The sequence below is a fragment of the Camellia sinensis genome, chromosome 15, assembly GCF_055761805.1.
Source record: "Camellia sinensis isolate YWXY chromosome 15, ASM5576180v1, whole genome shotgun sequence".
Classification (NCBI taxonomy): Eukaryota; Viridiplantae; Streptophyta; class Magnoliopsida; order Ericales; family Theaceae; genus Camellia; species Camellia sinensis.
In genome coordinates this window covers 141,361,027-141,433,115 of record NC_138975.1, presented here as the reverse complement: position 1 = coordinate 141,433,115, position 72,089 = coordinate 141,361,027, and the positions used below count along the sequence as shown (strand labels likewise).

The following is a 72,089-nucleotide window of genomic DNA, read 5'->3' as shown; positions in this document are numbered from 1 at the left end:
TACAAAATTCGCCCTCTCGACGGAGGGTCCGAATGAATAATACAAGCTAGCTACGCTAAGTTATTCTAACTAATCTAATAATCTAATTAGACTAATTATTACATAATCAAATTGAATATTAGCTAAGCTAAGCTAATTAAGAATTTACAACGACGAATTAAATTAGCTAACACATTAACTAATTAATTACAAATTAACTAACTATACAAAGCAGTTAAAATAGGCTCGAGAAGAAGGGCATATGCATGCTCGATCGACTTCGCTCGGAAATCCATTGCCATGCCTCATGTTGCCTTTGTTTGCATTGTTCTACACCTCTGAAAATTATGCCAGCTTCTGTGATGCTTCTGAACCACCTCATGGACACTCTGAGAGGTCATGGGCCAAGAGGGGTGGCCATTGGCCAGTGGATAATCGTCATCGACCAATTTTGGGACTATCGGACAAATATTGTTAGCCGATCGGCACACTAGATAGCCGATCGGCAATCTCTTCCTACAAACTGCTCCTTTTGCTGCAGTAGAGTACAAACAGAGGCATGGCAATACATTTGCAAGAGAATGTTTGTGCAACCACACTCCTTATCATGTTTGAAGCTCAAAGGAGTGTAATGCTCGACTCACGAGCCATCAATCACGCATTTCGATGCATGATGGCCAAAGAGGCCGAGTTGCACAAATCAATATGAATGAAATGCACAAAAACACATAATATGCCTTAACCTCTATCATGCATGATCAAGAGGGTCGGCGACCGAGAATTGAGGCACGTTTCATCACTTCAAGTATGAAACATCCCTCGTTCCTCGTGTTTGGCTTAACACCCAAACCAAACACAATGCAATGCAAGCATATTAAACACAATGTAATGTATGCATGATTTAACCAAGCTAATGACATGCAAACAATGTAATTCAACATGAGCATGAAAACACCATGTAATGCAACCTAAACATGTAAACAACACGCAAGAATCATGCAATGCGACAAGCATGCGACAACATGTAATGCGACAAGCATGCAACAACAACAAAATGGAACAAGCATGCAACAATATGCAATCTAACAAGCATGCAACAACATGCAAAATGAACTTAAACTAAAATGGACAGACCTAAATCAATGCTCAAATCAGTGGCCAAAATGTTGAAATGATGGCATGAAATGCAAAACAATGCATGCACATGCTCTAGCCCATCAACTAAGCATAAAAGCATAACTCTCAAAAGCAACACTATAAGCACTGAAATAAGGTATGAAATGATGCCAAATCATTCAATCAATACAAACATGGCATGCTAAGGTCCTTAAAGCACAAAGCTACCAAAGAGGACTACAAAGGAGGCATGCAATATATGGTACAAAGGCATGAACCAATCATGGACAGAGTTCAAATAGGTCTAAACAAAGACCAAATATGCTAAGATTGAGGCACAAATGCCTAGGCATGCATGCATACACACTAAGCCACAAACAAGGTAACAAATGCACAACTCTTAGAGGCACTCAAAGGGTGAATGAAGTGGGAACATGGCAATGCTACATGCTATGAAATGTCACGTGGAATGATGCCAAATCATGTACATGATACAAATGAAGCATGCTACGGTGCCCAAAGCTTAAGGCTAGCAAGGCACTTGCACTACAACTATGCAAAACATGAAGCATATGGCAAGGGCAACCCAAAACAGTCCTAAAAAAATGTTAAAATGAGTCTAAAACATGTATGGAAGGAAGCCAAAATATGCTAACATGAAGGGCATAAGGCATGATGGATATAAGGCAAATAAGGTGGATTACACCACACCTATCAAGACCAAGCATGAGATGGCTTTGCCGACAAAAATCAGAGTTATATCATGGCAAAATAACCCCAAATACACATTGAAATGATAGCTCTCAAGCTTAGGCATGAAGGCATACGCAAAGGCTCATGTTCAAGGCATAAAGGATCAACCCTTCAACGCATTGAAAAAGTGAAAAATGTGAGTGCATGGCAATGAAACATGCTCTGAAATCACATAAAAAATGATGCCAAATCATTCAAATAGGTCAAGCAATGCATGCTAGTGGACTTGATGCACAAAGCTAACAAGCTAAGATGAACCATAGCTATACAAATCATGGCGTGCATGGCCAAAACAACAAAAATCAGAGGTTAAGCATGCTAAAACATGACCAAAAGCTTCTTAGAGTTAATCCAAAATCATACTAGAATGACATGTTAAAGCATGATACACATTAGGCTAATTCATGGAATTGCACTACAAGTGCATGGAGCATGCAAGGGCCAACCAAACCAAATCTTAACAAAGGTATGACATGGAAAAACATCACCAAAAACATGCTGAAATAGAATCAAATCATGCTAGAAAGGCATGCTACTTCATGAAGCATACAATACTAGTTTGTGAGAAATACACTACAAATGTATAAACCATGCAAGGAGTGAGTCCACCAATCAAAATCAGAGTTATAACATGCCAAAATAACACCAAAAACATGCTTGAACTAAGCTAATTCAAACCACAAAAGCATGCTACTTTGTAAGGCTAACAAGGCTAGCAAAGAGGATTTACGCTACAAGTGCAATAAGCATGCAAGAGGTGACCAAGACAGCCAAAAATAGAGTTATGGCAGGTCTGATAAGTCACAAAAATGAGCCTAAACAAAGCCATAAAGAAGTAAAAGCACATGCTCATTTGGTTGGCCATCAACACTAGCAAACAAGACAAGATGAGAGGGGACCACCCTCTCCTATTTGGGCCCTCAAAACAGGGTTTTGTTGTTTTGAAAGGCCTTAGAAGATTGCTCAAAAGTTACACAAGCTAAGGAACAAAAGGGAGAGACAACCCCCTAGCCAAACAAGGCTTAAACCATCATTTTTAGGACTGAAAAACAAATATTTTCTCAATTCAAAACCACCCCAAAAACAATGTAGAAAGATGGCAAAACAATAGTGCAAGACAAGCATAAATGGGGTAAGTTGTATACTTTTGAAGCAAAGCACACACTAGGCACAAAAGAGGCACTAAACCAAGCTTTAATCCTCCTTTTAGAGCTCAAACAAGGCTCCAAGTAAGCTTCAAACAACCTTAACCCATAGATGGACCACTTTCATCAAGGATGTCTAGGCAAATGAGAGGTATTTCTCTACTTACATGCACAAAAGGCAAAAGGGAGAGGCTTTAGAGAGAGAGGCAGAGATCAAGCTCTAAAAATTGTAGAGAGAGAGGGAGTTTTAGTGAGAGAAGCTCTCAAAACTTGCTTAAGAAGTTCTCACCCCTTGAATATGAGATATTTGGCTTCATATATAGCAATTCAAAGCTTTTTGGTCGAAAATATCTAAATATGGGACAGCTGGAGGTTGTGTGGAACAGCTGGAGATGAAATATCTTCAAAAAAATCTGAGTTTGGGTCACTCTTGGCTGATCGGCCATCTTTTGTGCCGATCTACTACTTATCTGCTACTTTTTTGGCCAATCGGCCAACAAAATCTACTTTTCAGGCCCAATTTCAAATGGGCATAACTCCTTCATATGAACTCATTTTTAGGTCATTCTTGTATCCAAATTGAATCTCCGGAAGTAAGCTTTCCAATGGTGGTAGCCTTGCATCAAAATTTCAACTATGCAAAAAATTATGCATGTTTTGTTGAAGCCTCTCAGTTTCGGTCCAACCGGAATGATGCCCAACTTCAACCAACAATATCTCTCCCATCCAGACTCGGTTTGAGGAGATTATTGAATGCAAAATGAAGCCCAGAAGTATTATTTCCAACGATGGTGGCCTCATAGCTTAAATCCAAGTATACAAAAGGATAGGCCCGATTTAACGAGGACTGCTCGTCTCTCTCTTAACGATTCATACCCAACTTCTTCCTCAACTTGGTTTCTTCCCTCTTCTCCTCTTTTCTTCAACTCCACACCCCTAAACAAGGTGTTTTGAAAGATTTTTCAAAGATTTCATCTCTCTTTCATTCATTTCCACTTTATCCTCGCTCGATTTATCGAAAAGCGCAACATTTGACAAAATGCGAACCTCAGAGCATCGTAGAAACTTTATTTCAAAAAATTTTGAAAGAGAGGGTTTTAAGGTCTAGAACCATTCAAAAATAGCTTTGGTCCAAAATGGGGTGTGAGGTTAGGATTTGACTCTCCTCTTTCCGAAGAAATTGAACCTTTGCCCTGCACATCTTTCATCACCAAGTAAACCATTAGTAGCGCCCAAGTCTTAAGGGCGGTCAAAAATGGGGTGTCTACAATGTTTCATGGCATTTTGAAGTTGATTTTCAAGAATTCTCTCATGCATGTCTTGAATTCACCTCAATTTTGAGAAATTATTGAGTTTCGTGTTGTTTTGTAACATTTGATCATGTATTGAGGAGCTTTGGTTCAAAGAATTGCATGCATGTTATGTTCATGAATTATTCTTAAGTTTCAAGTTGAATTTTTACACAATTGGCAAGCCAATGAGCCATGGTTTCTTGAAATGATCTTTAATTCATATTGTTTTAAGGGTTTTCATGTATTTTCTCAAGCTTTGGCCTAGAAAAATGAGATTTGATGCTTTAAAGGTTGAGTTTGAGCTTGAAGATTAAATCTGAAAATTCTAGAAATTTGATCCATGCTTGAGCGGGAGACTTCATGCTCGAGCGAGCACTCTGAGTACGTGCACTTCCGCTCGAACGACGTGAGTCATGCTCGAGTGTGAAATGCATATACCTCGAAGTTCATATGTTTTTCAGTCCGCTCGAGTGAGGGAATTTACGCTCGAGCGAGGGAATTTACGCTCGAGCGAAGGTCTGAGTCTCACACTCGAGCGGGGATCGAGCATCTGTCGAGCATGAAAAACATGCAACCAGTACTTTTTCCAAAGTTTGCAGTCTGCTCGAGCGAACCTTCACATCTTGCATGTCCGCTCGAGCGGGGAAATCCACGCTCGAGCGTGAACCCTATTTTCAGTGAAATTTGAGAAATGTTTTTAGTGCATTTTTTCATTCTCATTCCATCCTAGGCATTCCTAGGCCATGATTAAGACCTCATAATGAGAGTAATGAAGTAGAAGCACACCAAATCAAGTAAGGGCTAAGTCATTATCTATGGGTGTGTAATTCGGACCATGTTCGTTTTGTAACTATGTAGGTCTAGCGCTACAAAGAAGCGAAATTACCTACTTACGACGTGTAGCGACCCTAATTTTCTTTAGTCATTATTTATTATTATTATTATCTTATTTTATTTTTGACTTTATTAATTATGTGGTCACATGAGAATTTAATGTGTTATTTAATTAATCCAAATATTTATATATTTATATTTTTTATTTATAAAAAAAAAAAGGTGTTATATATAGATATATATATATATATATTATCTTATATTTATATTTATATATATTATAATTTGTTGTATAATATTATATAATAGTTTATTAGGTTATTATGTATGAGATTTAGGTTTATATATATATATATATATAATATAATATGTAATCAACTAGGTTAAGAAGTTGATAAGAAAATAAAGAAACAAAAAAAAAAAAGAGAAACAGGGCAGGAACGGCACCGAGAGAGAGAGAGACAGAGAGAGTGTGTGTGTGTGTGTGTTGTGTGTGGCTGTGTGGCGTGAAAGAGGAACAGAAGAAGAAGGTGGGGAAAAAGAATAAAAAAGATTATAGTTTTGTTTTGGTGGCTCCATTAGTTCTTCAAATATTTCTTTGATCTTCAAAATAATATTGTGAGTACAAAATCCACTTCCCTTGATTTATGTTTAATTTGTTGTTTTTATTTATTTATTTATTTTTATTTGTTTGATGTTAGTTTGATTTTGTTTTTACATAAAGATGATAGATTAATTTTAATTATTTTGATTAGTTGTAGATGTAAGATTTAGGGTTTATAGATGATTGATTGATTTTAATTATTTTGTTTAGTTGTAGATGTAAGATTTAGGGTTTATAGATGATTGATTGATTTTAATTATTTTGTTTAGTTGTGTATGTAAGGTTTAGGATTTTTATATGGATTTATTTTATTATTGTAATCACACTCATGGTTATATGAAATTTAAAATTAATTAGGAACCCATAGATAAATTCCTTATTCTCCACCATGACTCCATGAATTGTTGTTTTATTTGAGTGATGGTGAGAAATAGTGAATAAAAAAAAGTGAGGATTATGAGATTTATTTGAATGCTTTAGGCTTGGCATTGTTATGTTTATTCTCATGTGTGAGATGTTGTGTATATATATATATTGCTGCCTTGTTCTCATGAGTAGACGAATGCTTTGATTTGCGAGCGTACGTTTATGCTAACCATCCGGGGAGTGTGAGTCAAACTCGAGACGATATCCCTATGCAAGTTTGGCTTCGGAGCGGTGTTAAGTATACGGGAGGCACATGGGATATATGTGTAGGCCGGAAGGAGAGGACCGAAGTGGTGGAGTTAAGGTACAAAAATTTAATTATGAGTTTATTGATTTGTACATCTTGAAAAATAGTACTCGACCTCATTAAATTATAAAATTTGAGGAGAGGCATGTATACGTGATTTTAGTCAACTTTTGTGTTGTAACTTTTTATTAAAAAATTTAGAACTTATAATCGGATGACCTTGGTTATTGTCAGTTTGATTCATTTTGGTAATGCAGATTTTATAGGCTGTTTTAACCCACGAAACGAGCTCATTTTTATTGGTTTCGCGTAAACTGAAGTAAAACATTATTCTGCACACTTTTCATGTTTTGAACTTTTTTGAAAAAAATCATCTTAGGGCAGTTTTTGTTCGTTTTCAGCTTCAGATTTTTCGATTGAATTCCATCTAAATTTTTAGATCAAGTTTTTCTCTTAACCTGTTCAGTTTATGTTAAATTCATTCGCGTAGTATTTTAAAAAATTTGATTCTGTACAACTTTCGTTCTTTGAGTTTTGGTCAATTCAAATTATTTAAGCAAGAAACGGTGCATTTTTATACGTATTCAGCAAGTTACTTATGATTAATTTATACTAACACTATTTTTGTTTTTTTTTACAGGATGGTGGGTCTTACTAACTTTTTATGCAGGGCTGACCCACCATATTTCTATTTCTATTTTGTTTATTTTATAATAAATTTATATTTCGTTGTATACGGACAAGAAACTAAATGTCACCGTATCTCGGGAAACTACCCATTTGTCTCAATGCGGTTGGAACTACTTGTCTTGTCCTGTAATAAGAATTTAATGTATTTTTGTTTGTGTTTGGTGGACACGTGGGTGTTGAATCTTGTACTCATACCAGTATACCTGTATACTGACCCGTTTTGTCTCTTGGCAACTCAGGTGCGTTCTGTTTGAACGCAGCTGAGTTTCCTTTGCAGGATTAGTTGAGGCTATGTTAGTGACAAGAAATAACTATGATCGTAGGGCATGTCGTTTGAACTTCTTTTATTTTTTTGAGCTTAGGGTTGTTAGTAGTTTATGTATTTATTATTTTTTTAGACTTTAGTATTGGAATAATTTGGCATGGTTTGTAATCGTACTTTATTTAAGTTGTTTTGACTAGTTATTGCTACTTTAATGTTGGAGGTTTTGATAGTTATGAAATTATGATAGATGGTTTGCTTGGCGTTTAGTTTTTTTTTTTGTTTTTTTTTTTTGTTTCACCCCTAAGATTTGGATGATGGAATATTATTGCAGACGCGCCCGTGGGCCTCGCTATAGTTCGGACTCGATTTGTGTCACGGTCCTTAATCTGAACCAAAGAGTCCAAATCCGGCAAATCGTTTTGAGAAAACAGATTTTTAGAAAAGAAGTACCAAACATGGACTGCTTTGCCAGATACAGAGTCGCCACCTAAATATTTTTTATAGGGGAATTTAGGAAACCCTGACTCGGTGCCAAAGGCCACGTGTCCGTCATCACCAAAGTTGCCTCGGCTCGGGAGGTAAGGTACGATTGGGGAAGGTCAGCTATGAGCACCCCCTCACGCCCGATCCGAAGATCGGCCTTTACTAACCGTGATATCCAATTTTGAAAACGTTATGTGTTCTTATCCCGATTATTAGCCTAGAATTACTATGTTATGCGCACAGCACAAAAGTATAGACTAGATCGCCTAATTTGGGAATAAGCATTGCATATCCGTTTGTTTTGAAAAATGTTTTGGAATTTGCTACTCATGAGTAGGCTAAAACATAGATTTCAATGAGCTATTCCAACTCAGACAATCCAACCTTCACCCACAGGCATTCAGGCAATTTATAACACATAAGCATCTAGCTACATGGTAAGCATGCTGTCATGGCAACTGTCATGGCAACACTCACACGCATGCAAGGATGCTAAAGCATAAATACTTACATAGTACTCCAAGCCAAAAAAGGGAACTCGTTAGCAAATCAATGTATGATCCAAGTCCATGTTAAGTGCCTAATGCAACGCATACAAAATGTCACTAGAATAGGCTCGGCTAACCTAGAAGTGGCATGTGAAATGCACCAACATCATGTATTCAAGTTAGATTTGAAATACTAATGCAGTTAGCATGATGCGCCGAGCCCGGTGCATGCAATATTGATGAATGATGCACGCATGCATAGCATAAGGTATGCTAAATTAAACATGACCTATTACTAACCATCAAAGTAGGTAAGTAAAAGGGAGAAAGAAGTGGGGGTTGGAAGACATGCACATACTCACCCACACTTATTACAGATTTGCCCTCGCTCGGAGGAACCAAAAGAATAATACAATTCGAATAATGAATTAACTATCCTAGCTAATTAATTATTACAGACCAACTAAATTAATTAAACAAATTAATTAATTTAAGAAAGCAAGAAAAAGGGCCTCGGGAAGAGGGCTCAATGCACGGGTGCTCGGGTCTTGCTCGGAAGTCCACTACCATGCGTAGGCTGCCTCTGTTTTCCCTGCTCTGCCCCTCTGAAAACTGCCAAAGTCTCAGAATTGCTTCCCTGGACATTGGGAGACACCACCGGCTGAGGAGAATGGCCACCGGCAGTAAGATGTGATCATCGGCTGTTGATGAAGCTATCGGCCACGGATGGATTGCCGGTCGGCACTATGTGCAGTCGATCGGCAAAAAGTTCCTGCAGAATCTGTTTTGACAGCAGCAGAGGGCAGAACTTTGCATGACAATGCAATTCAAGCAATGTATGCACCAAACATGTCCCTTATCATGTTTATGACTCAAAGGGACATGGTCCTTGGTTCTCGGACCATCAAGCGCGCATTTCAATGCGTGATAGCCCAAGAGACCAAGTTGTGCATTTTTCATTTCAAATGTAATGCAATGCACATAGTCAAACCAAGGGGCTTCTACCTCTATCATGACTCACTTCAAGAGGTGAGGCAATGCATGCACAATGTAATGCAACCTAGGCATGCGAGCTAAGGATGCAACATGGCAATGCAATGTGTACATGCAAGTATGCAAGCAACCATGCGAGGTGAGCATGCAAACAAGCAAAGAGATGGACTTAAACATGATTAGGCAATTCTCAAACAAGCCTAAACCAGTGGCCAAAGTGCTCAAACATGGAGGCCAACACACGCACACACATGCACATGTTAAAGGGCTAATACTTAAGCACAAAAAGGGCAACTCTCAAGCACACTTGAAAGAGGCATAACATGGACAATTAGCATGTAAATTAAGCTTTGAAAATCATGCAAGAACATGGTGCCAAACCAACCCAAACAATGCAATCAAGGTGTGCAAGCAAAGTCGAAGATTCAAAGCAAGCTAAAGGGGTATTGAACCACACTTAACAAGACCAAACATGGCATGAATTCAATGACCCAAAACAGAGTTTTAGCACATAAAACAAAGCCCAAAAGATTACTTAGATGGCATCTAAATGACTTGAATTCAAAAGCATGCACAATGACCAAAACATGGAGCATGCAACACAAGCCTTTGACACATCAAAGGGAGCATGAAATGCAAGCATACAAGCATACTAAGTGGACTGAAATGACATGGAAAATGGTCCCAACCCACTAAATCAAAGCAAGTAATGCATGCTATACACTCACACCCTTAAGGCCAACAAGCCAAAAATGCAAAGGGGCTATACAATGCATGCCAAAGTCGACCCAAACAACTAAGGACAGACCTTAATCATGGCAAAATAAACATGAAAGCTTCACAAAGCCAAGCCTAAAACATGCTAGAACAATGGTTTACAACCTAAGGCATGTTAAGGCAACAAAATGGCATTACAAGGCATGTATGCCAAGCAAGCATGGTGTACCAAAACCAACTTAAAACAATGCTATTTCATGGCAAAATAAGCATAAATAACAGCTAAGGCATGGTCAACAAGAGCCTAAGCTAGGTGTTCCCTCAAGAGGCAAAAATGGTCCTTTTCAAGGACAACAAGGAGAGGGGGTGGCCCTCTCCTTCTTGGGACCTCAAGGCACCATCCTTACCACTGAAATCCCTCAAGATTTCAGTGGTGAGGAGGCCCAAACACCAAAGTCCCGGAGCTCACTCAAAATAGCACAAAACAAGGGCCAAACAAGGCTTAAGAGGGGTCAAACAACCCCAAAGCTTAAAACACTCTTAACAAACTATTTAGAGGCCTTAAAAATAGAACTTTTATGTATTATATGCAAAGCCAAAAAATAGTTGCAAGATAGGTAAAAGTAGTGTGCAAAAATGGGGTAAAAAGGGACTAGTTTCTTACCCTTGAAGTCCTCCTTCACAAATGATGATCTTGTTGCCTCTTTGAGCTCAAATCCAGTCAAGAACACCAAGAACAACCCTCTGGTCCCTCAACAACCAAGAGAAGGTGTAACACTATGTGTTTGTGTGCAATAATATGGACAAACACACACTAGACACACACAAGAGAGAGATATAGAGATAGGAAATATGTATCAACCCTAACCCTAATCCAGAGCTCCCTCTGAAATTTTTGTAACCCTCATGCCAAGAGAGGAGCCCTCTTCTTATAGGCAACTCCCTCTTGTAAGGCTTCCAAAACAAGCCATCCAAGAGGAAAATCCCTCCATACACGTGTATGGAGGGGAACAGAGTGGGTGCCAGCTATCACAGCTGGCACAAAATATCTACTAAACGTAGATGAACAGTGATCGGCCATTCAAAATTGCCATTTTGACAAAATAAATGGCCGACCGGCAACAAAGAGTGCCGACCGGCAATATACATTGCCGATGGCATAAAATCACTAGCCGGTGGCCTCAAGCCATGGCCGGTGATGTGTGGGGATGCCTCACAAGGCATTCTCTGCCCCTCCAAGGCAAAACACAAGTGTTTGGTGCAAAACCAGACACAACACGGTCGAGTTGAGAGATCCTGAGGCAAGGCGCGCAATCGAGACCTCCGAGAACTCAAGACGAACACAAACAAGGGTAATCACCAAGTGTTCCAATGGTGACGTCCAAGTCTTGAGGACGGTCAAAAATGGGGTGTCTACAATTATTGGGATTAGTCCTAATTTAATATTTAATTGTCTAAATTTTGGGATGTGACAGTTTGGTATCAGAGCTCTAGATTACCCTAGACTTGTGAGAGTTTAGGTGATCCTCGGATTGTGGAAACATGGGTTAGCTAGTTTAGTTTGGTGGTTGAATTTATTCTAAGTATTTATGAATGAATTCTTTTTGTGTGTTTAACTTGAAGGTGATAGCTGGAAAGTACCTTTAATCTTTTTCGAGAACCCATTAGAGTACTTTTTGATACTGGTGTCTTTCATTCTTTTATATCTAGGCAGTTTGTAGAAAGAGAACATATTGTAACTACCTCCTTATCTAGACCTATTCGTGTTGAGACCCCTTTAGAAGGGGCAGTTACTCTTTATGAGATGTGTAAAGATTTTGAGATTGACTTTGTGGGTACAGTCTTGTATACGGACTTAATTATGTTAGGGTTTGAGGGGTTTGTAATTATTTTGGGTATGGATTGGCTACGAAAACACTTTTTGACTCTAGATTGTGCTGGAAGGACTGTAAATATAGATATTCCTGGTATACCACGGCTTATCCACACTTCTAGCGATGGAGAATAGTCAATGATGACGAGTTTTCTATGCTCGGTAGAAATCCCTAAGCAGGATATTAGTGAGGTAGATGTGGTGTGTGAGTTTAAAGATGTATTTTAGGAGATACCTAGACCTCCTCCTCGACAGGTAGTAGAATTTCGCATTGACCTAGTGCCAGGAACTGTACCAATTTCTAAGGCGGCATATAGAATGGCACCTAAAGAGCTTGTGGAGATGAAGAAGCAGCTGGAAGAGATGCTTCAGAAAGGGTTCATTCGTTCAAGTAACTCCCCGTGGGGAGCACCTATGATCTTTGTCTCCAAGAAAGATGGCACTCTCCGTATGTGCATAAATTACAAAGAGCTAAACAAGGTGACTATCAAGAACAAGTATCCACTATCTAGAATTGATGACTTGTTTGATCAGTTGAAGGGGGCAGCCATGTTCTCTCAATTTGATCTCAGAACAGGTTACCATCAGATGGGTGTGTCAGAGGAAAGTATACCGCTTACTGCTTTTCGGACCCGATATGGGTTGTACGAATTTCCTATAATGCCTTTTGGTTTGACCAATGCTCCTACCTACTTCATGGACTTGATGAACAGAATTTTTCAACCATATCTAGATAAGTTTGTGATTATCTTCATAGACGATATCCTGGTGTATTCTAAGAATGAGGAGGAACATAGAGAACACTTGAAAATTGTATTGTAGACTTTGAGGGAGCAACAGTTATATGCTAAGTTCAGTAAGTGTCACTTTTGGGATAAAGAAGTTTGATTTTTGGGGCATGTTGTGTCCAATCAGGGGATAGCGGTAGATCCTGAAAAAGTTGTTGCGGTCAATGAATGGAAACAGCCCACGAACCCTACAGAGGTGAGAAGTTTTTTAGGACTAGCCGGTTATTACAAGAGATTTATAGAGAAGTTTTCCACTATTGCAGCACCCATGACCAAGTTGACTCGCAAGAATGTGAAGTTCGTATGGACAGATGATTGTGAGAAAGCTTTCCAGGAGTTAAAGCAACGGTTGACTACAGCACCAGTGTTAACTATACCAGTACAAGGGGAAAAGTTAGTAGTGTTTACTGATGCAAGTGGAACTGGGTTGGGATGTGTGTTGATGCAGCATCAAAAGGTTGTATCTTATGCTTCTCGACAGTTAAAACCTCATAAGAGACGATACGCTACTCATGACTTAGAGTTAGCAGCAGTTGTTTTTGCGTTGAAAGTGTGGCGACACTACTTGTTTGGGGAGCACTTTGAGTTGTACACAGATCACACGAGCCTCAAATATCTCTTTTCTCAAAAAGAGTTGAACATGTGGCAACAGAGATAGGTTGAATTTATCAGTAGTTATGATTTCGAGATCCTTTACCACCCGAGGAAAGGAAATGTAGTCGCTGATGCACGTTGTTGACAACATAGGATTATAGCTTCTTTGATGATTCAAGAATGGAAGTCCTTGGAGTTAATTTCGATGCATGATGCTCAACCAATAGAGAGTGCTGAAAGGGCATACATTGGTAGTTTGACCGTACAACCGACGTTACTGGGTAAAGTTCGTCAGATGCAGAATTTAGATGGGATTCTCGTCAGCAAGCTCGATGACCTTGTAGTGGATTTGATCGATGATTGTCCTACTGATTGGTTTGTGGACTCAGATGGGGAATTGCGATTCAAGGGCAGGTTGTGTGTACCTAACATTGTTGAATTAAGGAAAGAGATTATGGATAATGCTCATAGGTCCCGATATACTATTCACCCTGGTGGGACTAAGATTTATCATGATCTGAAGAGGACGTTTTGGTGGGGAGGTATGAAAAAAGATGTAGGAGAGTATGTTTTTCGATATTATGTGTGTCAACAGGTTAAGGCAGAACACCAACGACCGTTTGGACTTTTGCAGCCTTTTAAGATTCCTACTTGGAAATGGGAGTACATCTCTATGGATTTCGTGGATGGATTGCCACGGTCTAAACGAGGCAATGAATCTATTTGGGTGATAGTGGATCGACTGACCAAGTCTTCTCATTTTATTCCTATCAATGTTCACCGAACTGCGGATAAACTAGCTAGGCTGTATATTCGGGAGGTGGTGCGACTTCATAGCGCACCAATTTCTATAGTTTCGGATTGTGATCCGTTGTTTGTGGCAGAGTTTTAGGAGAGTTTTCAGCATGCTTAGGGTGCTAGGTTAAACTTGAGCACGACTTACCATCCTCAGACAAATGGGCAAACTGAGCGGGTAAATCAGATCTTGAAGGATATGTTGAGAGCTTGTGTTCTCGATCTTGGTGGTAGTTGGGAAGAACACTTACCATTGGTGGAGTTTGCTTATAATAATAGCTATCACTCTAGTATCGGGATGACACCTTTTGAGGCTTTGTATGGGAGGCCATGTCGATCACCTGCATGTTGGATGGAGGCAGGAGATGCGTCGTTGTTAGCGCCAGAGTTGGTGAGTGAGAGCACGGAGAAGGTGAACATTATTCGGGAACATATTAAGACTGCACAAAGTCGTTAGAAGAGTTACACTGATAGAAAATGTAAGGGGATTGAGTTGAATGTTGGAGATTTTGTGTTTTTGAAGGTCTCGCCGATGAAGGGTATCATGCGGTTCGGAAAGAAGGGAAAGTTGGCACCTAGATTTGTGGGACCATATGAGATCACTGAGAGGATTGGTAATGTGGCTTACAAATTAGCTCTACCACCTGCTTTAGCATTGATTCACAATTCCATGTATCTTTATTGCGGAAGTGTGTGCAAGACCCATCCCAAGTTGTATCACCAGAAGTGTTGGAGATTAATGACGATCTAACGTATGTGATGCAACCAGTTACTATTCTAGATCGAGATGTAAAGCAGTTGCGGCTCAAGAAAGTGAACTTGGTGAAAGTGCAATGGAGTGAAGATGAGAATGATATCACTCAGGACGAGATTCTTTTGAGGTGTGTATATTGTAGCGACCCTAATTTTCTTTAGTCATTATTTATTATTATTATTATGATTATTATTATCTTATTTTATTTTTGACTTTATTAATTATGTGGTCACATGAGAATTTAATGTGATATTTAATTAATTTAATGTGTTATTTAATTAATCCAAATATTTATATATTTATATTTGTTATATATAAAAAAAAGAGGTGTTATATATATAGATATATATATATATATATATATATATTATCTTATATTTATATTTATAGATATTATAATTTGTTGTATAATATTATATAATAGTTTATTAGGTTATTATGTATGAGATTTAGGTTTATATATATATATATATAAAAAAAAAATATAATATGTAATCAACTAGGTTGAGAAGTTGATAAGAAAATAAACAAAGAAAGAAAAAAAAAAGAGAAATAGGGCAGGAACGGTGCCGAGAGAGAGAGAGAGACAGAGAGAGAGAGTGTGTGTGTGTTGTGTGTGGCTGTGTGGCGTGAAAGAGGAACAGAGGAAGAAGGTGGGGAAAAAGAATAAAAAAGATTATAGTTTTGTTTTGGTGGCTCCATTAGTTCTTCAAATATTTCTTTGATCTTCAAAATAATATTGTGAGTACAAAATCCACTTCCCTTGATTTATGTTTAATTCGTTGTTTTTATTTATTTATTTATTTTTATTTGTTTGATGTTAGTTTGATTTTGTTTTTACATAAAGATAATAGATTAATTTTAATTATTTTGATTAGTTGTAGATGTAAGATTTAGGGTTTATAGATGATTGATTGATTTTAATTATTTTGTTTAGTTGTAGATGTAAGATTTAGGGTTTATAGATGATTGATTGATTTTAATTATTTTGTTTAGTTGTGTATGTAAGGTTTAGGATTTTTATATGGATTTATTTTATTGTTGTAATCACACTCATGGTCATATGAAATTTAAAATTAATTAGGAACCCATAGATAAATTCCTTATTCTCCATCATGACTCCATGAATTGTTGTTTTATTTGAGTGATGGTGAGAAAGAGTGTATAAAAAAAAGTGAGGATTATGAGATTTATTTGAATGCCTTAGACTTGGCATTGTTATGTTTATTCTCATGTATGAGATGTTGTGTATATATATATTGTTGCCTTGTTTCCATGAGTAGACGAGTGCTTTGATTTGCGCGCGTACGTATATGCTAACCATCCAGAGAGTGTGAGTCAAACTCGGGACGATATCCCCGTCCAAGTTTGGCTTCGGAGCGGTGTTAGGTATACGGGAGGCACATGGGATATATGTGTAGGCCGGAATGGGAGGGCCGAAGTGGTAGAGTTAAGGTACAAAAATTTAATTATGAGTTTATTGATATGTACATCTTAAAAAATAGTAATTGACCTCAATAAATTATGAAATTTGAGGAGAGGCATGTATACGTGATTTTAGACAACTTTTGTGTTGTAGCTTTTTATTAAAAAGATCGATTAGAACTTATAATCGGATGACCTTGGTTATTGTCGGTTTGATTCATTTTGGTAATGCAGATTTTATAGGCTGTTTTAACCTACGAAACGAGTTCATTTTTATTGGTTTCGCGAAAACTGAAGTAAAACATTATTCTGCACACTTTTCATGTTTTGAACTTTTTCAAAAAAAATCATCTTAAGGCAGTTTTTGTTTGTTTTCAGCTTCAGATTTTTCGATTGAATTCCGTCTAGATTTTTAGATAAAGTTTTTCTCTTAACCTGTTCAGTTTCTATTAAATTCGTTTGCGTAGTCTTTTAGAAAATTTGATTCTATACAATTTTTGTTCTTTGAGTTTTGGTCAATTCAAATTATTTAAGCAGGAAACGGTACATTTTTATACGTATTCAGCAAGTTACTTATGATTAATTTATACTAACATTTTTTTTTTTTTGCAGGATGGTGGGTCTTACTAACTTTTTATGCAGAGCTGACCCACCATATTTCTATTTCTATTTTGTTTATTTTATAATAAATTTATATTTCGTTGTATACGGATAAGAAACTAAATGCCACCGTATCTTGGGAAACTATCCATTCGTCTCGGTGCTGTTGGAACTACTTGTCTTGTCATGTAATAAGAATTTAATGTATTTTTGTTTGTGCCTGGTGGATACGCGGGTGTTGAATCTTGTACTCATACCAGTATACCTGTATACTGACCCGTTTTGTCTCTTGGCAACTCAGGTGCATTCTGTTTGAGCGCAGCTGAGTTTCCTTTGTAGGATTAGTTGAGGCTATGGTGATGACAAGAAATAACTATGATCGTAGGGCATGTCGTTTGGATTTCTTTTGTTATTTTGAGCTTAGAGTTGTTAGTAGTTTATGTATTTATTATTTTTTTTATGACTTTAGTGTTGGAATAATTTGGCATGGTTTGTAACCGTACTTTATTTAAGTTGTTTTGACTAATTGTTGCTACTTTAATGTTTGAGGTATTTGATAGTTATGAAATTATGATGGATGGTTTGGTTGGCGTTTTGTTTTTTTATTTTTTTATTTTTTGCTTCACCTCTAAGATTTGGATGATGGAATATTATTGGGGTTAGTCCTAATTTAATATTTAATTTTCTAAATTTTGGGGTGTGACACGACGCCTATTATCTGTCAGTAATAACTTAGTAAAGTTATGTTCAAGTAAATTATTTTCTGCTCACGGATTAAGAACTGTTTTATGAAATGTTATGTTTTATGCTATGAATGATTGTCCAAGTCTAACAAGCAATTATGACATAATGCTATGATTCAAATATATGCAAGTTCCCGGTCCGGAGGTCCCTTATGGGACTGACAAGCCATCTATCCCCAGCTGGAGGTTCCTTAGTGGAACTGACAAGTTTACAAGTTCCAAGTCTGGAGGTCCCTTCATGGGACTGACAAGTTATTCTTACCGGGCCGGAGGTTCTTATATAGAACTGACAAGTATGATTTAAGATATTCTGTGTGTGATCTATTAGCGCTGATGGATGTATTATGTAAGACTAAACATGAACTCTGAATTCTATATATGCTCAGAATAAGAATATGAATATGAATTTCAGGTTCAGCCATAGTTATGGGACATAATTCATTAAAGTCTTTACTGTGTTATTATTCACTGGGGCTTTAGCTCACTATTTATATTATGTATGTAGGTGAGTAGGCACACGACCAAGCCCAGAGTTAACGACCTAAGTTCTGTTTTTGTCAGCCAACCCTTGCGTCTCCCGAGGAGGTTCCGGATGAAGTCAAGTTTTTATGGCTGTTTTTGTAAACATATTAGGCTATGTTATACTATGTGATATTTGGACAAGATTACTGATAACATACTGATAGAGTGATGCGTAAATATTGTATCCTTGTCGTCACTCATACATCTATAACAAGGTATTTAAATTATTTGTCCCATGTACGTCTTCACAGCTCAATGGGCTTTGTATGTTTTGTACATTTGCTTTCGCAGCCCCTTAATATATGTTAATCTGTCAGGAGGCCATTGGTAATCCAAGGATTACTGGCCGGTCATGATGCTAAACTCATAGGGTCGAGTTCGGATCGTGACAGCTAATCAGTTAACAAAAAGTTTATCTAAGAGTGTAGTCTTAGATTTATCGAGGGGGATGGGTCTAAGCTCATAGGGCGTCAACTAAGAAAGTAACCCGACTTATGTGATTGGAGATCCCATGAAGGAAGTTCAACAAGTAGGAACAATCTTTATTGTGTGACTCGTATTCCAACACTTTAAAGAATGAGACTTTATTAAATTTATTATTTATATTCTCTTGCTCATCCCTAAGATATCAGTGCTGATGTAAATGTGATGGTTAAGAAAGAGTATTTACTCTAAATAAATCCGAGATGGGCATACTCGTGCAAGATAGACATCCGTTACTTATATCTGTGGAGGATTCACCTAAGTGAGAGCGTCGTGAAGCCACAATCGTAGGAGTAGGGATATTTCCTAAAACTCTTATGAGAATCAAGATTGAGCACATGGCTGCTAATAGTGCTAACTCACGCTACAATTATCTATTATACCATATGTGTGGCATGTTTTTTTTTGGGTGAATTATATGTGTGACATGTTGAATTCTGATAAAAGGGAATTAGTTCAAGACCTGGTTCACTAAGATTCTTTCAGAATGAAACTGTTAACACTAAGTAAGGTTCAAGTTTGAAAAACATCCATACCCATTGTATGGTTTTAAAGTTACCCATCTTATTATTATTATTATTGTTGTATTTATTTAACAGTTTTACAAAGTTTTGAATCTTGTGAGGGATTGTTAGAGATTTTCTAAAAGTTTCAAAGCTTTAATTATTATTTTTTTATTTTTTATTATATTTTATTTATTTATTTTAATAGTCTTATTTATTTGAATTTTGAATATATGTTTGGTTTTAAAGACAATAGGTGTGTATGTTCCTAACAGACACCATAGAGCCTTTTTATACATGACTCTAACTTTGGGAAAAAATATACAATGTTCTTTGTTTTCTTTCTTTCTCTTTCTCTCTCTCTCTCTCTCTCCTCTCTACTGTATTTTTATATTTCATATTTCTGGGTAATTGATACATTCTTAGCAAATTCTTCTAATGTAACTGTGCATTGTGTCAGATCTTGGAAAGTTTTGGATTGTATTTTGGACTCGTTTGTGATCGTTAAAATCTGCACAGAGGGAATATTTAACGACTTTAGGACAACATCTTTAACGTGTCTCTCACAATCACACGGGCTATTTTCTTCATCTTCTTCTTATTTTGTTATATATCCCCTAACATAATTCACAATTAACAGATAAAATGGTGCAAATTAATAAGAATTGACACGATTTTAAAAGATTAAACGGTATTTTATACATCCTAATGTAAGTGCTCACTAAGACTTGCCTTGTTCTGAATTGGGTAGCCTCCTTGACCTAAACTTGTTAATACCAAAAAAAAAAAAAAAAAAAAAAAAAAAAAGACTTCTACCCACCCAAACACAACCTTAAAGCAAAAAAATTCATGTAGGTTTGGCGGTTAGAGTTCTCACAAAACCCTCACTACCAGCAAAGCCCGGCCCTCTGTCTCTCTGTGTGGAAATGCCAATAATACAGACCCATCGTTACATCAATGCAAACCCTGCAATCTCTGTCGCCAAGCTTCGTCTCCATTCAAATCCCACTACTCATCTTCAATCCAACGCATTTCCAACTCTCATCAACAGCTTCTTCTCCTCGAGTTCCTCCACAAGCTCAAGCTTTCTTCGCCTCAATCACCGCCATGTCAATCGCTGTACACAACGCCGTCGTCGCAGCAATGGTGTAATCAGGGCCAAGGCGGGTTCTTCTGATTACTATACCACTCTCAATCTCAGCAGAAACGCAAGCTTGCAGGAGATCAAGACCTCTTACCGCAAACTCGCTCGCAAGGTCTGTTTTCGCCTTCTTTTGGGGAAATTTATGATATGATGTGCATAATTTAGAAAAAGTTGCATTTTTTCTAGTAAAAATTAGGAAGTTTTGTGCTTTTTCGTGGTGTAGCTGAGGTTCAAATTTCAAATTAGGAAGGTTCAAATTTCACAGTTTCCTATTATTATTATTATTATTTTTGGTGTAGCTGAAATAGAGAAATATAGCATTTGTTGTGATAAATCTCTCCTCCTTTGTTTCTGACAATAGTATAAAACATACCTGAAGTATGTAAACTTTAGTTGGTTCTTGTACAAGCACTCTCAAAATCCCATGCCTTCTTTTATATCCTGTTTTGGACCGCACCACAAGATTAGATTTTATTGTCTTTGTTTGCAGCAGTTCAGTTAGTTGCACTTAGTGAGGTAAAATTTTGTATGCTTATTTTTGAGTTACATATTGCTGAATATCCGTGGTTTCAAACAGTATCATCCAGACATGAACAAGGGACCCGGTGCAGAAGAGAAATTCAAAGAGATAAGTGCTGCCTATGAGGTGCCATACCTTTTCTTCCCTTCCTGTTCCCACAAATGCGTGCACAGAATGTTTTTTTTTTCCCCCTATTCTTGATATTACTCATCCTAAGTGTTGTTGGATTTTCCAAAACTGCATTTCCCACACCTTTTCTTGCAATAATCTTCTCTAGAACTTACAAGTTATGTATTACTAGCAGTACTTCGCATTCCAACTGTGGATCTATATGGCTTTGACATTGGGCTATTTTATCATATGGTTATATGATCATATAATCATATTAAAGCTGATTTTGTGAACATACAATACAGTATCGCGTTTGAATTTTAATGGTTGTTATTCCTTTTTCTTTCATCTGGTAATGAAGCATCTGTGTAGGTCTTATCAGATGATGAGAAAAGATCTTTATATGATCGCTTTGGTGAGGCAGGTTTACGAGGAGAATATGAAGGGCCAGGTGCTAGTTCACAGGGGGTAAGATGTGCTTTCTGTTGCCGCAAAAAAATGATCATTCCTTTCCTTCTTTCTTCTTTCTTCTTTCTTCACCCCTCCCCATGTTAATGTAATTCGTTGTTTATGTTCTCCTGTGACTTGGGGGTCTACTCATGTCTGGTGTGCTTCTCAATGCATAACAATCGCCCTTATTGTTTACTGAAATTATCTAATGCTTCTAGGTGGACCCTTTTGATATCTTTGATACATTTTTTGGTGGGTCAAATGGGCTTTTCGGAGGAAGGGGTGAACCGGAAGACACTTACTTCAATTTGAGAAACAGGGGCAGCCAAGATCTTGACATGCGGTAATCATCTACCTGCTAGTTTTTTTGGTTGCCTTTTTGAACCTTAGAATGCTGTTAAGTTGTAGGCGAGTAAAACTTTTAGCTGCTACTAGAAATCTGATATTCTGAATATCCACTACAACCTTAATTAGTTGGTGGTGTTCTTTGTATTGCACAAAATCTGCTGGTAGCATCTGATTTTGGTTTTTAGACCTATTGAAAATAAAAATATATGGGCAAGCTATCCCAACTCATTTGAACTTCTACTCCTATTAATTTATATTTTTCAAGTTTTTGTTGTTTTTAAGGTATGATTTCCATATTGTTTTTCGTGGTGCGACATTGGATTTCGTGATGCATTGATGATAATCAGAAAATGTAGTAATGCAAATCAATGAAATTGTACTGTTGTTTTTTTAAGGCCATCCCTTAAAAAAAGAATCTTGTGAGGCCTAACGTTTTAAAACTAGTTGCTTGTTCTTAGGACGTATTGTGTTATTTCAAATTTGTTTGGTCCACATGCAGATTTGCAATTCAATTGGTGTTCTAACAAAGGATTGAAGAACAGTATCGCATACTTTTGAATGTCATTTAGAATTGTTGACAATTTCTTTTATTTGAAGTTTCAAAATACATGGTACCAAAACTTTATCATTATCAAATAGTTGAATGAATTATTGGATTGTTTTTTGTCAAATGAGCTTAATTTTGGTTTTGAAATCAAGGATGTTAATCTACAAATTAATGGACCATTGTAATTGAGCTGAACCCAAATGTAAATTAGATTTTGAGGCCAAATTTTGGAAACCTAATTCCTTACTACTAATAGTTGTTTGGCTGAATTTCACCGTAGTTTTTTTTTTTTTTTTTAAATTTGTTATTCCAAACTTTATCAAATGTGATGAAAATTTTAAAATGGTTAAATTAATGATTTTTTGTCAATTCTAATTTCGGCTGAAAACTTGAAAGTTTGCTGATATATTCCCCCATCCCAAGCCCCCCAAAATTATTATTATTATTATTATTTTGTGTGAGGGTGTGTGTTTGTTTCTAAATGCTTTTTCAAGGGGATTAGCAGACTGGTTTCTGTTTTCTAAAATAATATTTACATTTGAAATTCAATCAACAAACAGCTAGAAATCTGTTCACATTATGCAAAAGAAATTTTGGTTGCCTCAGTTCTTTTGATGGAAGCTGTGCTAGAAATTATGCTAGATAGTGTGCAAAGGAAATTTGGTTGGGTCCATTCTTTTGATGAAAATTATTCCTGAAAAATAAAAACTATGCCAAAGTTAGTTTTAGATTGAGTGCAATCTATGGTATTGGATGTTATATTTCAGAACCTGATAAAATTCTCCAGGTCTTATAATTTCTTTTTCTTTTTTTTGACTTTTCTATCTCCATTCATCTTTGGCTTGAAATAATTTTGTGTAAAATATTTTCATGATAAATGATTGGTGTCAAGGATTATTGTCTTCCAGAAAGGATTCTTCACGCAAAGAAGTAGGTTCTCTTAGATTTGGCATTGGGAAATAAAAAGTTTGGAGTTGAAAGGTAGATGCTTTTTGGAGATTTAAAAATCAAATCAGTTAGTTCATTTAGTTTTATCTGTCTACCTAATGGTCTAAATACCTAATGGACTAGTGGAATAGAAAAGAGAAATTTATCCTTCAGAGCTGATCAAGAAAGAGGAACGAGAAATTTAGTTTTGTGCTTTATCCTTAAGAGCTTCAATTTGGTTGTGACAGTGGAAGAATCATTTGTGAGGAGTGAGAAGTTGGCAGTTACTTCACGATCACATCATGTTATAATACTTCATTTTTGTTTTTGTTTCCTTAATAATCAACTAGTCTTAAGCCTGACGTCATATATGCTTTGCTTGTGATTGGTCATGTTCTTCAGTATCAGATTTGTTAGTTTAACACTTATTTTCATTGCAGCTATGACCTGTTTTTGAGCTTTGAAGAATCAATATTTGGAGGACAGAAGGAGATTGAAGTTTCTTGTTTGGAGACATGTGATAACTGCAGTGGTACAGGTGCCAAATCTAGTGGTTGCATAAAATTGTGTAGCGAGTGTCAGGGTAGAGGAGGGGTGATTAAAACTCAGAAAACACCATTTGGAATAATGTCTCAGGTAATTTCATATGGCATTGAAGATGAGTGGTGTTTGCATTACAATTGGCTGCATAATTTTCTCTGTTCTGTAACTCAGATTTCCTAGCTAGTTTGTTCAAAATTTGCTGTTAAATATGTTTTCAACACTAACTCTCTCTCTCTCTCTCTCTCTCTCTCTCTAGAATCTTCTCTCTGGTATTTTCTTTCTTTCTCTAGAATTTTCTGTCAAATATTTTGTTGGAATTTGGGCCGCTGTCATACGTAGACTGTTCTAGATTCTCTAAAGTCGGTGAGAACTGATTTCCTAAGTCCGCAACCACAATGCATAAATAGGTGTCTTGGGTCTATGTTGTGTGCATGAATGAGATAAACAAAGTGTGAGTGATAGATGTAAAACGTGTATGAGTGAAGTGTGGCAGTGAGGTGTGTCAGTTACCATAAGGAAGTGCGTAAAGTCTTGTGTCAAGTGGTCTCTCTTATCGAGGTCATGGTGAAGTCACTATGTGTGCTAGTGCTAGTGTACTTGGGGGTATTGAGTCTATTAGTGCCTTGTGTATTTGTGGGTGTGATTAATAAAATATATATTTTGTGGTGTCCAACTCAACAAAATATAAAAAATCATGTTATTTTCTGGAAGCAATAGATGAGGTGTTTTGTTTTTTGCTGCATTTATCCATCGATACTAGATCAGGAGTATGCTGCATACTCACACACACCACCTCTCTGTCTCTCTCAACGTAAAATTTAACTATAGATTTTTGGGTGAAGACTGTAGGGCCAAAACCAGAACGTGAACCTTCATTTTTATTATTGAATTTATTAAGGATTAAGACCTTTTACTGTTTCATGTGAACTGGAATTAATGTTACCTCCTTACTCACATGGCATAATGTAAAATCAGTGTTGTCTATATGGTGCATCTTTGTAATTTTATTTTGTTTGACTAGCATCTCTATTTTACTTCCATGAAATAATATTACTGCTGGAGTTATCTAACTTAACCCAGTCAAAATTTAAAATCTATCTAGTTACATCCAACTTTCTCTTTTTTATTCTTCAACATATTAATACCTCTTCTTAATGCCCAAAGTTTTATTAAACCAAAAATTTAGACTAAATGTGGAAATAGTGGTAATATGTCATTATTAGCCTTCTATTTTAAAAAAAAAAATTCACTTCCTGTTTTTGACCTTTTCTTTTTTGATGCTATGTTATGCTTTCTAGGTATCTACATGTTCGAAGTGTGGTGGCAATGGCAAGATAATCACTGATTATTGCCAAAGTTGTGGCGGCAATGGTAGAGTCAAGTTGAAGCGAAGTATTAAAGTGGTTATCCCACCTGGTGTTAGTGATGGAGCCACAATGCAAGTTCGAGGAGAAGGGAACTTTGATAAGAAAAGGTCTGAATTTAAAGTAAAGATTTTCTTGCATCACATAATATAGCCCTTTCACTTACATGATGTAATTATATGTTCAAAACACATAAGTGACTTCAAGATACATGTAGTTTGGCCAATTTGTTTTTTTCCTTTGGGGCGGTATTGTAGCGCAGTAGCTCTACAATTTCATTGTGGAGCATTCCAGAGATGCAAAATAGAAGTGGATAAAATGAAAATAAATTAGTAATTGAAAGTTAAGGGTTCTGGCTTCTATACCTTGATTCTGTTTTGGACTGGAGAATATGGTTAATAATTGTTGGCAAATTTGTTGACATAGCCTTGCAGCCTTTCTGGACCAAAAGACTTTCATGTAATCCCACATCACAACTTATTGGCTAGTTATGGGTCTGATGCAAATGCTATAGCACTTCATCCATGTAGTCTAAGAGGCTGCTCTTCTGTAGGTTTAGAAAAGAGAAAGAGTTAGGGTTTGAGTTAGACCTCCTTCCCTTTTATATAGATAATAATAAGTAATTACAGGAGTGCCACAAGGCATAAATTACGAGCCAGCCCATTATATCGATTAAGGAGAGAAATAAAATCAAAAGATAAGGAAACAATATTATTCCCTATCTAACACTCCCTCTCAAGCTCATGCGAAGATATCTCTCATACCTAGCTTGTTGAAAATGCTATTAAATGGTTTGCTCCATAGTCCCTTGGTGAGAATATCTGCTAATTGGTCCCTAGTCTTCACAAATGGAATACATATGGTGCCACTGGTGACCTTTTCCTTGATGAAGTGTCTATCAATCTCCACATGCTTAGTTCTATCATGTTGAATTGGATTATGAGCTATGTTGATTGCAGCCTTATTGTCACAGTATAATCTCATGGAATCGGTCTGATGTATCCCCAAGTCTCCCAACAATAGTTAATCCATAGTAACTCACATTCACCCTAAGCCATAGCCTTGAATTCTGCCTCAGCACTAGATCTAGCAATCATATTCTGTTTCTTACTACATCACATGATTAGATTGCCTCCAACAAATGTGCAATATCCTGAAGTCGATCGTCTGTTAGTGACGGATCGAGCCCAATCCGCATCGGTAAATGCTTCCACTCTGAGATGTCCATGTTTTGAGAAATAGAGACCCTTTTCAGGAGAGGGCTTTAGGTATCTCAGGATTCTTATAATTGCCTCTAAGTGGGAATTTCTAGGAGCATACATAAACTGGCTAACCATGCTCCCTGCAATGGCAATGTCTGGACGTGAGTGAGATAAATATATGAGCTTACCCACTAGTCTCTGGTATCTCCCCCGTCCACTAGATCTCCCTCTTGATCCTCACTTAGTTTCTGGCCCAAGTCTAGAGGTGTATCACACGGTCTACCTCCAAGCATGCTAGTTTCCTTTAGCAAGTCCAGTACATACTTTTGTTGGCATATGATGCCATCCTTGGACCGAGCTACTTCAATACCCAAAAAATACTTCAAATTGCCTAAGTCTTTGATTTCAAACTCCTTGCTTAAGTATTCCTTCAAACGAAGAATCTCCTCAACATCATCTCCTATTAGAACAATATCATCAACGTAGACAATAAGAGCTGTGGTCTTACCATGGAAGGAGTGTTTCACAAATAAGGTGTGGTCAGCTTGACTTTGCTTGAACCCATATTTCAGTATAACTTGAGCAAACCTTTCAAACCAAGCCCTAAGAGACTGCTTTAGCCCATAAAGCGACTTTCGGAGCCTGCATACGTTACCTTTGGACTTAGCATCTGCAAAACCAGGGGAAATATCCATATAGACCTCCTCTGCGAGGTCTCCATGAAGGAAGACATTCTTCACATCAAACTGATGAAGTAGCCAATTCAAATTTGCAGCAAGAGAGACTAAGATTCTCACGGACTTCATCTTAGCAACCGGTGCAAATGTCTCCTGGTAATCTACCCCATAAGTCTGAGTAAAGTCCTTAACAACTAATCTTGCTTTGTACTGCTCTATGGAACCATCTGCTTTGTGTTTTACCGTGTACACCCACTTACACCCAACTGTATTTTTGCCTCTAGGTAACTTCACTAACTCCCAAGTGCCACTCTTGCTGAGAGTTCTCATCTCTTCTATCATGGCATGTTTCCATTCAAGAATAGAGAGAGCATCCTGAAAATTGGTAAGTAGACTCACAGAAGACACTTTAGACAAAAAGGCTTTCTATGAGGAAGGCGGATTAGAATAAGATACATTAGTAATAGGATGTTGGGTACATGTCCTAACCCCCTTTCTATTAGCAATGGGAACATCAAGATCTGAAAACTCAGGAATAGGAGCACTAGAATTAGAATTACCTGGACTCTCAAAATAGGGGAATGACTCTGGTGACCCTGGACACTTATCCGGAGAAGAAATTGGCAGTAGAGGGGAGAAAGTAGGCTCTTGCATCCAGGGGACTTGCTGTGTGGTCCTGTCCCTAATATAAACTTTGCTTGCTTCCTTTTTCTTATGTTAAACCTACTCCACTAAAGCTAACCCACTACACCACTACCACCTCACCTACTCCACTAAACCTAACCCACTACACCACTACCACCTCCACTTCACCTACTCCACCACTCCATCTCCACTTTACATCTCCTATATAATGTACATTCAATACAACATTCAATACAAAAAAATCAATATAAATCAATCAATAATACAATTCTCTATTTCTCTTTATACATTAAATTTCTACATGGTATCAGAGCAAGGTTAAGCACTTAGTATTTTTCGTTTCACCGGCGGGCGGCAACCTCGCCTTGGCCGCCCGCCGGACCTCAACCTATTCCGCTTATTTTCTACACATACCTTCCCATCACTGCCTAAATCCTCTCTCTTGAGGCCAATGTGAATTCCTCTTCTTCATAATCTGCACTAACTGTGGCATCTTTTCCTGGGGCAAACTCTGCAACCCAACACTCAATCTATGCTTCTCCTCCATGCTCATTTGCCTCTTGTTAGGATCCTTCGCCTTCGGCTTTGGTTTGGGCTTCACCACAGCCTTGAGCTTCACTGCAGCTTTCAGCTTCACGGCAGCCTTCGATTTCACAGCAGCTTTTGGCTTCGCAGCTGGCTTGGCCTTTGCCGCTGGCTTGGGCTTCACAGCGGCTTTAGCTTTTGGCGCAGCAGCTTTTGTCTTAGTCGGAGCCTTCTTTTCCTTTTTCGCTTTTACAGCCTTCGGCTTTGAAGCAGCCTTCGACTTTGCTTCCCTTTGGTGGCTCCCCAGGTTCCACCTGAGCTGCATGATTCATTTATAGCTGCAATTGATAAGGGAAGTATTAGAACAATGCCCAATAGAAGTATGCCAGCTGCTCCTTACCCTACTCCTGGAGCACTATTAATAGGTGATGCTTTCAACATGCGTCATCCTTTAACTGGTGGAGGAATGACTGGAGCCCTGTATAAGGTGTTTTGTGCATCTCCTGATCAAGCAAGGAAGGAAATGCGTGAAGCATGTTTTGATTATTTGAGCCTTGGAGGTGTGTGTTCAACAGGACCAGTGGCTTTACTCTCTGGTCTAAATCCTAGCCCATTGAGCTTGATACTCCATTTCTTTGCTATAGCCATATATGGTGTTGGCCGTCTCTTGCTACCATTTCCTTCCCCTAAGCGCCTGTGGATAGCAGCTAGATTATTTTTGGGTGCATCGGCTATCATTTTTCCCCTCTTTCTCTCACATGGGCTTGTCCCCTCTCTCTCCTCCGTTTGATTTCAAAATCTATTATTTTTATTTATTTTCTCCAAACCACTTTCCTTATTTCCCCCATCTTTCATTTTGATTTCAAATATATTTTTATTATTTCTTTCTTTATTTTTCTTTCACATTATTTTTTAATCTTTTTTCAAATTCATTCATACCATATAGCTTTGCACACCAAACCATCTTTTATTCATCTCAGGGATCAACCCCGATCACAATTTTAACAAAAAAAAAAAAAAAAAAAAAAAAAAAAAAAACAACCACAACAACACAAACCGCAACACCACAAGATTTGTTTTCTTTTCTGTAGACGGCCACCCACCGACCTCACTTTTTCGCCTATTCCGCCGGTCTTTTCTTCTTGCCTCCGTCCTGGGCGGCCCTTGACGGTGTTGCCTCCGTGTTTCCCACTCCACTGGGCACGATCACTCCACCCTGCTCCTCCACTACAGCATATGGCGGACCTCCAAATCGGAACATAACGGTGGCCTTCCGCTTCAGCTCCTTATTTTCCGCCTTTAGCACACTTATCTCTGCTCGCGCATCCTTATACATGCGTTGGAGCAGAGCCAGTTGGGCGTTTAACTACTGCACCTCATTTGTCCTACTCTGCAGCCGGTGCGACAAGTTTGTGACCGCAGTCATAGTTTCAACACAGGACTTCAATGTATACTGATTAGCTTCAATATCCGTTTGCACTGCCATTTTTTGCTCCACCGACCGCATCGGAAAGTTCAACGGAGCAAAACCAGAGGTGTTTGGTTGAGGTTCACAGGCCACCGCACCAGTTATCTCTCTTGTTGACTCGTTGAGGTCGGGAAAGAGAGTGAGCAGACCACGGGAAGAAGAGGCTATGTTCTGGGTAGCTGAACGGGAAGAAGCCATGTTTTTGGGTTGCTGAGTGTTTCAGAGAAGGGTTGGTTACAGAATGTTACAGAGAACGAAGAGGTTTCAACTGGTTTGTTATGCTTCCAAGCCTCAGACTTCGCTTTGGTTTATAAAGACAGAGACGACGAGGCCGACACGCGCTCTGTCAATCACGTGCATCGCCGCGTGTCAGGCGCCCCTTTTGATGGCTCGACGCTTTCTGTCGGGCACGTCTTTTGATGAAGTGGGCGCGCCTTTTGATGGCACGCCTTTTGATGGCACGCCTTTTTATGGATTGGGCACGCCTTTTGATGGCGCGCCTTTTTTGAAAGATTGGGCACACCTTTTGAGGGTGCGACTTTTTTTTTTAGGGGTTCGACAAGACTCTGTAAACTGTCCCGACAGTGATTCCGGTTAGCTCCTTTATCGGTCCGGCATGACCCCATAAACTGTCCCGACAATGATTCCGGTCAGCTTTTACATCGGTCTGGCATGACCCCATAAACTGTCCCGACATTGATTCCGGTCAGCTTCTACAACGGTCCGACATGACCCCGTAAACTGTCCCGACATTTATTCCGGTTAGCTTCTACAACAACGGTCTGACACGACCACACAGTGTCTGCTACAACGGTCCGACATGACCCCGTAAACTGTCTTCTACACCGGTCCGACATGACCCCATAAACTGTCTTCTACAACGGTCCGACATGACCCCATAAACTGTCTTCTACATCGGTCTGACACGACCACACAGTGTCTGCTACAACGGTCCGACATGACCTCGTAAACTGTCCTGCTACAACGGTCTGACATGACCCCATAAACTGTCTTCTACAACGGTCTGACACGACCACATAGTGTCTGCTACAACGGTCCGACATGACCCCGTAAACTGTCTGACACGACCATACCGTGTCTCCTATCCTGTTTTGTTTTTATTTATCAGTTTACTTTCATGTTTTGTTACTCTCTCCAAACTCAAGTTGGTTTGTGTCTAACCTCCTTGAGTTTGAGGGGGGCTGTTAAACCTACTCCACTAAACCTAACCCACTACACCACTACCACCTCACCTACTCCACTAAACCTAACCCACTACACCACTACCACCTCCACTTCACCTACTCCACCACTCCATCTCCACTTTACATCTCCTATATAATGTACATTCAATACAACATTCAATACAAAAAAATCAGTATAAATCAATCAATAATACAATTCTCTATTTCTCTTTATACATTAAATTTCTACACCTTAACAACTGCTAGCTCATCATCCTCTCTTACTAGCGGAAGTGGAACAGGAATCGCTTCAGACCAAGGCTTCCCCTGAAGGGATGACTATGATACCAAGGAGGGTAGAAAGTAAGGTTGAGACTCAAAAAAAGTGACATTCATGGAGACAAACCATTTGCGAGTGGGAGGATGATAACACTTATAACCTTTTTGGATGACAGAATAACCCAGAAAAACACACTTAAGAGACCCGAGGATCTAATTTATCATGAGTGGGTGAATGATTATAGACAAAACAAACACAACCAAAGGTCTTAGGGGAAATAGAGAACCCGGAAGAGGTAGACCCGAACAAAATTTGAAGAGGTGTTTGTTTTTGAAGGACTTGGGTAGGAAGACGATTCATCAAATAAGCGGCAGTAAGAGCCGCTTCCCCGCAATAGAATCGAGGAATCCGCATCTCAAAGGATAAACAACGGGCGACATCAAGGAGATGGTGATTTTTGCGTTCGGCAACACCATTTTGTTGAGGGATATTAGTGCAGGAAGTCTGGTGAATAATGCCATGATTGGCAAAGTAAGTGGCAAGACCAGAGTCAATATATTCCCTCCCATTATCAGAACGTAGAACTTGGACAACCGCCCCAAACTGAGTGCAAACCATTTTATGAAAGTTTTGAAACACAGAAAACACCTCACTTTTATCTTTCATCAAATATATCCAAGTCGCCCTGGAACAATCATCTATGAAAGTAACAAACCATTTGTGACTAATGACAGACACAAAATGGGATGGACCCCATACACCGAAATGAATCAAAGAAAATGGAACTGAACTTTTATTACTAGAAGGAGCAAAAAGGCTCTGTGTTGTTTTCCAAGTTGACAAGACTCACATTGAAAATCTAACACATTATGTTTATCAAAAACAGAAGGAAATAAATACTTAAGTAATAAAAAAGAGGGATATCCTAAGCGACGGTGCCACATCCAAATGTCGTCCTTGGTGGATGGTAATTGAATAGAGGAATGAACCAACTTGTCTGTCTGATCCAGAATGTAGAGACTATGCTCCTCTCTACCACTGCCAATCCTCTTCCTCATGATAAGGTACTAAAAAAGACAATGATCAAGAAAAAACGTCACACTACAATTTAAGTCACGGGTAATACGACTCAAAGATTAACACCAAAATTTGGAACATGGAGGACAGAGGACAGAGGACAGAGGACAAAGGAAGGGAAGAGGTAGCATGAATTAAACCTTTTCCGGACACAGACGACATAGTACCATCAGCAATACGCACTTTTTCTTGACCTGAGGAGGGATTGTACTCTAAAAATAAATTAGAGTAGCCAGACATATGGTCGGAAGCACCAGAATCAATAATCCATGGCACAGGCAATGCATATAGAGAGGAAGCCAAGTTACCTGAATTGGCAAAGGAAGAAAAGGGTGCGCACCTGTAGCAAAAGTGGAGCCTCGACGGTCCAGCAAGTGGCGAAGAGCAATCTCAAAATCCGAGGCAGATAACCCCGAAACATCAGCAGCAGGGGAGACGACTGGAGAAGAAGATGGTAGCTCAACAATGTCTGAAAGATGTGCCCGAATATGGGCTCTTCAGCCTCTAGACTGACCAGATCGACCCCCTCGAGTACCAGGATGGTCTCTGCGGCCACCAGAGGGAGTGCCATGCAGCTTCCAACAAGTCTCTCGTGTGTGGTGAGGTCTACGACAGTAGTCACAGTAAAGATTATCCTTCGTAGAGGAAGGACGAGAACCACGAGTCACACGGTCGCCATTGCAAGGAGGTGCAAAAGCCAAGACTGAGTGATTAGTAGTAATAGAAGGAAGCATCGTAGAGCGGTGACTCTCCTCTTTCTGTACAAAAGCAAAAACTTCCTGGAGAGAAGGAAGCACATCCATGCCAAGGACGCGGCTCCGAACTGGATCATACTCCACATTAAGGCCTTCCAAGAACTTGAAGACCTTCTCTTGCGCCACAAACGTTCGGTAACCAGCAGAATCAGTGGGACAGACAGGCTTGTAATCTTAAAGGTGGTCAAGTCGTTTCCACCCATTGCTAAAGAAGGTAAAATACTGGAGAATAGTCATCTCACCTTGTACCGACCTTTCAAGGGAGCGACGTAACTCAAAGGCCTGTGAAAAATTTCCCTTCCGAGAGTAGGTAATAGCGACCGCCTCCCAAATATCTTGAGCAGTGTCCATAGACAAGTAGCCCTTTCCAATCTCAGGTACCATAGAATGTATCAACCAACCCATGATCAGGGAGTTGGTGATCTTCCACTGGTACTGGGCGCCTGTATTCTTCCATCAACATAACTCATCTTCCCTTTGCTCTTCAAAAAAATAGTCAGGATCTGCGACCAGGCAAGATAATTCTAACCATTAAATAGAGAGGTGGTGATTTAAGGCCCATGTTGAGGTTATTAGTCATAATAGACGATGTAATGGAACTTTCGCTCTTAGGTAGCGGAGAAGTAGTGAATTCACTAAGGGAATCTGCTATGGAGACTTTACTATTTAACTCTCAAACACAATGCCAATCACAAACCTAGAAGATAATAGTGGAAGGAAAAACACAACTACCACGATGAAATCAAAAAAGGATGAAGAACTCACAAATATATATATATATATATATATATATATATTTTACTGCATTTTTTTGTTTTTTGTTTTTTTTATTATACTTATTATAGGTATTACGAAAGAAACAGAGAAGACTTTTTGTATTACGAAAGAGGCAGAGAAGACGACAAGGTCAGTTAGTCCATCTATTAGACTCCAGTCCACACCAGAGAACCAAGATGACCAAAAGAGTGCGACGGAAGCAAGGTTGAACAGACGAGTGTGATGGAAGTAGGAGAAGACCAGACGAGGACTACGAAGCCTCCAGGAATGCCGACAGAAGCAGAGGTGAACCAGACGAGGTTTACGAGGCCTCTAGGAGTGCCGACAGACTTATACGGATGAGCTAGGGTTGCAGACAGGCCTAGAGGAGGCCAGAGGCTGCGTCGACTGCCTTGGAGAGAGACGATTGCCCTTCGGTTGTATTGGGTAAAGGCTGAATGGCCAGGGACTGCCTTCGGGTGGCCTAGGCAGTCCTACGGTGTTGTTTGAATGGTGTTAGGTTCCTCCTATTGAGGCTCTAATACCATGTAGGTTTAGAAAAGAGAAAGTTAGGGTTTGAGTTAGACCTCATCCCCTTTTATATAGACTAGTGGATGACTCTAAGTTCTAAAAAAAAAAATCACATTCAAGTTAATACATTTTGACCAATGAAAAATAAAGGTTAAGACAAACTAATGTAGCGCTTCCATACTGGTAAAAATTCACCACATTGTAGTTATGATCTATTCAATCCATTAATAATTCTTCATATTCAAGGTTAAACTTTGTGTCACAGTGTATATGAAACTTTCAGTATACACATATAGACAATTACAATCATTTTTAATTCCCTTGTCCTTTTACTTTGTAATTACAATATGAAATCAGGAGAGATTTACTTAATACATATAGTTCATGAATTAATTTGAAACCAAAAAATAAATAATCATGCATTCTATATGTATAGCCTCAAGTGTAGTCCCACTTTAAACTTAATTCAACATCTGTATATGCATTTTAGATCTGATTATTTCTTATTGCTAATAGCACACCACCATAAATGCATGATGCTTGAAAAAGATCAAAAGATCCATTTGCAAATCCAGTTGATCTTTCAAAGGGAATTACAATCTCACAAACAAATATCTTTCAAATGGAACCATTTGATCGTTTCACGTTAAATAAATTCATTCTATCCATTACATTATACGCATACATATGTGTATGCATTTATAGTATTTAAAGAAGGAATGATAGTAAAAAGAAAAGGTTTTTTCCGTTAGATACGCGTTGTCTCCCAGTTGTGCAATCCATGTCACCCACTTGTATATTCCATCACCGAACAGCCTATAATTCAAGTGATGAAAATGAACAATAGAAATTGGGGGGGGGGGGGGAGGGAGGGGAATCAGAGAAAATTTTAAAGAGGAGCGGAGAGTGGTATTTTAAGAAGAGCCATTTGAGGAAGTAGTGCTTACATACTCGGCAAAGAGGAAAGACTAAGTGGGTGCAGTGGCTATTGGGCATGTCAACATCGTTAATTCCTCTGTATCAAACTGATAAACATCAACCCAACTTCGATTTCGGTGGCTGGGTTACATGAGAGAGAGAGAGAGAGAGAGAGAACTTAGCCATTCAAAAAGCACCCAAATAGTTGTTACTCCATAATTTTTCTGAAATCTTCTTGTTACTCCATAATGGCACATTAGGAACTACAAATTAAAAACTGAACTAATATTTGAACTGAACATTCAGTGTCATCGCCTAGATGTTAACAAAGAAAATTTTGGAAGAAGAAATGATAAAGTTCACAAATTACAATTTAACAATCAACTTAATGATAAAAACTTAAATTCCACAATTTAGGAAAGAGGGCAAAACTACCAGTTATGCCAAATCCACTTGGGAAAAAATAATAGTTCAAATATGATTCTGTGTTTAAGTAAAAAAAAAAAAAATGTAATTAGCATAATCACGCTTGTATAAAAAACGTGATCTAATTAAAAACCCACAAATGAAACCAAATAAGTAGTAGAAAATGCTAGAAAAGTTATGATGAAATTCAGTCAATGGTGGCAAGTACTCCAAAACCAAATTTCAGTCATCACCACAACATCTCACACCTTCAATTCAACTTAAAAAAATAACAATTTTATATTTTGAATTCCACACAAATTGAATCCAAAACCAAACCAGTATAAAAATTAAAAAGCAAATTGAGATTTAGTTAAAACTATTAACAAAGGGAGGAAGTGAATCAACAACTATTAACAACTCTATTGAAGGTCTATTCAAAATCACTTAATAACAAAGGCTACATGCAAAAACAAAATTAAATGTCCCAAATGAGCAATACTCAACAAAAGAGCCCCATCCACAAAACTTTTTAGTTAAAACTTACCAATTTCATTTGATTATTCAATTGAAAATGATAAAATTTACAATGAAATCATGAAACTATCCTATTTATACCCATAAGACAGTATATATTCATTTTACTATTACCCAATTCTATTAATTTAACTGAATTGAATCAATCTGACAAAGATATGAGCTATTGCACTATGTTTTCCTATGCATTTTGTTAGTTTCTTTTGATCAAAAATCAAACCATCTAATTCAAGCAATTAATCAAAACCACACACATATGCAGATGCCAAACTAATAATATAAAATTTAAGCTAAAGATGCACTGTTTTATGTCAATATCAATAACCTACCAATCAATAATACCAAGAAAAAATAGAGATTAGATTCCACAATGAACATAGTTAAATCATTACACTATGAAAAAAAAAGAATTTGGAAATCAAATTGAAAGCAGGCTAACAAATAGAAGGCTTCTCTGTTAAACCAACTAATAATGATGAAATTCTAAACAACCAATTAGAGGATTCTAAATAAATAAGAATACTTTTGTTAATGAGATTAATCAAAAATTGAACTGGATGATATTACAAATCCAAATAATTAAGTTATGAAATTCAAAACCAATTAACTGGAAATTTTTTTTTTCAAATATTAATCATTAACACAACTTCTATAAGTAAATAAAAACTTGAAATTAAGTCATGAATTTGAATTTGAATAAAAACTTGAAATTAATCATTAATCATGAATTTGAAATCTTAGTAAATAAAAATCCCAATTCAACTTCTAGTATAAAACAAATTAAGTCATGAATTTACCTTTTATATCTATAACTCATTCCTCAACTTGAAATTGCTTCTATTGGTAAAGTTTCGAATTCCATGGAAATTGAATAGATTTGTACCAATTAAAAAAACCAAAATTGTATTTAGATATAACGAAGATAGGGGGTGGGAGTGAGTGGAAATCATTCCATTATGAATCTTCAGCCTAAAACAAAATCCAAACACACGTGGGCTCAACTGGTGGTGTATGATGAGATTACAAATGTACATTAAATATTGGGGGGAAAAAATAAAGGTGAGAAAGGTTCAAATGAAAACCTCTTTGTACAATAATGCAATAACAACATACTAAAAACCCCAAAATCCCGTACTAATATGCCGATAAAAGCACGAAATAACAACCCATTCACATGAAAAATATATCTAAAAATCTAAGTTTGGGTGCTCACCACGAAAAAGTTATTGAACCCATTAAATAAAAATCTTAAGAGAGAGAGAGAGAGAGAGAGAGAGAGAGAGAGAGAGAGAATCGCCACAAATCAACTATGTAGAGCATGTGTTGGTCTTCAAAATCAAAGAATCATGGAAAATTATTGAAATCAACTTCCAAACTGCCCATAATAGCTATCGACATTGGTGGATAAAAGAAAATAATTAATTATCCAGAAAAATGAAAACCAATATAATGACTCATAACTCTATATAAGCAAAGGAAACCAGGCCAAAGCCAATGGATTTTAAGTGAAAACAAAGCAATACCACAACAAATTATAAAACAGAAACCCCAGTGGGTTTTAATTGCCTTGAAAAATTAGACTTTCATTTGGGTTTAAAGTTCTATGTATGTGGCGAGGATCATCACTTATATTTGAACAAACTTGCATGTGCTCAAATCATTAGAATGTTATTATTACAACCAGAAATTGGAAGTTATACCTTACATTTTAAAGAATTTATGGATAGGCACAGAAAGATATTTGAATTGTTTTTTAAGGGATGACCAACAAAAGGAAACGTTAAAATGCTTTAGTAAGAATGCAAATCAGATACTTACCACAATGTTCAGATGTGAAAGGTTGTTAAGAAGTTTCACTTCTTCCTCAAGCTCTCTAATGTGAACCTATTAAGCAAATTTAAAGAAATGATTTAGATATATAGGACCACAAACACAATGCTTCATATATAAATTACCATAAATGTAAATGAAGCAATTAAATTGGAAGTGATTTTCAACTTTGAAGCACTCTTACTGCAACTAAAACATTCTTAGATATATACCAAAAAATATATAAATATATCCAAAAGAATCACCATAAACAAAATATATCTTTTAAAAATGGAGCATTAAATCCAAAATTCGGAAGAGCACTTCTCAAAATAATAATAATAATAATAATAATAATAATAATAATAAGTATAAGAACATTATCTCAAAACAAAACCACTGCTCACATCTGCTGTGCACCACAATTCATCATCATTCTGCAAATCACCACAAATAATGTTCTAGATAAAGCTTAAGTAAATACAAAAGTATTCAATAAATACCAAAAATATTTTGTCTAATTAGAAACTATGAGTAAAAAATATGACCATCTATATTATTTTCAGCTTAATACAGTCAGGTTAACCTTAATGTTCACATTAACCCATTTAATGTTAACAACCCTCAACCCATTTGACTAACATGAAATAAAAATGGGTATTAACATGAAACCAATTTCTTCCTTTAACCCCCATTTGATTTAACAGAGAGTGAGAGCTTTGTTGGTGATGGTGGGGATGATGGGATGACAAAAAACAGAGTATCCAAATTTGTAAGGAAAAGATAAGTTTATTACTGATTCTATTCACAGATAAATTCAGCACTGACAATTGGAAAAGAAATTTTAAATCACAATAAGGAAAAGGAAAAGGAAAAGAAATTTGTACAAAAAAAATTAATTCGTCCAATAGACTTGTAACATTAAATAATAATTAAATCATACTTGAAAAATTATTGAATATTCTTCGAATGCCATAAAAGTATATACGTATGGTACTTCTGATCAATGAGATTGCAAAAATAAAAAATAAATGAAAATATCTTTATCTCTATCAAATTGACCAAAGTAGGTCAGGTCAATTTTGACAATTGCTTTTCTTGTACAAAAAGCCCAAGTTCAGGTTTGATTTGTTTTTGTATAATTATTTTTTTTAATTCTGACCCATAATTTATTTGTTTAAGGTTTCAATCTTGTTCTTTGAATTTTTTTTTAATGCATTCTCTTGCCTAAATATTGATTTCTCATATATCAGGGGAAATTAATAATGTCCACTTTTAAAAGGATGCACATCATATTAATAAACTTTGTTTATTTGTCAAACAACAAAAAAAAAAAAGATGCACGTCATAAGATAATTATGAATTTTTATGATGAAAATTACCAATGTGTGTGGTGTGTGTTAAAGTCAATTTGTGTGTGTAAATTTCATTGAAACATTTTATCAAATACTTAATAAGCAAGGAAGATAGAATGGTTATCAAACATTTTTGTAACAACCAAACAATAGTAATGGCACAACAACCATTCAATAGAGTAACTCAATACAATAGTCCCACTAATTCCTACTAAATCAAAGTAAATGGGTTTCGTGGAACCCAACCAACTCTTCATATATATGCGTGTATACATAGATAATATATATGAATAAGAAAAATCTACAAAACCCATAGAAGTATACCCAAAATCCTACATGCATCTAGAAAATTAAAGAAAAACAATACTCACAGTTTGATTTTGGGAATCGTTCTTTCTCTATTCCACTAATGATCAATTGATGGTCTCTATGGGTTCAAAGAAAAAAAACAAAAAAAAATCTGCAATCAATATATATACACACAATAATCTATTAAGAAAGAGATGAGAGTATCATCTTTACTTTGTAGAACAGAGCATCCAACAAATCCAACAAACCAATAATTTATTTGTTTAAGGTGTCAATCTTGTTCTTTGAATATATATATTTTTAATGCATTATCTTGGCTAAATATTGATTTATCATGTATTGATTTCTAATATATTAGGGAAAATTAATAATATCCACTTTTAAAAGGATGCACATCATATTAATAAAGTTTGTTTATTTGTCAAAAAAAGAAAAAAAAGAAAAGATGCACATCATAATACAGTTATGAATTTTTATGATGAAAATTACCAATGTATGTGGTGTGTGTTAAAGTCAATTTGTGTGTGTAAATTCCATTGAAACATTTTATCAAACACTCAATAAGTAAGGAAGATAGAATGGTTATCAAACATTTTTGTAACAACCAAACAATAGTAATGACACAACAACCATTCAAGAGAGTAACTCAATACAATAGTCCCACTAATTCCTACTAAATCAAAGTAAATGGGTTTCGTGGAACCCAACCAATTCTTCAACACAAAAAATAAACATGCCCTAAGAGGCAGAGGAAGGTATGTTTATTTTCTTCTTTCAATTTTCCATTTTTTTAAAAAAAAAAAAAAAAAAAAACGCAGCAGAAACCCACTTCAGGTTTTGTTTAATTGGCACGGGTTTTGTTCTTAGACATGGCTTCTCAATAAATATATATATATATATATATACATACTGGAATCATACATAAATAGGGGGTTTGGGGTTTGGAATCATATATATAGATATATATACATCCATATTAGAATCATATGTATAGATATATATATATATATATATACATCCATAATCATATATAAAAATAAAAAAATAAAAAGATTAATTTAACTCCTATCTATATTGGTTAAATTTGAAAAATTAGCTAAAAAATCAAAAACTAATACAAAAAATAATCCATTCTTTTCTCAACCCACAAAAAATAAACTCATTCAACACAAAAAACATGCCTTGATAGGCAGAGGAAGGTATGTTTATTTTCTTCTTCCAATTTTCCATATTTTTTTTTAAAAAAAAAAAACGCAGCAAAAACCCACTTCAAGTTTTGTTTAATTGGCACAGGTTTTGTTCTTAGACATGGCTTCTCAAGAAATATATATATATATATACATGCTGGAATCATATATAAATAGGGGGTTTGGGGTTTGGAATCATATATATATATAGATATATATACATCCATATATATATATACATACATATTGGAATCATATCTATACATATATATACATCCATAATCATATATAAAATTATGTATATAATACACACAAATGGATATACATACATACATTCGGTCTCCGAATCTCTGAATCTCCCATCTCTGAATCATATATATAGTGGCCCCATTCGGTCGAAAGAGAGAATATGACGATTAGGATAGCGGAGAGGAGGGAGGAAGAGAGAAGATGAAGAGACTAATAGGGGGTTTGGGGTTCCGTCACCAGCGAGGGTTGGGCTCCGACAAGGTAGCACATCTGATGGAGAGAGAGAGAGAGAGAAGGGGGGTCTGATTTCAAAATTTGAAATCAGAAACCAGAAACAAAGAGATATGAGAGAGTGAGAGAGAGAGAGAGGGTGTGGGTTGAAAATGGAGAGTGTGACATTGTGAGCCCTTGGATTAAGTTCAATCCAATGGTTCATATTTTGACAATGAGACAGAAGTCCCATCAAGGAAAAAAAGCTAAGCTATTTTGTTAAATAGATAATAATAAGTAATTACACAAGTGCCACAAAGCATAAATTACGGGCCAGCCCATTACATCAATTAAGGAGAGAAATAAAATCAAAAGATAAGGAAACAATATTATTCCCTATCTAACATCTTCATCATGTTACCAAAACATCTACACACTTCAATTTTCTGAAGTTATCCTCTCTCTCTCTCATCATTTTTTAGTTTTTTCATCTTGTTATTGTATTTTTTTTTGCTTATGTCATTAAATGTTCATTGACATGTTTAGCTTTTTTGGTATTTTTAGCTTCTCATTTGGTTTCTTTAGTGAGTTGGGGACTCTGGATCACATGCTAATCACAAAAATGGAAAACTATGCCAGTGCATTGCAGGAAAAGTTTATTTCTAACTTTATGGACTTTTTTTTTCTTCCTAAAGTTAAATTGCATATTAATAATACCGAGTTATGAAAAAAAAACTGCATATTAATATATTATACAATTTGCATTATATTTCTCTTTTCTTGTTTTAGGTCATAGTAAGGCTGTGTTTGGTTCAAGGATTTGGTGAGGGATTTAGAAAGGGAAATGGAAAAAATATGTGAAACGTAGGTAAAATGTAGTTATATTTTATTCACATTTCACCTACCTTTCCAAATCCCTTCCCAAATCCATGAACCAAACATAGTCTAAGGGAAACCTGAATATTCTTTCTCAAAACAAATGGTGATACTAGAATTCTTTGCGCAGGGGCATGGCCGGTGATCTCTATTTAGTCCTCCATGTTGATGAAAAACATGGTATTCAGAGAGATGGTCTCAATCTTTACTCAAAGGTTAATCTTGATTATACAGAGGCAATACTAGGGACTGTTATGAAGGTAATTATGATTCTCAGACATGGACAAAGTTTTGGCATGCTTCTTCTCAAGCTTTTATTTCTTTATTAGCAATCATCATAAACAATTGTATCTGGTTGTCAAGTTTTGCTGTTTCAGTTAAATTGGATACATTCTGAGAACATGAGAATGCACCTGGATATTAAAGTTAGATTCCTTGTTATATTACTTTATTCCCAGAAAATTTAAAGAATAAAAATCAGTAATAAGTTGTTATGCTGAGATTCTGAATTAAAATGATCTTTGTTTATCTTCAAGTATCCCATTGGCACTATTGCATTCCAAATCATCTTGTGAGAGTGAATTTCAACCAAACTTTAATTGTTCAAATAATATTATATTGGTTTCAACCAAGGTCTTATTATTTATCAATTTTCTGTGTTTTTTTTTTTTTAACAAGTGCAAGCGGTGTTATGAATCATGAATCATCATGATATATCCTAAGGAAGCATAACTGTTTGCTTTTAAATTACTTTGGTTTTATATGTTGTTTGATGATAGAAATAACAACTCCAGGTGGAAACTGTCGAGGGTTTGAGAGATCTTCAGATTCCTTCTGGGATTCAACCGGGAGATACATTAAAAATGTCACACATGGGAGTTCCAGATATTAATAAACCTTCTAGGCGAGGTGATCATCACTTTATAGTGAGTGTTCAGATCCCAAAAGATATCAGGTTTGAGTACCTATAAAAATTCTATTCACTTTTTTTTGGGAGACTTTTTTTATTATAAATTTTTTGCTGTAGTTTGATGTTAATGTAAATTGTAAATTGTGTAAATTACCACACCACCAACTCCACCTACCATCTCCACTACCACCCACCACCTCCACTACCATCCACTACCACCACTCACCTACCTCACCTACTCCCAAATCCTCTCCTATATAATAGCTTGTAATATACAAAATATATACAACAATCTTGTAATACATCAATCAATAATAATACATCAATTTCTAACATGGTATCAGAGCTAAGTTAAGAACTTAGTATTTTTCGCTTCACCGGCGGGCGGCAACCTCGCCTTGGCCGCCCGCCGGACCTCAACCTAATCTGCTAAAATTTTCTACACATACCTTGAAATTTCCTTTCTTCAACCTACTGAGTGCACAAAACACAGACAGCACAACCTGCTACATCAAGGACCTCATCCACGATTTTTGCTATCTTGTTGAAATGCTCATATTGCCTTTTTCGTATCTCGCTTTACCTTCCTCAGCAAGTGCCTTGGCGAATCCTTCTGCGGTACCAGTCTGTGTGCCAAAGAAGATGACAACCTTCGTCTTTCCGTCATCGACCTCCGATTCCGGCTCCGGATCCGTCGTCACCGTCAGAGGTTTCAAAGGCTCGGCCACCTTGGAAGACTTCTGGCCGGCCGATCGCCGCCACACCAGTACCACCACGCAGCAGATCAGCACCGCCACCTGAGGCAACTCAATCTTCGGAAGCTCGCTGCCACCGCTGATGGGAGCGAAGGTGTCTTGAAGCTTGTTGATGATGGGGGTTTACGGAGGAGCCGATTGAGGATGGCTTGGAGGATGTGGATAAAGAGGGAGAGAGTAAACAAAATGATGCTGCGTTTTTGCCTTCTAATAGACCCACACGGATTTGCCAACTCCACTAACACCTAGACTGGTTCTCCAACAACCCGAATCAGTTCATGCTTACATGAGGAGTGGCAGAGAACCCATCATCCCCATCCCAGCTGCGATTCTCCAACCCATAACCCACTCCTGTTCCCCACTCACTATTCTTTTCCTTTTTTTTTTTTTTTTTCTTATTATTATTTTTCGGACCGCATTCAGAACCCACACATGCTTTCCCTTACTATATTACTATTATTGTTATTATTAAACAAAACACTACAGTGGTCTCCTTTTTTTATTATTATTAAAAAAAAAAAAAAAAAAAAAAACTACACAGTTTTTCAACACCCAGCACTCCATTGCCACAGACCACCCACTCACACACCGCATGTGGTCTCATTTTTTTTTTTTTTTTTTTTATTCACACGCCCACCCCAGTGGTCTCATTTTTTTATTATTATTAAAAAAAAAAAAACAAAAAATGGTCTCCTTACTACCCTCATGTTTTTCACTGGCAGTATCCACCTTTTGCACTCCACTTTCTTTCTTTTATTTTCTTTATTTCTTTCTTTATTTATTTATTTTTTTTTGAATGAAAAAAAAAAAAAAAAACAGCCGAAGACGACTTGCACACCAACCTCCTTTTATTCATGTCGGGGCTCACCCCGTTCACCATTTTACATCAAAAAAAAAAAAAAAAACACAAACACAAACAAATCAACCACACCCACCACAGTGGGATTTTTCTTCTCTACTCTGCTACGGGTCTCTTCTTTTTGCCTCCGTCCTGGGCGGCCCTTGCCGGTGTTGCCTCTGTGTTTCCCACTCCACTGGGCATGATCACTACTCCCTGCTCCTCCACTGCAGCATATGGCGGCCCTCCAAATCGGAACATCACGGTGGCCTTCCGCTTCAGCTCCTTGTTTTCTGCCCTTAGCACGCTTATCTCTGCTCGCGCATCCTTATACATGCGTTGGAGCAAAGCCAGCTGGGAGTTTAACTGCTGCACCTCATTTGTCCTACTCTGCAGCCGGTGCGACAAGTTTGTGACCGCCGTCATGGACTCCACACATGCCTTCAAAGTATACTGATTAGCCTCCACATCCGTTTGCACTACCATTTTTTGCTCCACCGACTGCATCGGAAAGTTCAACGGAGCAAACCCAGTGGTGTTTGGTTGAGGTTCACGGGACACCGCACCCGTTATCTCTCTTGTTGACTCGTTGAGGTCGGGAAAGAGAGTCAGCAGACCACGGGACGACGAAGCCATTTTCTCTCGTAACAGAGTGTTACAGACTCTCTCTCTCAGCACAACAGTGTTACAGCCTCTCTCTCTCAGCACAACGAAGAGTTTTACAGAGGATTTCGCAGGTTTCTTGCTTCTGCCTCGGCCTCAGGCTCTGTCTTGGTTAAATAGCCGAGGCAGCCACGCGCATCGCGCGCCTCTTGACGCCAGACAAACGGGCACGCCAGCCAAAGCACTCACGTGCCTCGCCATCATATCTGGCACGCCTTTTGATGCATCGGGCACGCCTTTTGATGGCACGCCTTTTGACAGATTGGGCACACCTTTTGAGGGCACGACTTTTGAGGGCTCGATATCTACATCCATGTATATTTTTTTTGGGCAGCCTATATACACACTCATACAGTGTCTTCTACACCGGTCAGCTTTATCAATCCCTTTGTTTCAACCTCAAATAGGTTTCTATCTTCACACCTATTTGAGTTTGAGGGGGGGTTATACACAGTATCATGTATAAGTCGCTCATGGCGCACTCCCTAAGTCGCCCCCTTGGTGCACCACCACAACCTCTGCTACAACGGTCCGACATGACCCCATAAACTGTCTTCTACATCGGTCCGACATGACCCCATAAACTGTCTTCTACATCGGTCTGACACGACCACACAGTGTCTGCTACAACGGTCCGACATGACCCCATAAACTGTCTTCTACATCGGTCCGACATGACCCCATAAACTGTCTTCTACATCGGTCCGACATGACCCCGTAAACTGTCCTTCTACATTGGTCCGACATGACCCCGTAAACTGTCCCGACATTGATTCCGGTCAGCTTCTACATCGGTCCGACATGACCCCATAAACTGTCCCGACATTGATTCCGGTCAGCTTTTACAACGGTCCAACATGACCCCGTAAACTGTCTTCTACATCGGTCCGACATGACCCCATAAACTGTCTTCTACATCGGTCTGACACGACCACACAGTGTCTGCTACAACGGTCCGACATGACCCCGTAAACTGTCTGCTACAACGGTCCGACATGACCCCGTAAATTGTCCTGCTATATCGGTCCGACATGACCCCGTAAACTGTCTTCTACAACGGTCCGACATGACCCCATAAACTGTCCTGCTACAACGGTCCGACATGACCCCGTAAACTGTCTTCTACATCGGTCTGGCACGACCACACAGTGTCTGCTACAACGGTCCGACATGACCCCGTAAATTGTCTGCTACAACGGTCCGATATGACCCCATAAACTGTCTGCTACAACGGTCTGACACGACCATACCGTGTCTCCTATCCTGTTTTATTTTATTTATCAGTTTATTTTTCTGTTTTGTTACTCTCTTCAAACTCAAGTTGGTTAGTTCCTATCCTCCTTGAGTTTGAGGGGGGCTGTTAATGTAAATTGTAAATTGTGTAAATTACCACACCACCAACTCCACCTACCATCTCCACTACCACCCACCACCTCCACTACCATCCACTACCACCACTCACCTACCTCACCTACTCCCAAATCCTCTCCTATATAATAGCTTGTAATATACAAAATATATACAACAATCTTGTAATACATCAATCAATAATAATACATCAATTTCTAACATTTGACTTTCATACTTTCCAAGCTTTGGTCAGAGTGTATTCACCGGCCAACAATTGTTGAATTAACCTTTCCTGTGATGTTTTTAACTGGTGCCTCTGATTGTGTGAACATATGAAAACTCTGTTAATGTAATGCTTTATATACTCTTTTCCAATTTTGCATCAATATCCATATTACTATTAAGGGGTAATCATTGGTTAAGTGGTTAAAACCTTAGCCTACTATCCTTGAGGTTAGTTTGAGGGCAACCACTTTGTGCATTTATGCCAAAGGTTAGGTATGTTCCCAATCTAACCCCTCCCAAACACCCATTAATGGGTATTAATTGGGCCTTTTTTTTAATTTATATTCGTATTACTAATAGCAAGATACCATCAAAATGATAATCTGTCTTGTGAAGCATATTTATTTTCTGAAACAAGTGACATATCAATAAATACCAAGTTCAAGTTCAGGGCTTGTAGAATGTCAGAACACCTCTTGCAAGGAGATCCCATTTGTTTACTAATTGTTGTCTGAACTTAATATCGAAAAGTTTTTCTTTGTTTTAAGATTCTGAGTCCAACAAGGTCAGTACAACATTTCTGAAATCTAGGACATTTTGCAATACAAAGGTAGAGTGGTGTATGTGATCTAAAATCCATTCACGAGTCCAATATGTTTCAAACCATCTTGCATTGATTACTGCTGGGTGTTATATGCAAATTGCATCCTTGAGATATATTTTAAAATTTCTAGCTCAGTTGAATATATTCATTTTGTTGCATCCTTCAAGGACTCTGTTCTTAATGTTGTTGTGACGTTAAAGGGCATAAATTTTGACAGAGCAACTACTGATCAAAAAAAGAAAGAAAAACAGAAAAGAATTGAGGAACTCATTGGCTATTATTTAAGATATGGCTGACTTAGGTGGAGTTTGGGGATTGCTTTTTCAGCAGCTTCCTTCTTGGTTTTTTTTTTTTTTTTAATTTTTTTTTTTTTCTGTCTATAGTTAAAAAAAAAAAAAAAAAAGAAAAAAAAAAGAGGAAATAAATTTTTTTTGTTTTTGTTTTTTTTTGATTTTTTAAAAAACTTTTTGGACTCTTCTAGACTAGACAACTTGAAAAGTAAAATTTTTAGCACAAATGTAAAAAAAATAAAAAATAAAAAATCATCAAAGATGAAAATGTTTGGAAAAAAATGTGACATTTTAGTGTGTTTGAGTTGGTCCAATTTAGGCCTCTGGGATGTATCATCATTTGCTGTTTGATATCTATTATTTCTTATGGATAGTATTAATTTATTATTAGTAGATTATTGTTTTGTGTCATTATTTGGACATCCAGTCGTGACTGTACTTGGTTCATGGTAATGCCAGTGATGAGGAACGTGCACTAGTTGAAAAGTTGGCTTCGCTCAGGGCATCGCGCAATCGCCATTCTGTTCCATCCATGGGTATTATTTCCTATTCACCTTAGCACTACTAAGTAAAATTATTTAAGGAGGAATGTTTGCAAATGGTTGGTTTGATTGTTTGAAGGGATTGTTTTGGTTATCAATATCCTTCATTTAATTTTTGTTTGCCTTTTTACTCTCTCAGGGACACCAAAAGGTGACTTTGACGATCAAAAACTAAAGGATGCTTTAAGCCATGGGAGCAAACGTGTTGCATCTTTGTGGAACTCATTCAAGGACTTCTTGGGGTATGTTTCACTTGTTCCTTTTTTTTTTTTGATGTTTTTGCCTCTCCATTTCTAGATGTGTATAAATGCTTCATTGAAGGGGGAAAAAAAGAGAGGATAAATTACACTAGTAATCCCTATAGTTTGTCCCTTGTGTCAATTATCCCTGTAATTTCAATTGGCTCGATTTTATCATTGATTTTTTTATTGTGTCACAAATCGATAATTTCAGTTAGATTTTTAACAGAAAATAACCATGTGAGTCTCACACGCCATATATCTGGGGGCAAAATGTTAAATTCATTACAACCACGTACCTTCCCTATTTCCAGTGATTGGTTGCCACTGCTACCATCCGCCATCACCGCCAAAACATCCCACCACCAACTTCCATTGCTGCCACCACCCTTCTTGCTTGACCCCCCCGCCAACCATTAACCACTTGGAAACTTCCATCATCGATTCATCACACTTCCCCACAACCCGCAGCCCCACCACCAACAACCAACAAACCCCCCCCCCCCCTCCTACCACCACCACCTCCAAACCCGTAGCCCTGCCACCATTATACAAGCAGCAGCCAGTTGTGAAAAAACCCACCATCAAATTTGTAAGACAGAGAGAGAGAGCCCATTGGCACAGCAAAAAAACCCACTTCATAGATGCAAATTTCCCCATCCCTGTCACTCCCGACACCCTCTCCATTCCCATCTCCATCCCCATCCCCATCCCCAGCCCATCGCCTTCCCCTCCCCAGCCCACCCCGATAAAAAAAAATTCCATGAATGTTTCTCAATTTCATATGTTCATTAGCAGTTCCTTAGTTATTCTTTGAAGATTAAATTATGCATAAGCCTCAGCTTTGTTGATAAGTTTAGCCTATTTTAAATATTGTTTGATTTACAGTCGAAGGCAATCTGGGAATGGATTTGGATCTGTTAGTGTAGAAACGTCAATGTTGAGGTGTATCAGGCCAAGTTCTGCATTCATGATCTCCATCTCTATTGTTTTTATGGCAACATGTATCTTTACCATGGTGAGAAAACTTGGTTACTGTACATCACTGCAACCAAAACGACGGAAAAAATGATGCCATCATCCTTGTAAACTATACTATACTACACAAGAACATCATTAAAGGCTGTACGGCTCCGTCTTTTGTTGGAGGAAAATTTATGTGATTGAGAGATACATACATGATCTTCTGTGTCTTTCTTATTTTCTTGTCAAAATGTGGTGAATGAAAGAAAGCTGATATAAAAATGTTAGTCAAGGGGGGGTAGGTGTACTCGGCGAATGGAAAGGCTGCATGTATATACATGCATGCATGCATACATACATACATACATGATTTTTAGTTGTTTTATCTCTCGTTACATACATACATACTCTCTTTCAATATATATATATATATATATATATTTACATAGGTGAGTTGTATACTGATACATATATGTATATATTTATATCTATTTTTGAGTCAAATTACAGGTTTTAATTGAGTGTGATGATGGTGGTTGGGTGTGTGGTCCTTTTATATTTCTTCTTCACCTGTACAGTTAGTAGCAGGAATCTCAATGCTTGGGTTTAAAGATTAATTTGGGAACAAAATTAGTTCAAGATTTAAAATGGGTTAGAAGATTAATTTGCAAATAAAAATTATGTTGGGTTTTGGTGGAGGAACGTTACAAAAATGGAGTTGGTGGTGGGAATGAATTTGGTGGTAGAAATAGTGGTGATCACTAGAAAAAACTTCTAAGTTCGTGGTGAATGTTGTATTTTTTTACAATAATGTTAGGTGGCCCGAAAAATCATGGCTTGAAACACTAAAAATGACATTTTGAGTGTAAAACGACGTCGTTTTGACACATTCGAGTCACAAAAATTTGGGTTACTAAATATTTTTCATATTTCTAAGAGTATAAATGTCATTTTTATAAATAAAGTTAACAAAGCCCAAACCACTTGATGATATTTTGATATGTTTAAAAGATAATGAGTGGTACCTGTTACTATTTTTGGTTCAGACGTCAGATTTGATTTTAAGTTTGATGCAAATCTTATTTCTCTAAATTATATGTCTGAGAGAAGATTCATAATTTTTTAAAATCTGGACTTGTTTTGGTATTTTTGTGTGGTTTGTGTAGGTTCTCTTTTTGGGTCATCTAATTTCTCTCTCACAACACATGGTTCAACTTCAATTTCTCTTACCATTTTTTATGGGACATTTTATTTTATTTTTCCATTGTTGAGATTATTTTAGAAATAAACATGTTGGACCATTCATTTGTCAGGAATGGAAATTTTTTTGGTCCATTGTCTGACAAGTTGTTTTAAAACTTTGTTTGATTTGATCATACTCTCTACTTTGTATCTTTTCCGAAAACAAACTCCAAAAACTGTTTTGAATAAGATAAGAGAGAAGTGGACAAAACAAAACCCAGAGCTAAAACAAAACCCATTTTGAAATCACAAGTTGGAATTTTTCTTCTTTTTTGTTATGCTGTTTAAAATTATAATTAATTAAATTATATCATAATTTTAACAACTTGGTGAGTCATAATTTGATGTTATAATGTGATGTGATTGAATCATTAATTCTAAATTCCGTACCCGTATATTGATATAGTCAGAGTTCAAAAAATTGCATACAGGATTTGAATTTTGTGGCCTTTTGGAAACTTGGCAAGAAGCTGCGTTTTGCAGCATTTCAAAAAAATAAGAAGCAGCATAAAAAAGCAAATAGGTTGATTTGGGGAGCCTCTATTTGCACACACCAATTCCACTCTTTGCACACACTTAATGAATTTTATTTTTATTACAATTTTATCCCTAAATAAAATTACCATTATAGACATCTCACACAATTCAAATAAACACACATCCTCTCAATACACACACGGACGTTGCAATGCCTCTGCTTCCTCATTTTGCTAAATGATCCACACACACACACGTTACTCCATACCAGAGCTCCAAAGTTACTCCATTCTTCATTAGTGTACACTCCTTGCACAAGCTCCACACTCCTTCCACAAGCTGTCTTCCTCATTCTTCATTACTTATTTGTGATGGAGGATTTGTCTTCTGAAAATCAGCAAATAAGTATTCATGTGACGCAGAGCGAAGGAAATGTGAGTTTAATTTTTTTTTTTTTCGCAGCGTCGTTCGGATAACCAGAGCCGAATTTTGTTATTTTGTTCGGAAATGTACTACCGAAATAATTATGTATTTTCAGAAGTTGATGTCCGAATAAAGTGATAAATTTCGGAAGTTGTTGTCCGAAAAATATGTACAAATTCGGAAGTTGTTGTCCGAAAAATGTTAACTTATACAACATTCAACTTCCGAAATTTGAAAAAAAATTCGGACAACTACTTCCGAATGAAGTAAAATTTTTTTTTTTTCCATTTTATATTCCAAATTTGCAAACTGCATACCAAATTTACAGTTTCAAATTGCAAATTAATCTTTATAATGCCATTAAAAATTTGTAATGTTATACAAAACATGCAGGAATATGTGTCAACTCAAGGAAGTCAGGTTTGCGCGAATTTTGTGTTAGATTACACCACTCATTTCACAACTGAACAGGTTCAGTCTACGAAATTATAACGATTATGTTTTGAATTGCTCACCAAATGTAAATGTTTGATAATATTTATTTAACTTTGTAGGTATTCAAAAGTAAGGATGAATTGCTCAACTGGGTACGTGAAGTTGGAAAGAGAAATGGTTTGGTCATTGTAATCAAAACATCAGACTATGGTGGAGGGAAAAAAAGACCCATGATGTATCATGCTTGTGAGAGGAGTGGCCAATATAGAGCAACAAAGAAGTTAAAACATGATGGCAACAATACATCAAGAATAACCGATACGAAGAAGTGTGGTTGTCCTTTTGATATGAGGGCTCACAGGTTTACCACATATGATGAATGGACATTGACTGTAGTATGCGGATTGCATAATCATCCACCTGCAGAGCACCTTGAGGGACATTCATATGCGGGGAGGCTATCAAAGGATGAGAAAGCATTGTTAATGGATATGTCAAAGAGCATCGTTCGGCCAAAAGAAATCCTAGTAACCTTGAAACAGCGAGATGCCCTCAATGTAAGCACACTTAAAACCATTTACAATGTACGCCATCGAAACAGGGTGGTACAGAGAGCTGGAAGATCACAGATGCAACACTTATTGGGTGAATTGGCCAAGTATAATTACATTGAGCGCCATCGGTCTGAAGAGTCCACGATGACTGTGACAGACTTGTTTTGGGCACATCCTACCAGTTTGGACTTATTTCGGTCTTTCCCACGTATATTAATTATGGATTGCACATATAAAACCAACAGATATCGGCTTCCTCTTCTTGAAATTGTGGGAGTGACATCAACTGAAATGACATTCTCTGTAGCTTTTGCATACTTACAGTATGAGAGGGTCGATAACTATGCGTGGGTGTTAGCCACATTACGTGATGTCATGGATGGGTTTGTTGTGCCAACAGTTATTGTTACTGACAGAGAGCTAGCCTTGATGAATGCCATACAGAAGATATTCCCGAGTGCCAGACATTTATTATGTCGTTGGCATATCAGTAAGAATGTGTTGACCAAATGCAAGAAAATGTTTGAGACACAGCAAAAATGGGAGAAGTTCAACCATGAGTGGAACTCTGTAGTGTATTCATCTTCTGAAATTCAATACGAGGAGCGTCTTAAATCATTACTTAAGGAATTCAGTAGTTATCCTGATGCAGTCAAATATGTCATGGATACTTGGTTGGTTCCTTACAAGGACAAATTTGTGGCGGCATGGACAGACACGTGTATGCATTGTGGCAATGTTACAACGAACCGGTAACATCACTTTTGTTGAATATGTTATTAATAACTGCCATGTACTTGATTTTAACTTGACTTACATTGAATTGAACAGGGCTGAGAGTGCACATGCAAAACTTAAAAGACAATTGGGTTCATGTCAAGTCTCATTTCAGGCATCATTTGAGAAAATACACAGTCTGCTTGAGTTGCAACACACTGATATCAAGGCTTCATTTGAGAAAAGTCTAACTGTTGTGCAACATCAATTTAAACCTTCTCAATTCAGGGAGCTACGGGGGAATGTGTCTATTTCTGCATTGGAGTATTTGCTTGTCGAGAGTAAAAGAGCCAATTCCGTTGGTATTGATGTTGAAGCTTGTGGATGCGTCCTTCGCCACACTCATGGTTTACCTTGCGCCCATGAGATTGCTGACTACATCAGACAAGAACGTCCTATACCACTTGCTACCATACAGTCACAGTGGAGGCAACTTCATATCTCCATATGCAAGAAAGAAGAGGAAACAGAGGTGACTTGTCATGCAGAAGTAGAGTTGTTTGTCAACAAGTTTAATGAAAGTGATAGAACCATGCGATTGGAGCTTTTGAAGAAGTTGAAAGAGATTGTATATCCGGAAAGCACTTTTCTTGTTGAGCCGGAGGTGAAGCCCAAAACACGTCCTCGGGATCATAAGAAGATCAATGTTTCTACCCGTCGTGACCCGTGTGCATTTGAGTTAGTGCAATCTGGACATGATTCCTTCTCACCTAGGGACACTCAAATCACTACATTAGCTTCTACTCTGCAAACCAAGACGAAGCGACCTGTTAAGGGAAAGGAGAAGGTGAACCCGAAAGGGAAGGCATACATTACTAGAACAGTGAAACCTGGTGCATATGTTGATGCTTTCCCTACTGGGTTAAAACCATATATTAAGTTTGTCAAGGATGTAGCTGCAGATGGGAATTGTGGTTTCAGGGCTATAGCTGCTTCAATTGGTCATACAGAAGATGATTGGGCTCAGGTTAGGCGTGACCTATTGGGTGAGCTGCACACACACAAAGAGGAATACATTACACTTTATGGGTCCTATGAAAGGTTTGAAGAATTGACAAGCATATTGTCATACTTTGAAGACAATCCTGGATACTCACATTGGATGACTATGCCAGACATGGGCCATCTTGTTGCATCGTGCTACAATCTTGTGTTATACCACTTGTCTTTACAGCAATGTCTCACCTTTTTACCTCTTAGAACCGTGCCAGTACCTCAACTTGAATGCATATGTGCGTCGCATTCAACATTTCAAGGACATTATTCATGATAATGTAGCTACTTGAGAGACTTTTGATGTTGTTGATGTCGCATGACACATGTATGCATTTGACAATGTTACAATTATGGAAGAAATTAATGGATGTGTTTTTTATGTTGATGTGTTATGTTTTGCAATGTGGATTGAATGTTATCGACCATTGTTACCATTCCATTGTAATAAGAAAATATCATTTACAAAATCAACGACCATTGTTACCATTCCATTCTAATAATAAAAGGTCATTACAATGTCATTACAATACCATTGTTGCCATTCCATTCTAATAAGAAAATATTAACCACTGTTACCATTACAACAATGTCATCTTACAAAAAACACCAAACAATATTCATCAACTAACAAAATAACATGTAACAACATAACATGTCACGAATCAGCTGTATGCCTACGCCTAGGCCTACGACTGTATGTCAATGTCGAAGATGGAAAGCGAACTCCAGCAGAACTAGGTTCAGCAGAACTAGGTCCAGCTTCGTCAATGTGCTGACCTTCAAGAACATGTGTCATACTCTCGATAGCCTGGTAAAGTCGATAAGGATGGCGAATCCCCTCCTGATAACCAGCGTCAATAATAAGATGTGAAATCTATAGTGCATGTGCAATACGCTGCATGTGAAAATAATATCACATTTTAGGGAACATATCAAAATAAAAAAAAAAAGTAAGTTACATGTGCATCAGAGAGGATAATAGATTACATCCGCATGTTCACTGAAATCCTGATGGTCATGGACACGCGGTTCATCAGTGTGCTCGACATATAGGTGCGTGATATTCTTATACCAATCCATGTAACCCGGTACACATTGCCAAGGCTGACGAACTGGTGTGCTCCTCCGTTGCGCAGACAACACATGGTTATCCCAAGCCTCCCACATCCTATCCAAGTATCTGTACATGACGGTATATCGTGCAGATATGTTGCCTCGTGCACCACGACTAGGAGCTAGCGGTGCATCTGGGATGGTTTGAACCCTTCCAAACTGCCTCAAAACTCTATCTGGATGATAGGGTTCGACAACGTCTAAGCACTTTAAGCATCCATGGTAGAACGTAACCGAGTTACATGGATGCCGGTCTCTGCAGCTGTGGTATGGATCCCAAATAACCTGTAAACGTAAAAGTGTTTTTGCATTAAAGTACATAAAGGGTAAGATAAATGGAAGTCTTAAAATTATCGCAGGATGAGTAAACTTACATCAGTAGCTACTAAACTGTCAAGCTCGGCTCGAAAAGATTTCAAATGGTCAATGGAGGAACCCGCCTCTCTCCTAGATGCCCAATGGTACACATGTGGCATGTCTTCATTGTAGCCCATGTTCTGATGAGGTTGGAATGCTCGGAAGTGCTCATAAATCCACGCCTCCAAAAGAGTCATATAACCACCCATCTGCTTAACCCCAGACCGGCTAGCAAACCCCAATTGTCGATATAAAAATGCTAATGCAGCAGCACCCCAGGCATAAGTATGTATGGATCCCAAATCCATCAACAAGCCGAGGTAAACAACGGGAACCCTGCCGCCACTCTTGTCACTGAAGAGTGTACATCCCAACAGAAACAATAAATAAGCTCTTGCAACACACTGTATAGCCTCCTCGGGGTCTGAATCTGTGACACCACCAAACTGACTTCGCAACCATTCAAGCCTGACTGAATTGCCACCAACAGAAGAAACCTCTTCATATGCTACACGTTCAGTAATCCCCAAGCCATAAACGAGTAATGTAACTCCATGATGATCTGTCACATCTGGTATGCTGACTGATTTGCCTACAATGGGAAGGCCAAGAATAGTGCCAACATCATCCAGGGTCAAGGTCATCTCACTAACTGTCATGTGAAATATGTTCGTCTCAGGTTGCCATCTCTCAACAAAACATGAGACTAGAAGCTTGTTGACGAACCGATAAGTGCAACGAGCTAACTGTGACAGTCCAGACTGCTCAATAATGGCTTTGAATCTGGTGTTGTTCTCTACTAACCACCATGGCCATGCAAGGATCTTGGAAGAGTGATTATGACACTTTAGGGGCCCTCATTCCTACAACACAAATGATATCTCATTACAAACTACCATACAACACACAAAAAAAAAAAAAAAAAAAAAAAAACTTATACACAAATGAATTTCAGTTTTACTGAGGAATGTTTACCTCCCCGTGCCAAATAGCTGCAGCCACATGACTATTGAAACTCCGCAGTATTGACGGATCATTCGGTCCACCTGGAAAAGCATGTGTAAGGTACTCTTCCTGGACAGGAGGAGAATCAGGTAAAGAGGTATCCTCCACACCAATGTCAGGCATATCATAACCTTCAACTCGTCTTTGGCTTCGGCCCCCACTTTGACTGGCACTGGGAATATCATATTCTACCGAAACTGGATCACGACCTCGACCACGACCTTGACCTCGTCCTCGCCCACGCCCTCGTCCCCGTTGATGGTCTACATCCAATTCACGACGTCGTCTATTTGAAGCAGTAGGTGGGACACGTTGTTGATATTCAGAATCCATATTATCTGCAAAAAATACTAAGTGTGTGTAATGAGTGTGTGTGTAAATAAACATAGTGTGTGTAAAATTAATGAGAGTGTTTTAAAATATAAGTGTGTGTGTAATGAGTGTGTGTGCAAAATTAATGAGAGTGTGTGTGTAAATAATAAGTGTTTTAAATTATAATGAGAGTGTGTGTAAAATTAATGAGAGTGTGTGTAGTGAGTGTTATAATTAAGTGTTTTAATTAAGTGTTAGAAGGAAAAAAATATATATATATTTTCTGTTCGGAAGTTGTTGTCGTCCGAAAATACCTGTTCTGTTCGGAAGTTGTTGTCCGAAATTATAGCTCATATTCGGAAGTTGAAAACCGAAAAAAAAAATTATTTTCGGCACTTGAAAACCGAACCAAGTCAATATTTTCGGAACTATAGTGCCGAATGGAAGCAGAAATTTCGGAACTCTACTACCGAACAAAAACAAAAATTTCGAATAACCAGTTCCGAATGAAACACGGCAATCACAGTGGACTGAAAATTTCGAAAATGGTAAAAATTAACCCTACATTACAAATAAAATAGGAATGAGAAGATTATAATCTGTATAAACTAACCTAAAATGTGAAAATTTCAATGCTCTTCAATGCCCTTCAATGCCAAAACTTCAATGACACAAATGGATGGATAAAGCTTTTGGGGAGGAACGGTGGAGAGTGTGAGAGATGGGTGTGTGTGTGAGAGGGGTTCTCAGATGGGTGTGTGTGTGTGTGTGAGGGGTCTCACGGGTGTGTGTGTGAGAGAGGGGGTGTGTGTGTATGATTTACATTTGGGGGTATATGTGGAATGATAGGTGTGTGTAGTGAGTCAAATATATTAGGATTTATTTTTTTAGTGTGTGTATTAAGAAAGATTTGTATAGAGAGGAAAGGGTGTGTGTATATAGAAGCTCCCGTTGATTTGGGAAGGGACAACAACGCAAATGGTGAATTTACATGATTACCTTCCATGAAATTACATATTGTACAAACAATCACATGGGTTAAAAAGTAAATTTTTTAAATTTGGTGAGATATTTTAGTCATTTTAATGTGATGTGACATAATAAATAAATATTATACAAAAAAGCAAAAAAGTAACTTTTTATCAACTTCTCAAATCAATTTTTAAAAAAGCCAAAAAACTTGGTAAAAAGTCAAAAATCAACTTTTTATCATCTTCTCAAAACACCCCTCACGGATGTCTTTGCATTGATCTTATGAGCATAAATTACAAATACATCTCTTGAGATTTATTTAAATTATAAAATATTCTTTATGATTTTAGAAATTATATTATGTCGCTTAAGATTTCTAATTTCATAACAAATAGATCCTTTTATTAATAAATTATCAAGTTAATTAATAGTTTTTAATAATATTAAAATTTTATTTCAATTAATAATGCAGATAATTTTATTATTTTATGGATTAACAGTTAGAAATTTTACTTTTTTAATTAATTCTGTTAAATAAAAAATTCTAACAGGGAGGTATTTGTAATTTTTCAAATTTCAAGGGGCAATTCGTATTTTAAGCAAACCTCAGGAGGTGTATTTGTAATTTATCCATCTTATGGTAGCACTCGTTTGGCATACCAAAATTTGAGATTAAAAGGTTATTTTAGTCATAAAAAAATAAAATAAGTTAAAAAGTGTATATAACAAAGGCCTATTTTGAGAAGTGAGTTAAAAACCACTTCTCAACTTTTAACCTATTTTTTCTCTCACAAAAAAAGCTAAAAAGTCAAAAATAAATAAATAAATAAAAATAGGAGTCAGTTTTTAACAATCTTTCCAAAACACCCCAAAATGTCACATCTAAATCATAATCATTTCATTTTTTCTTTTACAAAAGTTAGAAAAGCCAAAAAGTCTATCTCAAATGAGACTTCCTAGCCCTAAACTAAAATAATCAAAAAGTTAAAAAATTAACTCACATCCCAAAAGAACCCATAATTTAAAGGTCTAAATTTAAAGTTAAAATAAAGGGCAAATTACATATACCCCCTCGAGGTTTAACAAAATTACAGATACCCCTGAGGTTTGAGAAATTATAGATACCCCCTGAATGTTATATTTGCATAACAAATTAGGGGGCAAATTGTTATGAAAATATAAACCTCAGGAGGCAATTTGTTATGAAAATATAAATCTCAAGAGGGTATCTGTAATTTTCGAAACCTCAGGGGGTATCTGTAATTTAGATAAACCTCGAGGGAAGTGTATGTAATTTGCCCTAAAATGAAATTGCATCGTTGTTGGGTGTATTGCTTAAAAAAAGGGGCAAATTACCTACATCTCTTGAAATTTAATGAAATTACAGATTCTCTATTGAGGTTTCAAAAATTACATTCCGGCTTATCGCAATTAACGTCGTTAACGGATATCATAAATTGACTAAAATGCCATTTTGACAAATAAGGACAAATTACCTACACTCCCTTGAGGTTTAGCTAAATTACAGATTCTCCCCTAAGGTTTAGCTAAATTATCATTTAAAATAAGTTATGAAATGCAAAATTAAAATTAAAAAAAAAACACTTATCACACTACAAAAAATTAAGATTTTAGAAACCAAAATTTAGAGACAATTATTTTTAGGAGACCAAATATTTTTATTGCGAAAAATGTCGTCATTATATTTTTACAACGAAAATTGAACATTGGTGATTAATTATTATCTTTTTGGTATCAAATTTTTTGTCTCAAAAAATAAATCATTTTGAGGCCAAATTATTTTGTCCCCAAAAGTCTATTTATTATTGACATTTTCAAAATTTTATCACCACATGCCTTATTTTTGACTTTTAGGGCGACCTTTTAACAACTATCCTCGCGACGATAGAAATTAGTCCATAAATATCTTTTATAACAAAATTTTCACTTTTAGAGATAAAAAAATTTGGTCTCAAAACTCTTATATGTTGTAGTGGATCAAATGGTAAAAATATCATAAATTAACAAATAATTAAATAAGTTAAAAACACAAGAAATGACTTGTCAAAAAATACTTAGAATACGTTTGGTTTGATTTTTAGAATTTTTTTTTAAAAAAAATTAAAAATTAATTTGGTTAAGAAATAAAAAATAAAAAATTATTATTATTTTAATATAATTTTATCTTTTTATGGTTAGAAATAACTTTTACAAATTATGTATTTTTCATATTTATTTTTATTAAATTTGTTTTTATTTTATTTTTTTAAATTCTGAAATTTTTTTCTAAAAAACAAATCAAACATGGTTCCAATTTTTTTTTTTTATCTAACGTAATTCTTTTGTAAATTTTGTTGATTTATTAAAAGGATTTTAGTAGGAGCAATATCGTCCATCAATTTATGTTTTGGTGATGTCAGCTAACTATTCTTAACATTTAGTTAACGGTAGGGGTTGAATTATTATGCGAATATAAACTTCGGAAGCAGAATATAATTTTTGAAACTTCAAGAGAGAATTTGTAATTTAGTTAAACCTCAAGGAAGGTATAGATAATTTGCCCTAAAAAAATATAATATTTTAATATCATTTTAAAATTTGAATTATTTGATTACGTACTATTTAAAATAAAAAAAAAAACACATGTGTGTACGTCGTTAACGTATTGTTCTATAACAGTGTTACGTACATAGAATAAAAATATTAAAAAAAAGTATATTGTGTAGTTTAGATGCATTTTGAACATGACTCATATAACACAAAATTAATCCTAGTCGCACATTTTACGTTTTGCATATCTTTTAAGGGATTTTTATTGATAAGGTCAATTTAGAAGTGTTTTAACTCAAGAAGTCTATGAAGAAATTTTTTAACCCATTTAGTCCCATATATGTATAATTTTATTCCATAAAGTCCATTTTCTTGATTTACACTATTTTCTTGGACACTGATGCCCTTAATTTAATTTTGATACCCTTATAAATATTTTTTGAACAATTAGCAATTTAATGATATGAACATTCATATTTTAAAATTCACATTAGTAGGAATGTAAAATTGGCCCGCGGGCGGCCCGAAACCCGGCCGCGAGCCGGGGCGGGCCCAGCCCGTTGACAATGTGAATATTCACATTGACATATTAACATTCACATTAATAGAAGTGTAAAATTGACCCCCATCCCGTGACGGGGCGAAACACGCCCGCGACCCATAACCAGCCCGGGGCGGTCCCGGTCCGGCCCGTCGACAATGTGAATATTCACATTGACATGTTAACATTCACATTGATAAGAGCATAAAATTGGGCCGCGGCCCATGGGCGGCCAAAAGCCCGCCTGTGGCCCGGGGCGGGCCCGGCCCGGCCCGTTGACAATGTGAATATTCACATTGACATGTTAACATTCACATTGATAGGAGTATAAAATTAGCCCGCGCCTCGTGGCTGCCCAAAACTCGCCCACGGCCCGTGGGTGGGCCCGGCCCGGCCTATTGACAATGTGAATGTTCACATTGACATGTTAACATTCACATTGATAATAGTATAAAACTGGACAGCAGCCCAGGGCGGGCCCGACCCGGCTCGGCCCGTTGACAATGTGAATATTCACATTGACATGTTAACATTCACATTAATAGGAGTGTAAAATTGGCCCCCGTCCCGTGACAGCGCGAAACTCGCCTGCGGCCCATGGGCGGCCCGGGCCGGGCCTGGTCCGGCCCATTGACAATGTGAATATTCACATTGACATGTTAACATTCACATTGATAAGAGTATAAAATTGGGCCGCGGCCCATGGGCGGCCAAAAGCCCGCCCGCGGCTCGGGGCGGGCCCGGCATGGCCCGTTGACAATGTGAATATTCACATTGACATGTTAACATTCACATTGATAGAAGTGTAAAATTAGCCCGCACCTCATGGCTGCCTGAAACCCGCCCACGGGCCGTGGGCGGGCCCGGCCCTGCCTATTGACAATGTGAATGTTCACATTGACATGTTAACATTCACATTGATAAGAGTATAAAACTGGACAGCAGTCCAGGGCAGGCCAACCCGGCCTGGCCCGTTGACAATGTGAATATTTACATTGACATGTTAACATTCACATTAATAGGAGTGTAAAATTGGCCCCCGTCCCGTGGTGGCGCGAAACCCGCCCGCGGCCCATGGGCGGCCCGGGGCGGGCCCGGTCCGGCCCGTTGACAATGTGAATATTCACATTGACATGTTAACATTCACATTAATAAGAGTATAAAATTGGCCCGCGGCCCATGGACGGCCAAAAGCCCGCCCGTTGCCCGGAGCGGGCCCGGCCCGGCCTGGCCCGACCTGTTGACAATGTAAATATTCACATTGACATGTTAACATTAAGAGTGTAAAATTGGCCCGCAGCCCGTGGGCAGCCCGAAGCCCGACTGCAGCCCGAGGCGGGCTTGGCCCGACTCGTGACAATGTGAATATTCATATTGACATGTTAACATGCACATTAATAGGAGTGTAAAATTAGCCCACGCCCCGTGGCTGCCCGAAACCCGCCCACGGCCCGTGGGTGGCCCGGGGCGGGCCCGGCCCGGCCTGTTGACAATGTGAATATTCACATTGATATGTTAACATTCATATTAATAAGTGTGTACAATTGGCCCGTGACCCGTGTGCAGCCCGAAGCCTGACCTCAGGCCGGGGCAGGCCCGGCTCGTTGGCAATGTGAATATTCACATTGACATGTTAACATTCACATTGATAGGAGTGTAAAATTGGCCCGCAGCCCGTGGGCGGCTCGAAGCCTGATCGCAGCTCGAGGCGGGCTTGGCCCGACCCGTGACAATGTGAATATTCACATTGACATGTTAACATTAACATTAATAGGAGTGTAAAATTTGTCCGCTGCTCGAAGCTCGTCCGCGGCCTGGGGTAGGCCCGGACCCAAACCCGAGCCACCCACGGGCTTCAGGCCGCCCGTGGGACGCAAGTCAATTTTACACTCTTATCAATGTGAATGTTAACATGTCAATGTGAATATTCACATTGTCAACAGGCCAGGCCGGGCCCGCCTCGGGCCGCCCACGGGCTATGGGCTTATTTCGGGCAGCCACGGGGCACGGGCTAATGTTACACTCTTATCAATGTGAATGTTAATATGTCAATGTGAATATTCACGTTGTCAACGGGTCGGGCCCGCCCCGGCCCGGGGCTGGGCTTCGGGCTGCTCACGGGTCACGGGCCAATTTTACACTCTTATCAATGTTAATGTCAATATGTCAATGTGAATATTCACAGTGTCAACGAGCCGGGCCGGGCCCGCCCTAGGCAGCGGGCGGGTTTCGGGCAGCCCACGGGCCACGGGCCAATTTTACACTCCTATCAATATGAATGTTAATATGTCAATGTGAATATTCACATTGTCAACGGGTCGGACCGGGCTCGCCCCGCGCCGCCCACGGGCTTCGTGCCGCCCATGGGACGCGAGTCAATTTTATACTCTTGTCAATGTGAATGTTAACATATCAATGTGAATATTCACATTGTCAACAGGCTGGGCCGGGCCCACCTCGGGCCGCCCACGGGCCGTGGGCTAGTTTCGAGCAGCCATGGGGCGCGGGCTAATTTTATACTCTTATCAATGTGAATGTTAATATGTCAATGTGAATATTCACATTATCAACGGGTCGGGCCGGGCCCGCCCAGGGCAGCCCACGAGTCGCGGGCGGGTTTCGGGCCGGCCACAGGCCGCGGGCTAATTTTACGTTCCTATCAATGTGAATGTTAACATATCAATGTGAATATTCACATTGTCAACGAGCCGGGCCGGGCCCGCCCCGACCCGGGCCCGGGCTTCGGGCTGCCAACGGTTATGGGCCAATTTTATACTCTTGTCGATGTAATTGTTAATGTTGATATGTAAACGTGAATATTCACATTGTGAACAGGCCGGTCCGGGCCCGCCCCGGGCGGCGGGCCGGTTTCGGGCCGCCCACGGGCCGCAGGCCAATTTTACACTCCTATCAATGTGAATGTTAACTTGTCAATGTGAATATTCATATTATCAACAGGCCGAGCTGGGCCTATTTTTTTGGCCTGTGGGCCGGCCCGGCCCGACTCGACTTGAATTTTTCCGGGCACCCACGAGGATCGACATGGGCCGGGCCCCTACACATTGACGATATGAACATTTACGTTGACGGTGTGAACATTCACATTAAGGGTATTTTGGTAATTATGTCACCCATAAGACTTATTGAAATATAAGAAAATAATGTGAACTAAATGGAACATAAGTAGATGAAAAGGGTATTTTGGTCTTCTTATCTCAAATTGGACCTAATGGAATAGTAAAAAAAAATATGGGTTGGATGGAATAAAGCTCTTAGAAAATGGATTTATCAAAAAAGCTCCCATCTTTTAATTTTAATTCTATACAAAGTCATTTCTTGTCCTATAACAACATCGATTCAAAAAAATCATAAGAATCCTTATCTTATCTTCGTTTAGGATGTGAGTTGATTTTTTAATTTTTTAATTTTTTTTTTGACCATTTTAGCTTGAGAGTTAAAAAGCCTTATTTGGAATAAATTTTTTTTATTATATATTTTTGTAAGAGAAAAAATAAAATGATTATGATTTAGACATGACATTTTATTTTATTAACTTTTTAACTTAAGCACTATTTGGCATGCACTAAAAAAAATATACTTTTTTACATACATATACTTATTTGGGTCACATCTATCAACATTTCCTCTCTATTTTTCTATTTACTTTCTTTACTTTTCTACACATTTTTTTATAAAAAAATTAAAAAATATACTTATTTAAAACATCTCAAACCACCTTTTACTTTATTTTTTTGTGACTAAAATAGTTTTAAACCAACCTGCCAAACATACCATAGTCACCTTTGGAGAAATGGGCACTATTGGTGACCTGTCTAGCTTTGATTTCCTTACTTCATCCAATCTTTTTCAAATCAAACCCAGCAAGAGAGATGGAGAGAATCAACTTTGGAGCTCCTCCAGCTTTGGATACCCAATCACAAGTTTTAAGCCATAAGCCCTACAGCACAAGAAAATCAGACCCATTCACATGTACTTGACCCACCACCACCATTAATATGCTCTACACAGTTGGAAGTTAGGAGGACCACCTTAGCTAGAGCCAAGTCCTTTATTATTTGCATCATATATACAATTTTTCAACTCTCAACGATCCCTTTTTATCATCTGCAAAATATCTTTGCAAGTACCTGCCCCATCTTCAATCAGTTACAAATATTATGAAATTGCAGTGTTCCCTCAATGCTGTGTTTGGTTAGAGAATTTGAGGAGAGATTTGAAAAGAAAAAAGGAAAAAGTGTGTGAAAACAGGTGAAATGTAAGTATGTTTTATTCATATTTCACCTTCCTTTTTTATTTTTCTTTCCAAGTCTCTCCTCAAATTCCTCAACCAAACACAAGGTAAGGGCAATTTGAATTCCATGGCATGAACTCGGATAAATAATTATAGGACGAGTTAATGGACAAAGCTTCCGAGATAGGAAAGGTTCGCTCTCTCTAAACTTATTCTCAATGAGGTGAACTGTTAATTGTTGAGAGATTGTTTTAATGATCTCTAATATTACTCAAACAGGATTTGGATAAGATATAGGTTTATTTATTCAATGACCTCTTCAACTGTGAGCAAATATTAATTTACCTTCTCATTTATAAATTTGTATAAATTGTCCTTTTCAACTATAAAACTGTATAAATGTCATCTTATGGAGAGGATGAAAATGATACATTTTATAATTTAAGAAGTCAAAATATACAAATTCATAGAATGGGAGGAGGTGAACTGTTTTTTTTTTTTTTTTTTGGGTACAACGGAAAAGGATGTGAACTTATTAATAGTTATGAAGATCTTAGTGTAATTATTAAACCCCAAATATAGTGACTTTTTTAGTCAAAAAGTTACTAAAAAAATCAAAAAGCTAACAACCCATACCAAAAAGTCAAAGATTCAATTTTCTCTCTACTTTTTACACATATTTTTGTAAAAAGCCAAAAAGTCATCTCAAACTTTTCGAGAGAATTATAGTGTGTTTAGTTTCAATTTTCTCAATTCAATTTTTTAAAAATTGAATTTTTTATTTTTCGTATTTTATTATTTTTAGTAAATATTTTTTAAATTTAAGCAATTTTTTTTATTTTTTTAAATGAACCTTCCTTAGATGTATTTAAATCCCAAATATAGTCTTAGGCCTTATTTGACAAGTGATTTTTTTAGTCAAAAAGTTATTAAAAAAATTAAAAAGTTTACAATCCATACCAAAAAGTCAAAGATTCAATTTCCTCTCTACTTTTTACACATATTTTCGTAAAAAGCCAAAAAGTCATCTCAAACATATTAATTTTTTTTACATCACATTTTAGCCAAAAAGCTAAAAAATTACTAAAATAACATGTTCTAAAACGAGGCCTTAATCTCTACTTTTCGAGAGAATTAGTGTATTTGGTTTCAATTTTCTCAATTCAATTTTTTAAAAATTGAATTTTTTATTTTTCGTATTTTTTTATTTTTAGTAAATATTTTTTAAATTTAAGCAATTTTTTTTTATTTTTTTAAATGAACCTTCCTTAGATGTATTTAAATAGTAAAATATTTTTTAAAAAATATTTTAAAAAATTAATAAATACACAAAAATATAAATTAAAAAAATACTAAACTTTTGTATTTTTTAAAAAACAAATTTCACAAATATTATACTTTTTAAGTATATTTATACTAGGTGTTTTTAAAAATTAAAAACAATTACTTAAAATATTAAAAAAAATCATTGAAAACATTAAAAAAACAAAAAATAAAATTTTCTAAAAATTGTTTTCTAAAAAACCAAACCAAACCAAACCAGCTAATTATTATTATTTTTGGGTGGTAATTTGAACTTGTGCCACTAAAAATTACTAAAGGCAAGCCTTGCAGTTAGATTAAACCATCCTTCATATAAAAAATACAAGTCAAAATTATTATTAGTGTTTGGTAACAACATTGGCATAACTTGCATAAACATACACAATATCATATTATTAAATTAAATTAGATGGTGAACATACATACCAGTCCCATATGCAATAAACCCCTTACAGCTGCCACCAACAAGCAGAGCCCTCCTACTGCTATAAAAAACAACATTCATGGCCCAAAAAAAACAAATAAGAGTGAACTTTAATTAGAATTTTTGGATAATGAAAATTTGTAACAAAGACATGCCACCTAGATCTAACCTTAGGGAGCAAAAGATGTGGACCCCACATTCACCTGAGAAGCATTACAACCAAACCACCCACCCACCTCCCTCCCTCCCTCCCTCCCTCCTAAAAGCAACCAAAACATCTCAATCTCCCACAAACACAAACACACACAAAAAGTAAGGTCCAGAGCAAAGCAAAAGCAAAAGTTCAAGTAATAATTACAGCAACCATATGATCTATCAAAAGAAAAAAAAGGAAAAGGCTACTACAATGGAAGAATCAGATAAAATAGCAAAGAAATGAAAAGACAAAAGAAAGAAAAGAAAATGAACATGCACATGAACAGTTATGAGGCCCCGAACCAGATCAACAACCGACAAAAGCAACAAATTTAACATGCTAAAGTTGAGCATAGTAATAAAAATGATGGAATGGTAATGTAAATGCTTGCTTGTTTAGCCCAGTTGAATGAACCCTAGTCCTCTTCGTTGACACGATCGGGCTGTGGATCTTGATATTCTTGCGAGCTAGAACGACAGAGCTCCTCAATCCGCCTCGTTACATCAGACATCGAAGGCCGGTTATCTGGGTACTGTGCTGCACAATCAATCGCAAGCTGTAAAAGTTGAACCATCTCATCCTCGACACTCTGGTACCTGAGGAGCTCGATATCAAATACTTCCGAAGTCCACTCCTCCTTAACTATCGATTGTACCCATCTAGGAAGGTCAACACCTTCCTCGTTCAAGAGGGCATGGGTTGGGGCTTTCCCAGTGAGCAGCTCGAGAACGAGTACGCCAAAGCTGTAGACATCAGCTTTCTGAGAGACTTTGCGAGGGTCAGTTACCTCCGGTGCACGATAACCAGCCACTCTGTTGGGAGTTGAGGATGGTCCAACGAGGTGAGCAAGGCCAAAATCTGAGACTCGGGCATCATAGGTTTTGGTTAGGAGGATATTGGATGATTTTATGTTTCCATGGGAGACATTGGGACCTTGAGAGTGGAGGTATTCGATGCCACGGGCAGTTCCAAGAGCAATGCTGGACCTAATTTCAAAATTCAACGGAGTCCTGCCAGCACCTTTGTTTCCTGTATTGAAAATAAGAGAAGAGATTTGTTTCTTAACAGTCAGTTCAATTAGCCATTGGTATTCAAATGGATGTGAGTTTGTAATATGTTTACTGAAAATGTGCAATTCAAGGGATGCCGATGAATAACAAAAACAAAAACAAAATAGTGATTGTATCCAATATGCAGCTCTTTCCAACACCTGTAAGACAAATATAAACAATCATAACAACCATACAATCACTAAAATTATGCTCTCAGAATTGCAAAGAAGAATAAAGAGAAGCATCAATCTTTGGCATCTTGACAAAAGAATAAAAACATGATCTGACTAAATAGAAATTCCTTGTCACTACATTAATATTATATACATTGAAGAACATCTAAGAGCATCTCCAATCCTTTACCAAATCCTTCATCAAATTTAATTTTGATGAAAATGAGGTACAATCCTTTCATCAAACTTGGTATTAAATCAAGGGACAAGCAAATTTTTCATCAAATCAAGATGAACCAAATCTTTCACCATATTTCCAACAAGCCTTTTTCTACTTAAGTTTGATGAAATTGTTAAAAGATGAAGGATTGGAGTTGGGTTTTTTTTCACCAAAATTGATGAAAAGTGAAATTTGGGATGAGAAAGTTATTTTTTTTTAAGATTTTGATAAAAATTTGATGATGATTGGAGTAGTTCATATCAAATCTAGTTTTTTACTCAAATTTGGAATCAAATTAGATGAGTTCAAATAAATTACTAGCAATTAACAAAAACAAATACCCTATTATCATATTCAAGGGGTAATCCATGGCTACTAACATCACAGCAATTGATCATCAGGGAAAAGAAGATTCATCAATAAATATGTATATATATATAACAAAGACTATTGAGAGTGAGAGTGAGAGTGAGAAAAAGGGGTTACCATGCAAAAGAGCAGATAAGCTTCCCATGGGCATATAATCATAGACCAAAAGCTTCTCTTCTCTGCTGAAATAATAAGCCCTAAGAGGTACCAAGTTTCCATGATCCATAGCTCCCACATTATCAATCTTCTCTCTAAACTCTCTCTCTGAAATAGTGACATCCTTCAATCTCTTCACTGCCACCACAGTCCCAACCTCCAACACCGCTTTGTACGCCGTCCCAAAAGTTCCTTTCCCCAACACCTCCGCCGAAGCCCTCAACAAATCCTCCAAATCGAAAACCCTCGATGCCGCCGCCGCATTGCCGAAGAAAACCAACTTCTTTGCTCCGCCGTTGCTCATCTCTCCCTTCGCATTCGCCGCCGCCGCCGCCGAATGCCCACCACCATTTTCGATTTCCCCAATTGGCTTCTCGGTCTCGCCCGGAAATGGATCTGTTTCTGGGTTCTTGATCGTCGCAATGTCGATCGAGCTCGTCTTCTTGCTACTCTTCTTTCGGCACAAGAAGAGCAAAATTAGGAGAATCAAGAGAAACGATAGTACAGATCCGATTATAATTCCGGCAATGGCACCTCCGGACAACCCTTTTTTGTTGTTCTTGTTTTGATTGTTGTTGGTGTTGATTTGGGCGCCGGTAGCTATCGGAGAAGTGGCGTTGCCGGAGCAAGAGTCGAGTGGGCCGCCACACAGTGAGTTTCCGGCGAACGAAGTCGCCGGCATTGATTTGAGACTCTCTGGAACCGACCCATTCAAGAAATTGAACGATACGTTGAACTGTACAAGATTCGGAAGCGTAATCTCCGGAATCGACCCACTGAGTTGGTTGTTCTCGAGGTAGAGAGTTCTCAACCGAGTCAAATTGTTGAACCCAGTTGGGATCTCGCCGGAAAAGTTGTTTCCGGCGAGATTCAACCGGACGAGGTGGCTAAAACCGAACAGAAACTCCGGCAAGTCGCCGGAAAAGTGGTTTCCTTGGAGATAGAGATTGCGGAGCTCAGTGCAAGAGGTGAGATCGAGGGGGAGAGAGCCAGTGAGGGCGTTGAAGCGGAGGCTGAGAGTACGGAGGCGCGTGATGTTGCCGACGGTGCCGGAGGGGACTTGGCCGGAGAGAGAAACTCCGGGGAGGCGGAGGACGGCGACACGGTTGTTCTCGCATTGTACACCGGCCCACTGGCAAGGGGTCTGTTGGGTGGTGTTCCAGAGGAGAGTACGGCCGCCCACGGCGGCGCGTAGGGCCAAGAGAGCGTCCCTGTCCGCCGTCAGATCTGATTTTCCGGCGGGTAGAGAGAGAAGAATGAGGAAGAGAAGGGTTGCTACTCCACCACACTGAGACTGAGACTGAAACTGAGACTGAGATTTCATTCTCTTTTCAGTGTTTTTTTGCTTTGAAAAATATAGATATAGATATAGATATATATACAATGGGTTTGAAAATGGGAATGGAGATTGAGAAGAGTGTTTGTATTTTTATGGGTTCATCATGGATTTTGCAGGGCTGGGATGAACTGCATTTCCTATCTCTGCACTGTTCTACTGCTCATGGTTTTAGAGAGAGAGAGATAGAGGAGATTGGGATGTTGTGACATTAAAACAAAATTTTGTTCCAAGTATAATAATGGTAAAAAAGAAACCCTAGGTGCCGGAAATTGGTTGTTTTACAGGGGTACTATATGTGGTCAACCGGTTTGTACTTTTTGGCGCATTATTATTTTTCATAAATTCTTTTATGGAATATTAATAAATATATTTCAAAAATATTAAAATTTTCAATTAAATTATCAAATATTTTACTCCTTTTTTCAAAAATTATTAATTTCTTATTCTATATTTTATTATCTCCAAATATTAGTCTCTTTTAGAAAATAAATAATTAAAATAATATAAATTTTCTACGTTGCTCATTTTTTAAAATTTATTAACATTCTTTGAAGTCTAATAATTGTACTATTAAATGGTAGTTTTAGAAAGTTAATATTTTTAAAGTTATTTAAAAAAAAAAAAAGTTAGATTCTCTAAAATTAACTAATATTTTAAGACGGATGGAGTATAAAATATTTACGAGAACATGTGTTACACTGACGTGGATATTATGTAGAATATGTATTAATTCATTTTGAGTCACTAACATTGCTCAATATATTTTTTGGGTTATTTGTTCGAAAGTGTTATTCTTAAATCTTATGTTCCATTTAATCCATTTTCTTTTATAATATTTCATTAAGTCCTGTTTAAGGTAATATGATCAAATTAGCCTTCTAAACTTTTTGTGTATGTTTTCATTTTGAAACCAATACATAATAAAAAATAATAATAATCTCTCATTTCATAGAAAAAATTTATCCCTCATTCTAGGGAGAAAATATCTTCCTTATTTCATGGAAAAAATATCTTGTTTATTTTATAAAAAAAATCTCTCTCTTATTCTAGGAAGAAAGTCTCTTAAACCAAACCAAGTCTGAAGTCCCATCAAATGGGATCGACTACATGAATCATTCTTCTCCACGTGTTCCTATCAAAGGCCATGTCGTTAGTCAAATTAAGGAGATCTATATATCCATTTACAACGCTAACTAACGTTAATCTAGGCCTATCCCGTCCCTATAACACTTCCATCTGCCGTTACAGCATCGCATTTCTTCACTACTACCTCTGTTAGTCTACGTTGAATATGACCAAACCATCTCAATCGATTCTCTCTCAACTTATCTTCTATCGGTGCTACTCATACTCATTCTCGAATACACTCATTCATAATTCTGTCTTGTCTAGTCTTACTACACATCCACCTTAGCAATCTCATCTCAGCCA

At 37.4% G+C, this 72,089-nt stretch overlaps 3 protein-coding genes across 3 annotated transcripts; 2 read left to right on the top strand and 1 right to left on the bottom strand.

Annotated features, from left to right (window-relative positions):
* Window positions 1-19,891: 19,891 nt before the first annotated feature.
* Window positions 19,892-49,917, top strand: LOC145813463 (uncharacterized). The gene is made up of 11 exons (XM_082908893.1): window positions 19,892-20,368; window positions 20,834-20,902; window positions 21,260-21,355; window positions 21,556-21,680; window positions 23,600-23,795; window positions 25,001-25,176; window positions 42,152-42,281; window positions 42,816-42,976; window positions 48,116-48,192; window positions 48,338-48,440; window positions 49,326-49,917. The coding sequence occupies exons 1-11, from the start codon at window positions 20,039-20,041 to the stop codon at window positions 49,507-49,509; spliced, it is 1,647 nt and encodes a 548-aa protein (XP_082765019.1). The 5' UTR covers window positions 19,892-20,038; the 3' UTR covers window positions 49,510-49,917.
* Window positions 49,918-51,756: 1,839 nt separating this feature from the next.
* On the top strand, window positions 51,757-54,683 carry LOC145813462 (PKS-NRPS hybrid synthetase cheA-like). Its single transcript, XM_082908892.1, has 3 exons — window positions 51,757-52,013; window positions 52,097-53,283; window positions 53,363-54,683. Exons 1-3 carry the CDS (start codon window positions 51,897-51,899, stop codon window positions 54,576-54,578), a joined length of 2,520 nt encoding a protein of 839 aa, XP_082765018.1. The 5' UTR covers window positions 51,757-51,896; the 3' UTR covers window positions 54,579-54,683.
* Window positions 54,684-67,485: 12,802 nt separating this feature from the next.
* Window positions 67,486-70,921, bottom strand: LOC145813461 (putative inactive receptor kinase RLK902). The gene is made up of 2 exons (XM_082908891.1): window positions 69,281-70,921; window positions 67,486-68,378 (listed from the first exon to the last, which is right to left on the bottom strand). Exons 1-2 carry the CDS (start codon window positions 70,641-70,643, stop codon window positions 67,765-67,767), a joined length of 1,977 nt encoding a protein of 658 aa, XP_082765017.1. The 5' UTR covers window positions 70,644-70,921; the 3' UTR covers window positions 67,486-67,764.
* Window positions 70,922-72,089: the final 1,168 nt, after the last annotated feature.

Bases quoted from the DNA above. Each gene is read 5' to 3' on its own strand.
- LOC145813463 (XM_082908893.1), top strand. From the start codon at position 20,039: ATGCCAATAATACAGACCCATCGTTACATCAATGCAAACCCTGCAATC. The intron at 20,903-21,259 runs GTGCCATACCTT...GCATCTGTGTAG, and splicing joins AGATAAGTGCTGCCTATGAG to GTCTTATCAGATGATGAGAA. The intron at 42,282-42,815 runs GTAATTATGATT...TAACAACTCCAG, and splicing joins TACTAGGGACTGTTATGAAG to GTGGAAACTGTCGAGGGTTT.
- LOC145813462 (XM_082908892.1), top strand. From the start codon at position 51,897: ATGCCATTAAAAATTTGTAATGTTATACAAAACATGCAGGAATATGTG. The intron at 52,014-52,096 runs GTTCAGTCTACG...TTAACTTTGTAG, and splicing joins CTCATTTCACAACTGAACAG to GTATTCAAAAGTAAGGATGA. The intron at 53,284-53,362 runs GTAACATCACTT...TGAATTGAACAG, and splicing joins GGCAATGTTACAACGAACCG to GGCTGAGAGTGCACATGCAA.
- LOC145813461 (XM_082908891.1), bottom strand. From the start codon at position 70,643: ATGAAATCTCAGTCTCAGTTTCAGTCTCAGTCTCAGTGTGGTGGAGTA. The intron at 68,379-69,280 runs GTAACCCCTTTT...TTTTCAATACAG, and splicing joins CTTATCTGCTCTTTTGCATG to GAAACAAAGGTGCTGGCAGG.